Here is a 72,089-nt window from a genome sequence, read left to right as displayed (position 1 = left end):
AATTCAGGTTTGACTCTATGTGCTTAACCTTTTTGGGGGCATGAGGTTTGAGACAAGGTTTCTCTGTGAAGGCCTGGCTGTCCCAGAACTCTGTAGACCAGGCTGGCCTTGAAATCCAGAGTCCTCCTGTCTCTGCCTACTGAGTGCTGGGATTAAAGGCATATTCCACTATTGCCTAGCCATGTGCCTAAATTTTAAAAGGTGTTTGTCATACCATATCAGCTGTTATTATTTAAGGAATGGTCTAAGGACTGACAGCAATAGCATTAGCTGAAGATTGAGAGCAGTTCTAACCTTGAGCCCCATCACAGAACTACTGCACCAGCATCTGAACTGTAGCAAATGTGTGAATACTGAAGTTCAACAGTGTTATTCTTGCCATTTTCCTGTTTCAGTAAAGGGCGGGATATGCATAAAATCACAGAGATCTTAGAACATTTCTAAGTTCTATGGAAAAAGTAAGATTTGTAAAGATTCAATTAACTTCAATTACTCAGAATATCTCCCTTCTTTTCCTCTAGATTTGACATTTAAAATAGAAATTATCCAACAAAAATTGTATCACCTAATTTCTTTCCTTTTTTGGTTTTGGCTTTGGTTTTTGTTTTTCCCTTGCTTCCTGTGTCAAAGTCTAGTGGGCTCTGGACAGAAAGTTCTAGGTTAAAGATCGAGCCTTTATTCTATCACATATGTCTGAATGAAGATAATGATGCTGTTTAAACTGGAGGTTAATAAATAGCTATTAAAGCCAAACAATCATTATGGCTTATGTTCCCATAAACTGCTCTCTGCTGGGGATCATGAAAGTAACCAAGTTGGACCTATGGACCACAATCAGTAGAGAAAGGTTGTGAATTCAATTTCCTTGGAAGCAAAACAGGCAAAAAAAAAAAAAAAAAAAAAAAAAACCCACAAAAAACCCTTTCTTGCTGGGTAAGATGACAAACCTAAACCTAAACAATGGCTGCAGATGTGCTACCAGAATCGGTCAGTGCAGGTAATTCTTCACTTCCTTTCCATGTCTCCTAAAATCCAGGTGCAGTAAAATCTTAATTCTTTGGCAAATCCCAGTTATTCTCTCTCTCTCTCTCTCTCTCTCTCTCTCTCTCTCTCTCTCTCTCTCTCTCTCTCTCCCCTAGCATATCACATTAAACAGTGATGTGGAGGTAAATAGAGGGAAAGAGACATGGCAAAATACTTGAATTTTTATTTGCCTAATTTAAACCTAAAATGTTTTTACTGTGTGTGTTTTTTTCAGGCAGTTCCAGGTGCTAGAATTCCAGGCTGGCTCTCCCTGCTGGGCACAGGGAGTCAGTTCAGAGAAGTGTAAAGCCTGGGTTTGCAGTGTTCAAGCAGAGTCGGTGAGGATGCAGTGGTGGAGGGCTGGCGAGAGGGAAAAGGTCATTGTGTGAGCTGGGGGAGAGGAAGGCTCACGTGAGGAAGACAGGGAAAGAAGGGTGCTGAGTAGAGGCCCCGGGAGAAGAACAGGTCATGTGGACAGGGCTTTTATCCTCCGACCTAACTCCGTCTTGGTCCTGAGCACACAGACCCCTGAGATGATGCTGTTGGCTCAGGGACAGTGGTGTGGGAAGTGGACGGTAGCCTTCCACCCTACGCTGCACTGAGTCAGCTGCAGCACCTTCAGCAGCCCCTCTGTGCCGTTCTGAAGATCAGACCTATCCAGACAGTTTTCATAGATGACCTCCCCTTTGTGCTGCCTGTTACCGCTCCCTCCCCAGCAACTCCTTTCCCTTCACACAAACATCTGCTGTATCTGAGAAAGATGGCTGTGTTTCTCTATCACTCTGAACTCTCATATTCATATTTAAATCACATAGAAATGACCTTAGATTTAATACTGTGATTTTGATCTCCCCTTCACCCTATACACCTTTTGGAGGGAAAAGGTTTATATGTTTCTTGTCAAGGTCATAAAGAAATTAAACCAAATTCCCACCTCCTTTCCCTTTTCATACTCCCTGAGCCATTCTAGAGACATTTTCTAGAGAAAATAGAGCTTAATTTCTTGGAGGTGTTTTGTTGACAAGAAAATGGAAAGCACGTGTCCCTGCTTCTCTTATTGTACTTCCAAGTAATGAAAGTATTTAAGAAGGTACAATTATGATCTTGGCAAGCACCTGGGGCTCTTGGAACTGTTTTTTCACACTGAATAAACACTGCAGATAATCTGTTTACGTTACAGCGTGCTGAAAAGCTATCTACAACAAAAGGCCACAACCATTCTTTGCTTTCCTTTTCCTGAAAGGAAAAAATTATATTGCACTAATAATTTGCTGAAAATGATTTCATTGTCTCCATTTTCACTCTGGTTAGAGGGAGGCAGGTTTTAGTGAAAGCTTGTGGGCTTCTTGTTTTCTGCTACTTTTAATTGCATAGCGTAGTCCATTCCTTTTTCTAGTTCCCTGGAATTCTCCTTAGTAATAATCCCAGGTGATTCAGGGTCACTCACCTCCCCTAAAGAAGTAACTGTAACCTTCCTTTGAATAATGAGGCCCAAATTCATCCTATCCTCAACTTGATTGATTTGTCTAAGTCATTGTGCAAATCAGGAAAGACATAATCCACTTCATTTTCAGGACAAAAATTTAAGTGGAAATGGTAACAGGCCACCACGTTTGGGAAACCCTAACCAGAAAAATGCACATTTTTAGCTTCTTTTATTCAAAACCTTTACGTTGTACCAACACTGGAGAATTGCCTGACTCCTGCAATAAAATGCACATGCACAGAAAGATGAGAAAAGTAAAAAGTAGTAATAGTGACAAGTAACGGCATGCCCAAATGTCTGCAATACTCTGAGAAAGGCAAGTCACAGCAGGGAGCACTGAGGGACCCTCACTCTTACACTGAAATCCGTGGTCCATAGCCCAAGAAACACAGAGTAACTGCATCATTCTTAGACCTCATAGGTCAGTCCTAGCACCCTGTGATCATCCAGAGTCAGAAAAACCACATGACATGGTTTGTGGTTCACATGTAGTTGGGATCTGATGCAGCCATGAGTTAAATGGAGAACGCCCTGCTGCTTCTATGAAAGTGATGCTCTCAACACCACACACATACACACACACACACACACACACACACACACACACACACCCTGCAATTCCAGGGCTGTCTGAAAGGACATAGTGACAGCCATGTTGAATAGAAACTTGTTCTATAGGCCACCAGAGTCTTTCCTTCTTTTGTAGTCCTTATCAAAGACTTTGAAAGATAAACTTGTAGTTCTCAATAAGCAAACATCAAAAATTCCAAAATTTGTCTCTGTTGCCCTTGGGAATCATGTGGGAACTGCAGTACTGTGTTTTCAATTTTCAGAATCATCAACTAATAACTCCAGATAGAATTGACAGCCTCATAATCTGGTCCCTTTTTTTTTCTAGTCTAACTGAAATTTTAAGAGTTCACAACAACTATTAATGGCTACACCTGAGCACCATGGTGCCCCTTACTCCATCCAGACACCTCCTTTTTTCAGTGCTGGAACCATTTAACTCATGGGGTCCCTAAGTCTCAAACCACTAGGGGGCAAGATCAACCCAACAGTTCAGGAATACAACCCTTCTGAGCCATTCCATTTCCTCCAGCCCAGGCCCAGGAAGCCTCTTTGCAGCAATGTTTTGAATTAAGAAATTGCAATAACATTCACAATGTCCCTTTTAGGTCTGTGGGTTCGCCTCATTGAAGGCTAAAGGAATTCATAGCAGTCCCAAGAACAGACCCCCATGGTCTGTTTCTCTGACTACCATGAAGAGAGAAACCCATCATCAAAGGTGATAGCCTGGTTCTACCTCTCAGCCTAATGTTTACTGTATTCTAGGCCATTATCAAAGCCAAGAGGGGCAGAGGATGGTCTAAGCCTACCTCCTATTCCTGTTGGGGTCTGTCAGTGGGGATGATAAAATGACTCTGTCTTTTTATAGCTTAGAAAACACAGGCCACACCTAACGTACTGTCTGAAGGCCCAACCAGAAGAAGAGTCTTGAAGGGAATGTGGAAGCAGAGTGCTTACACAGACCACTAGCCATGCATGATACACTCTTGTATGATAAGCATAAGGAGGCTGAGGATTCTGTTCTAATGTTCTTTCAGGACATTTTGAGTTATGGAGAGAAGAATTTTTAACTATCTCACAGAAGAGAAGTGAGACCCCAGAAAAGCTACTCTCCAAAGACCATCTGTTTAATTAACTAAGCCAGTAGATTAGAACACCCTTTCAGTTAGAACATCATCAAGTCCACTTGACTACTCCCTGCATAACTGTATACCTCATGGGAGGAAAAGTATCAGTTTTCTTCATATGTGGTAGAATGGACTATGAATGGAATTAGGAAGGAAAGCAGTGACTTTTCTGAACCAGTACTATCCCTGGATCTACTCTGGGGATGAATGTTATCTTTTTTATAAGAAGTGCAATACAGAGTCATTTTCTGTTTGTTTTAGTCTCACATGGGGACATGATGTGACATAAGGAGCCTCTGACTTTTCAGCTGGGTATGAGAAACATCAGTTTGCAAGCTCTATTTTTAGATAGCTTTGTTTTCAATGACATTCAATAGTTATATCTTGGCATCAGGACTTATGGAACAAGAATTCCATATTGCATTGCAAATCATATTTATTTACTTCTATTAAGACGATTGAAGGAGAGTGGTGGCACCCAATGTGGGGCAAGCATCTCCACCCAAAACCTAAGAAAACTTTTAAAAAGGGTTCTAATATGGAGCCAAGAGCAGCTTCCTAGTTGTGTCTTCCAGGCAAGCCATGATGCAGAGACAATGCGGTATGTGGGTTTGACATACAGCATGGCAGATTCCCGCCACAATACACAGAGGTGTGCTGTGGGATGGTCTTTATGTCAAATTGCTCTGATTGGTCAATAAATAAAACACTGATTGGCCAGTGGCCAGGCAGGAAGTAGGTGGGACAAGGAGAGAGGAGAATTGTGGGAAGCAGAAGGCTGAGGCAGAGAGACACTGCAGCCGCCGCCATGACCAGCAGCATGTGAAGATGCTGGTAAGCCACCAGCCACGTGGCAAGGAATAGATTTATAAAAATGGATTAATTTAAGCTATAAGAACAGTTAGCAAGAAGCCTGCCACGGCCATACAGTTTGTAAGCAATATAAGTCTATGTGTTTACTTGGTTGGGTCTGAGTGGCTGTGGGACTGGCGGGTGACAAAGATTTGTCCTGACTGTGGGCAAGGCAGGAAAACTCTAGCTACAAATGGCGCCCAACGAGAGGGCAAGAGTTTCCACCTAAAACCTGAAAAAAAAAGATTCTAAAACGGAGCTAAAAACAGTTCCTAATTGTCTCTCTCAAATGAGCGGTAGCTGCCGGTTTGAGTTACTGGCCGGTTCCTAGCGTGCGAGCTTGATCTGCAGTATGGCGGGAATGAGGCCTCTGCAAATGGCACATTAAGCTGCGTGGTAGATTTAGCCTTTGCTAGTACAAAACAAAAAGAGGTTTCTGGGCTACACGCTGCTTTGATAAGAAGCATAGACCCACTATTTCTGAAAATTGATGGCTCCCAAAGCTGGCGGAAAACGTACCACCGCCATGTTGGGAAGCTGAAGTGGGCGGAGCCAGCAGCCACAGCACCGTTTCAGGCTTAGAAGGCTGCAGTTTAAAGCAATAGGTTCAAGGTAATATAAAAAATAAGCCACATAAAGATGGCTACCACACAGAGAATCTGGATTATGTTCTCTTTGATATTTGTAACCGAAGAAAAACATTTGATTGCAAAAGCTGTTGAGTTATGCCAAAATGTGTGTTTTAAAGGTACCTTAACTTCAAAATTTGGATGTAAGGATATGTTGCTTTGGAAAGGAGGCTCTGCTTTTGTTTCCACAGAAAGCCAGAGGCTATGGATTTGTTCCAGATTAAGATACATCAGGTTTGACGAACCAAAACCACCTGAAAGGTCTCCGATGACACCATGGCCCAGATGATCCAACATCCAGAATCGTTTCAAGGCAACTGGCTCAGACGATAGGGTCTCATGGACTACTCCATGATCCTAAAATTTTCTTTGTGTCCCCATAAGATACAGCGCCCCCCTCCAGCAGGAAGTAGTAGGAGAAGCTACGCCCAAATTCCCAAATATACCAAGCTGACTTTGGAGATGTGTAAAAGTTAAAACCTTCCTTTTAAAAAAAAGAAAGGGGAAGTGCTGTGGGACAGTCTGTATGTCAAATTGCTCTGATTGGTCAATAAATAAAACACTGATTGGCCAGTGGCCAGGCAGGAAGTAGGTGGGACAAGGAGAGAGGAGAATTGTGGGAAGCAGAAGGCTGAGGCAGAGAGACACTGCAGCCGCCGCCATGACCAGCAGCATGTGAAGATGCTGGTAAGCCACGAGCCACGTGGCAAGGAATAGATTTATGGAAATGGTTAATTTAAGATAAAAGAACAGTTAACAAAAAAGCCTGCCATGGCCATACAGTTTATAAGTGATATAAGTGTCTGAGTGATTATTTTATACGTGGATTGTGGGACTGCGGGGCTTGGGGAACCTGGAGAGAAGCCTACTGAAATGTGATTTTGATTGTATGTTAATAAATAAAGTTGCCTGGGGGTCAGAGCTATTAGAGCCATAGAAAGAGCATGGCGATGGTGGCACATGCCTTTAATCCCATAGATCTCTGTGTGTTCAGGGATACAGCCAGCATTGGAGACATACGCCTTTAAGACCTAGAGGGCTGTACATACAGACAGTGACGAGGCAGTCACGTGTTTGGGTTTACAACCAATGAGAAGGCAGAATGACTTGGAAACGATTTACACACAGGAAATAGCTCTCTTTTCGGGAAGCTGGGACAGCAGGAGGAAGGGTAAGATTTTAGCTCTGAGCTCTGACCTCTCGGCTTTCTCTTTTACATTGTTTCTGTGTTTTTTATTTAATAAGACTGTTGGATACATCTACAAAGGTGTCTCCAAGCTGTGCAGCTCACTGCATGGTTGATTTAGCTTTTGCTAGTACAGAAAAAAAAAGGGTTCTGGGCTACACACTGCTGGATGAAGGCATAGACCCATTGCTTCCCAGACTCAGTGATGAACATGGATCCCAGAGCTGGTGGTAAACATACCTCCTACCTCTGTCATGTTGGAAAGCTGAGCAGGGCAGAGTCAACAGCCAAAGTCACTATGCAGCTTAACAGTTTAAAATCTCTCCTGGTCAGAGGAGGATTAATAAGACAGATTCAGATGGAATAAAACTCTAAATAGTTTACAGTGTGTATAAAAATGTATGTACATGTGGAAGAGAGAGGAAAATGAGCATATACCAGTATATAAACAAATAGTTTTTCAAAATAAAGTCTTTAAAGAGACAGTAAAAATAATATAAAAGTTAATCCATGTAAAGATGGAAATTACATAGAGAGTCTAGATTATATTGTCTTTGTGATTTTTAACTGCAAACAGACATTTGATTGTAGGCACTACTCAGTTAAACCAACATGTATATTTTAAAGATATCTTGACTTCAAAATTTGTGTCTAAGGATATATTGCTTTGAAAAAGAGGCTCTGCTTGTGTTTCCACTGCAAGCAAAAGGCTGTGGGTTTGTTCCAGGTTAAGATGGATCAAATTTGGTCAAGCAAGACCTCCTGAACCTTGACAGATGGTAGAGAAGAGAGGTGTCTCAGTGGTTAAGAGCACTAACTGATGTTCCAGACTCAATTGACTCAAGTTCAATTCCACCTATCAACAACGGTTATAGCTGTTGTTCCCAGGACCTAACCATTATCATGAATTTTCTCAGAATCCCCATAAGATTAACAGTGCCCCCAATCATGGAAGTAGCCTGAAAAACTACACCCACATTCCCCCAAAATGGAGTATGGAGGTTTGTCTTTGTTTAGGAGGTTGGTTACAAATTGTTATCAATCATGGTTAATTTCTTTCTAAAAGAAGAAAGGGGGATAAGATGTAGAAATGTATGATAAAGAAATGATAGGATAAAAGTGTAGATTATTGAATCTACTTTCATCCAAAAACAGTTAATCTCAAAATATTTTACCTTTATATAGATTTCAGTTTATTGATACAAATTTAAAGTTAATTTTGTTATACTGTATGTATATTTCTACTCTTAAGGTATTATGCTTATGCAACTCATTTAAAAATATAATGTATAATTAAGAAATACAGATTAATAATTAGTCATCTATGATAAACTTATAGTCATGTTAGTTAAGTTTTCTAGGTATACGCAAATATATTTCAATTGAGTAGGCAATCTTCAAACACTTCAAAGACCTACAGAATATGGCATTTAAAATGTTTCAAGAACTTGGGCTGGAGAGATGGCTCAGAGGTTAAGAGCGCTGCTTGCTCTTCCAAGGGTCCTGAGTTCAATTCCCAGCAACCACATGGTGGCTCGCAACCATCTGTAATGAGATCTGGTGCTCTCTTCTGGCCTGCAGAGATATATGCAGACAGAACACTGTATACATAATAAATAAATAAATCTTAAAAAATAAAATAAAATAAAATGTTTCAAGAACTTAAACTTTTCTGGACAGTGAGACATGTCTGCTCCTGGCAGCACCAATCTACTTCAAAGAGAATAATGAGCATCGAAGGAAACCTTTAATGGAGTTTACTTTCATTGTGACAAAGGTTAGCCACTGGGCAAAAAGTGCCCTTGCGCTGGACTGCTTGACAGGTTGCTGTATAAACTGGACATGCAGGATCCATAGGAAGGTGACCACTGAACTTTGCAAGGTGAAATGGTACTTCAGGTTCTTGCTTTGCAGAAGAAACTGTCAGACATTCTACAGGACACAGGGAGAAGCAACTGACAAACTTTGCCAGAATGGGTGGAACACTTCTTAAAATTTCCTGCTTCACTGAAAGCTGTACGAGAGACTCTAGGCCTGTAGGCTGAAGATAGATGTCCCAACGTTACAGAGGAGCTTTGGGTGACTGTCCAGGCAGTCAAATGTCTCTGTCATTTCTAGAATTATGGAAGTAGCTTGCAATGCACTTCCTATTTACTTAGGTATCATTATATCTTTCTGGGGTCTTTGTTGCAGTTGAAGAATAGATAGTTATAATTTTCCTTAGTTGTGATAAAAGATAGATTAGATATAAAATTTTTGATTCACAAATATAGCATAGATGATAGAATGTTTTCTTTAATTTTTCCAAATACAAATAGACTAGATACTATAACTGTAATTCTTGTTTGATAAATGTTTGCTATATATAACTCTACTATATTCAAGCTAAAACCTTCCTTTCTGATTATATAGAATAAGGGAAGTGCTGTGGGATGTCTTAATGTATGCTGTGAATATGTGTTGCTCTGATTGGTTGATAAATACTTAGTCTATGGCAGGGCAGGACAGAGGCAGGTGGGAAAATCCAAGAGAGATAGGAGAGGAGGAAGGAGAGTGGGAAGAGATGCCAAACCACTTTTCAAGGAGCGACATGTAATGGGACGCAGGTAAAGCCACAGAACATGTAGCAATACATAGATTAATAGAAATGGGTTAATTTAAGATGAAAGAGCTAGCTAGCAAGAAACTTGCCATAGGCCATATAGTTGGTAATTAATATAAGCCTCTGAGTGATTATTTTATAAGCAGCTGCAGGACCACAGGGCTGGGTGGGACACAGGAAAACTTCCAGTACAGTGGGGTGTTTACTGGGAGAGGATTTTAAGCTAGAGGGAATTGTGTCCTCAATATTACTTCGATCCTCATTTTTTTCAACCCCCCGTGCTTAGAAGAAATTCTAAAGTAAGACTGACTTTTTCTTCTTTCAAACTGAGTTTAATGCACACAGATATATACATATATTCTGGAGGGACCAGAAATGTAGTCAACAACTTTGTGTAACTGAAGAGCATAAGTGTCTTACTCATTATTGTAGTGCTGGGAAGAGACATCTGACCAACTCTTATAAAGGAAAGCATTTAATTGGGGCTGGCTTACAGTTTCAGAGCTTTAGTCAATCATCGTCATCATGGCAGGAGAATGGAAGCACTCGTGGCACTAGGGTAGTAGCTGAGAACTACATCTATTTTGATGGCCAAAAGAGAAAATGAACTGGGCCTCGTATGGGCTTTTGAAACCTCAACACCCACCCCCAGTGATGTTTCCTCCATCAAGGTCATAGCTCCTTAATCATTCTCAAATAGTGCCACTCCCTGATGACTACGCATTCAAATATATGAGCCTACAGGGGGCCATTCTTATTCAAAAACCAACACAAGGATGCCTAAAAGTCTCCCAACATTCCCTCTTTAACCACCTACTGGAAAACAAGATTGAAGCAAACAGTATATACAAGATATTTGTTTCCATAAGGCCAGCCCAAAGCATGACTTGCCACTGTACAGGGAGCAGGTTTTTTTACTCATCACAAGACATTTTTTCTGGCTCAATAATACAGGTGTCACTGTATTCCAAGGAAAGAAAAAATTACAACAGTTGGAAAGATCACAGTTATTATATGCAAAGCAGAGGAAAAGTCAATGGAGGGAGAAAGTGAGAAGAAAAAAAACAAGACTTGGTATAAGTGCCAAGAGCCTACTATAGTCCAGTTCTGCCACATGCAGCTCCCTCAGCCATCAGCTCAGCATATCTCCTCATTAACTCTGCCAAACATGCTCTGATCACCTCAAAAGTCCCATGGCCTTTTCAAGGTGTCTTCGGACTTCTTTTGCTATGAAGAGACACCATGACAACAGTAACTCCTACAAAGGAAAACCTTCAATGGAGGCTCACTTACAGTTCAGAGGTTTAGTCCATTATCATCATGGTAGGAAGCAAGGCAGTATGCAGGCAGACATGGTGCTGGAGATGGAGCTGAGAGTCCAACTTGACCTACAGGCAACAAGAAGTGTTCTGAGACACTGGGCATAGCTTGAGCAAAGGAGACTCTAAGACCTACCCCCACAGTGACACACTTCCTCCAACAAGGTCACACCTACTCCAACAAAGCAACACCTCCTAATAGTGCCACTCCCTATGATCTTATGAGGACAATTACATTCATACTACCTCATAGTGGTAACTACAAAACATTAAAAGAAAAGAAGTGTCTTTCTTCATTATCATCATTGTGTGTTTGTGTGTGTGTGTGTGTGTGTGTGTGTGTGTGTGTGTATGTGTGTGTGTGTGTAGGAATGGCATCTCCTCCTTATACTTTAAAAGGGATATTAATGTAGTCTGAAGTAGAGGCTCTGAAATGCAATTTTACCACACTTCATTTAGGTCTTAGCAGCTGGAATAACAGTGCTAGACAGTGAGAGGTTCCGTTTGAAACTGTGTTGCCATGTTCTCTTGTTTGGAACCAATGTTATAAATGCAGGCTTGGAACAGAGCCCAGTCTTGCTTTATTTCAAGGTCTTTTCCTCCTTTATCCTTATTCTCATTCTTTTCTTTCCATCTTCAGATCACGCAATCTTACCCTCCTCTGGTCCATGCAGCTGGCCTATGATAGCCATAGCTGAACTGTTTTCTGAAAAACATATGTATCATTTGCCCATTTTTCACACCCTGTGAGCCAAATAACCATTATATATCTGGCTCTGAGCAGCCTTTTGGATTCTGTAGTGAGAAGCCACTAAAAGCCATGTGGCCAGCATTCTTACATTATAGCCTGTTTTGTATATTACTGTCATTGTTGCTACTAGTCGCCTTGCTGGAGAGTAATGCACACTTCAGTGAACTTTAATTATAATGGCTCTGCTTCCTACAATGTTTTCCCACCAAGTGCCTCCAACTTGCCTATGGTCATTAAGTTAAGTAGACTTCAAGTTTATCTACCCTGACAGTCTACTCAAACAGGAGAACACTTGGAAGCCATCTTCTTCTCAACTTCATGCACAAAGAAACCTCATCTGTGTTTTACTTAAGTTGTGCTTAAGAAGATGGCTTGGGGGAACCAGTAAGATGGTAAAGCCAAGGATATAGCCTGGATTTCTGGAACTGGTGTTATAGAAGGACAGAAGGGAGACCAAAAGTTGTCCTTTGAATTCTACACATAGAGTCATGCATGCACTCACACACGCAGGCACGCACACAAGCACACACACACACATACACACACACACACACACAGGCAGAAAGAGAGAGGGGGGAGAGAGAGAGACAGAGACAGAGACAGAGAGAGAGAGAGACCTACAACAAATTCAGACTTTTTAAAAGATGGCCTGTAAAGATGTAATTTTATTTAAAGTATCTGCCTTTTCTGCAGTTATTGACAAGACATCTTCTGGACTTGTGATGGTATCTGTTTCTCTGAACACACCATTCTCCTTAATGTTTCCTTCCCTACCAATTCTTGTCTGCTTGTTTTTTTCAGGATATTAAATTTCAGTATAAAACTTATCCAGCTTTCATCCTTGATCAATGATAATTTATATTCTAGGCCTTGTCATACTGGCTTGCATGCCCCGAGTTGAGAAGAGAATGCTTACCCTAGTCTCCTTCCAACATGCTGGTCCTTGGCACACTGGAGATGTTGCTTTGGGTGCAGACACTTGGGTTCTGACTGAGGTTGCTACACTCCTTGAGTCACATGGTCGTTCATCTCAGTTACACTGGTACTTGTGAGAGCTTCACTTCTCTCCACACTCGATCCAGCTGTCATCTTCTAAGCTCAAGTTTTTACCTTTTCTTATAAAATATTGTACAGGACTGAACACTGTAAACTATTTATATAGACCAATATTTTTTTTGTTGACATCGATCTGTAATGTGACTCTGAATCATGATACTGGAGCTTTCATGAATGAGACCAGTGCTTTTAAAAAGAGGCCACAGAGAACTTTGGTCCCCTCTACAGTGTCAAACCTGCCACCTGAGAGCTAAGAAGTAGGCCTTCATGTGCATCAGCCTACACCCAGATGTTGTCCCAGCCTGCAGAACTGTGAGTAACTCAACTGTGTTGCTTTGCCATCTACTCTTTAGAATTTTGTGATAGAAGCCTACATGTGCGAAGATTTAGGTGAATGGAAATTTACTTTTTTTAATGTATGAAAAAATGAGTCATTTCCTTTGCTTCTGATATATTTCAAACAAATCAAGAAAGTACCTTGAAACACCTAATACAACATGGATATCTTTACTAAGAAATAGGAGTGAAATACCATCTACCAACCATTTGTGCAAACAAAGTTTTACTGAAATGTAGCTGTGATCATTGGCTTCTGTATTTTCTAAGCAGCCTTTTTGCTATGATGGAAGAACTGAACGTTTGTAACAGAGACTTTGTGGCCTGCAAACATTTAAATATTTGCTGTCTTGTCCCTTACAGAAAAATATTTGTCAGTTGCTAAGACAGTAGGTTAATGCCATTTTCCCACTTCTATGAACATGAAAAGATTATTTTTCACTAACATCTGAAGTCAAGAGAGACCTGTGAACTGATTTGTACTGTGATGTATGGAGACAACTTGCATGTGGCTCTTCTGCTCTTGGTGGGATTTGAAGTTTAGATATTTCTGTTGTATAGTCACAGGCTAGATGGTGAGTACACTAACTCACAACTAACCACAGTGAGCATGCCTTCCTTGTGGTTGGAATTGATTATAAAGTGGATGCAGTCAGAAACAATTATAAAGATGGCAACTTGGTTTATCTTGACACTAATGTAAATTCGTAGGCAAATCATCTTTAATGAATAAGAGTATGTGAAAAAGTGGTTAGTTCTCTATGAATGAAGACAGCCTGCCAGGGAAAGCACCTGAGAACGCTCGCTTAGCTTGGGTAGAGAATAGGAAAGACCAAGGGCAAGGCTAGTGTGGGTATTCCCACAAAAGTGAAGACACGTAGAGAATGATGCTGTGTTTAGGGAAAATTTTATAGATACAGAATAAAGTGTAAGTAGAAAATGACGAGATCCAAAGGGTGAGTGTGGCTTGGTTCGCACATACAGCCTTCTCAGACAGTCGGCAGGCTCCTTTCGTCACGGCATATTATTAATAGTGGTCCTGTTTATTCTCAAAGATAGCCCAGTTCATATGATAAATTTTATGGTCATGCTGCTTATATGCCATGACTATTATACTGGCCTTTATTTTATAAGTGATAAGGAATTTGGAATCACAATTAGACTTAAATTATAAAAATAACCCTTTTCATAGTCAATCTTGGCAGAGCCTTCCGGATCCTCTCAGTGTGTTTCCTACCTTTGTTTAGAAATAAAAATCCCAAAGCACAGAAGCCTCAATATTAAACGGCTAAAATGCTGCTTCCCCGCTTGCCTTTGTAGCTCCGTGTGGTCATGTAACCATATTTTCCCCTAAGAGACCTAAGTTGGAAAGGTAGAATAGTGCTTCCTTGACAGGTTTCCTGGAGGAGCTTAGATCCTAAGCACTGGCCACAGCACAGGCAGGCAGACACAGGGGGTCACAGCTCGGCTCTCACAGAAGCACCTGGATCTTTGATGACTCAGTAGACTTACGGCAGAAGCCCTAGTTGACACCATTCAGACCTCTTTGGATGAGAGAGATAATTTTCTGTACTGTTTAATCAATGCCCTCTCTTTACAGGATACTCAAACATTTGCCAACTCCCACTCAGTCTTTCCTACGATTCAGTTATTGTCTGTCCCTGGGAAGGCAGACGAGGCGATCACCTCAGCCTAGAACCTGCTGTTCTCCAATCTACCTTTACCGAGGAGTCTCATGTTTAGGAAGTTATTGGACCTTCACAAATACAACTGGCCTTAGTGCTCATCATTTTGGGTCCCTTCACCCTTGATCAGAAGCTGGTGGGTTGGATTCTACTTTGAGTCATCATGATCTTAACATCACATCCCCTTGGGCTTGAGTTTTGTGAATTTTCAATAATTCAACTTAAGAAAATCTATCACATTTTAGAGGGCTTTCAGTTGGCTGTGGAGTAGGAATGGTTTTTAAAGGGGTGGGGTGGGTGTGGATCACAGAGGAAGAACACGAAGAGGTGGAAGGGGCAAAGGGGCAGGTGTTTACTTCTGGGAGAATAACAGCATTCTAAAGTGAATGGTTATCAAATGTAAAATGCAGTCTGAGGGACAGCCTATTCCTACCCGTTAAAAGAGCAAGAGTAAAGAAAGCCTCTTGATCCAAGGAGATATATATATACATATATATATATATATAATTTAATATATACATATTAAGGCAGCCAATAGAATAAGTTAATACAGGCAAGCAGAAATGTAAAGAAACAAAAGTGGATCTCGCAAGATTATATATTAAATAAAAGGCAATGAATAAGCACTGAGTGAAATTTTATATGTGCGCATTACACCAAACCAGTCAAAGATTCTGACCCCTGGCACTGCTGAAATGATGCAGCCATCTTCTTCGTTCTGATGCTTTCAATAAAATCATTCCCAAGAGGGCTAGGAAAAATTCTCTCTCTCAATAAAATGTGAAACCGTTGGTATTATGAAAAAGCATACTAATAATTGGATAGTGTTCTGAAGTTGCTTTCATAAAGCCTCCCCGTTCCTTTCCCTCCTCCAGTATTAATATCGCCCGTGAGTCCATCAGATCACCCTGGCTTTGTTGCAGGTAGAAAGCTGTAGCACTGTCTGGTACCCTTCTGAGGTGCAGGTCAACAGCATGCATGTCATCAGAGATCACCTGCTGCTCTGCAGCCCTAGTGGGAGGAAAGGGCTGGAGCTGGAGCTGGAGGGAATGGCTTCTGAGTACTGGGTACCTTTGGTGAAAGTCACACTGAGCTCTACAAATCATGGGCTAGATGCCAAAGGACTAGAAGGTTGTTGTGATGGTGAAATGAGAGGTTCTAGGAGTGGAAGTCATGTTGGTGTCAATGAAACCACATGGGAATGTGACATTGTCCAGAATGTGAAAGGCAAAAAGAAGCCTGCAACAGCATGCAGGATGGGATGAAAGTATGCAGTCACAACAATTAGTACCAGTTGACAAGGTCTTTCAGAAACATGTCAGCAGAGAGAGTCCACATATGGTACCTCTTTTACACCTTTCCAATGTGGGGAGACGAGCGGGAGGGAGGAGAGGCATGTTGGCAGTAAACAGTCAAGACAGGGGAGACGAAGCACTTTTAACAGCAGATCAGTGAACGGCAGATCCTGTGCTCACTCAGGATGAGGCTAAGAGGGTGAACACAACTGATTTTGCCAGGCTCTGTCCTCTCTACTGCACCTCTCCTGGTGGTCTTGTCCTGCTCACAACTTCCTACAAGTCCCCTGGGTGAAGAGGTCAGAATGTGGAAACATGGTGGCTTTGCCTCTGATTCAGAGGAAACCAGACAGAGAACTGTTTGTCATGAGAATGCACTGTTTATTCTGTGACTAGATCAAATTCATGGACACGTTCTCAGTTTCACAAATCTTCCCAAACACTCTACTTCCTCCTTCACACCAGAGGTTGATCCTGCCATCCTCCATGCTGACAAGGATTTCATTCAAGATGGTACTAGGCATGCAGTTCTTGTCCATCCAATTTCAAATGGGAAAATCATGTTAAGCAGATGTCTATAGCAAGGCAGATGGAGAGCTGTAAATATAACGTTTCCTGAGAAGTAAGGTGAGTCCTGCAACCGTCAGTAAGAGGAAATAATGGGCTGTAAAGCCAGCACACTCAAAAGAATCCTGGGCTGGGCTTAGCTCTCCTATGCTGGGCTAGCTTCTCCTTAGGAACATGGACCTTCTTCAAATAGTACACTTAAAACAGTAGAATATTTGTTCAACATCTAAATACTCTTCAGTTTTCATATTTTGATGATCACAATGTCCTCACTCCAGGAACATCGCCTAAATATGCTAAACAGTGAGGCTGTGTCCTAGAGCTGTCAAGAGGCAGAGGAAGCAGGCTGTAGGAGGAATGGATTGCATCTTCATTATTGACCACCATTCCATATTCAAAACTATGATTAGCTATTTTCTTACTCATCTAGGTATTGGCAAATGGTCTAAGTGCTCAAGGGAGCACTATTTAATTTTCAAAATCAATAGTGAGAAAAGTGTGGTGGCATACACCCATAATTCTAGAACTTTGGAAACTGAGGCAGGAAGGAGTTAGAAGTTGGCCTTGACTACACAAAGTCCATTCTCAAGGAGAAAGAAAAGTAAACAGCCAGTAGTAGGCAGTAATGAGTTCTTATTTAGGGAACCATGCAGTTTTATCTTTTTAATTGGAGACACATGACTTCCTTTCAGATATGAGGTTCTTGTGAACAAGCTGTGGCTGGAGTGGAGTTTTAATCCATCTTCCTATTGGTTTTGGGGAGCCAAGTCTACAAGTGAATGCATAAGACCACAGGACACCATGGCTACCACCTGCTTATACAGCATTGGGGTCTTTCCAAAGGAGAGCAGAACAAACTCCACTTTCTGAACGTCTAGCAGCCACTATTACCACCAACGCTTCCTCCCTCTGTTTGCCCCTGATATCTCACCAAAGCCAACTGCCACCCAGAAAGCAGCACATGGCCTGTTCTCAACTGACCAGAGAACTGCCTTATCTGCTCTGGGGCTGCTTGTGTGCTCTCTGTGGAGCAGGGTTCAGGGCACTCGCTCACTTGCTGTTGGAAAAGTTCAATGGATGACCCCATTGAAAAGTGAGGAGACCAGAACTGTGGAAACATGGTTTTGCCTGTGGTCCCCTCCTCCAGAGGAAAACATAGCAGAGAACTGTTTGTCAAATACAGTCTTAGCATAAAACACAGCAGTTTTGGTAGATGAGTTCTGACCCATTGATTCTGAAAGATCTCCTGCTCCTCGGTCACAGGGGGCTTCTTAGAGCCTGCAGAAGGGAACTTTCCTGTGTCTTTCCAGGTGACTGCTGTGGTTTTGCAGAATCTGAGGGCCATGTGGTCCTTGGGCTCCTCTTCTGGATGACAGAATTTCCAAAGTTCCTCACAGCTCTATTCCCTCTAGATACTCTGTGAAAAGGGGTCACAGATTACTAGGTGGGGATTAACAGGCCTTCCTCTCATCATAACAAAATTAATTTAGACAGATTACTGGAAGTCACATTGCTGTTTTGTTTTTTCTGTAGTATAGGTAGGAGATGAAAATTAAACATTACTTTCATTCTTTTACATTCGTACCTCCACGACACAGTGGCTGGATCTGTGAACTTCTGTGTCAGCCATGCCTTGACATAGAATAAAATGCTCTCTCTAAGACAGATGGGGACCAGTGCAGTTTTTGTCTAGGTTTTTAGTCATCCTCACTAAGAAAGCCTGCCCCCAGTCATCCAGGGAATTTGTAGGCAGGGCTTGAGTCATCTCAAGGGATGAAAACCATCCCATCTTTCCTCATTATAAAACAGAAGAGGGGGTTCATTCACCTTAGGAAATGTTTGCTTAGTTCCTACTCTATCCGAAGCTGAGCTAGCCCTCATCATGTAATCCAGCATGTTAAAAGCACTTCAAGGATTAAACAACAGCAACAGACAATTATGAAATACTCAGCAGAACTGAGAGGAAGGGAAGCAGGTCTTCTGTCTCTATGTTTACTAGACTGAAGCCCACACAAGCAGTGAGGGGATTTTTCTCAGGTGTGCAAGAGCCAGGACTCAACTCTGGCTGTTCTGCTTCCAGGGCTTGGTGACTTCTACTCTGCAGCTTCCCATTCAGGACCCCACCTGAAATTTTCCTAGGATAGGAGAGATTTCACAGTGGTTGAACATTCTCATCACCAGCCTTTCTTATGCTCAGTGTTTTTTTTTTTTTTTTAATAAAAGAAATTGCTTTGTTTATTGAATGTATCCACTTATATAGAAGGTTTAAACTACCCAAAAATTCTGGAATTACCCCATCTGAGTTTCATGAACATGTAAAGATCAGAGCAGGAGGAGAAGGCTGGGAAAATGGAGAGCAGATAGATCATCCCAGGAGTCAGGTGGAGCCTGCTTCAATGCAGCACTGTCACGGTTTCATCAGTCGCCACCCCCACCGCCACCCTACAGAGAAGCAGAGGCAGGGTCTGCACACTCAGTGTCTGGGACAGAAATCCAGAGACAGAGACGTTAAGGCCTGGGCTAGCATTGCCAAGGAGGGGGGACTCTGCAGTCGGTGTTTAACATGAACACCAAGTGTTATTTTTAGAAATGGCTTTCTTCCTCTTTAAAACTCTTTGGGCCCTTTAAAAATGAAGGCAGTCTTCTCTCTAGGCAGGTGTGCGTGCAGCAGACACACATGAACACACACACATAGTCATTTGGCAAGGATGGAAGGGCATGATCCCAAAGGCTTTCAACCTTCTGTCTGAGGAGAGTCCGGAGCTAGCCTAATCACTGTAGCAACAGCACACCTGAGCATTTCCCCTGGACACAAAGGAGGATGGGAGGCTAGGAAGACAGTTCTACTGGACAAACCATGGCCAAGGCTGGCACAGCCCATAGATTTCATCCCCATACGAGGGGCCTTAGCAAGCAAGCCAGGAAAATCATATGTCCAAAGGTTTAAATGTGATTTGGCTAGTGTTCTGAAGTTGCTAAGTTGATGGTGTCTGCTCTCCATCATATTTTTTCAAGTAGTAATAATAATAAAATTTTAAAATTATGATAATCATGTGTTCTATACCCTGGATGGGGCAGATGAAGTGAGGCATATTTTCAAATGTAATTAAGGCTTCCAAGTGATCCTCCAACTGCAATTGTTATTTCAAAAGTGAATTAATAAGTCATGTCCAGTCTGCTTGGAATAAAAATTTGGCTAGGGTATTCCTGTTGCACCCTGTGGGCTGCTTCACAGCAAAGAGAGAGCAGTGGGAGCAGACATCTCGGAGACGGACCTGTGCTGAATGAGTCCCAAACTCAGGCAGACTTTTGGGGAAGAAGGTTCCAACTGGGACTCTGGGGACCGTTCCTCTGCCCTATTGCAGACAGTATGCACAGTCTTCTCCTATATTCACTGTGGTCCTCTTGGCTACCCTCAAAGTATTGAATGCTGTCTTCCCCACACCCACGGGATTCAGGTCTCCTGTGGGCTACACTGAGCACTTTAGCCACACTGGTTAATTAGAGTAAGGCCTAGTAATGCACCTTTGAGTATAAAAGGCTTTTTAAAGCTCTTAAGGTCAAATTTGTGTCTGTCAAAAGTACATGTTCCTTGGCAGACCGGAGACTCTGACAGTATACAAAGCTGTAGTTTTTTCCTCACAGGTTCCAAATTCCAAACATCTGCAGTCACCATGCCCTCTAGAAAAATAGGATTTCAGTCCAGTAGTGATCACTCAAGACAAATATTTGCCATGCACTCTCTGTCATGCCTGGTGAAAGAGCAGCATTTCTGTTCAGAAAAGAGGTGCCAGCTCTCTTCTGATCGAGCACAAAGTGGAGGCAACATCCAAGTCTGGTGTCACTGACCAGAAGCCTGTCCTGGATTTCCATGGATGTCGGGGTATGTGATCCTCCTTTAAAAGGAGGAGGGCAGTGGGTACAGAGACCCTGTGTCCCCCCTCCCCCGTTAGTATTATCGTTAAGAGAGTGAGCAGATGCTGAACGTGAAGACAGCATAGGACTTCATCTGGTGACGGCACCCTGCTGCTGACCCTGTAAAGTCTTCCAGGATAAGAATTCCTCATTGTTAAGGTGAGAGAACCTTAGATAACTTCTACGATCTCTTCTGGAAATTAAGTATGATGTCACTGACTTCCTCAGTATTGTTTTCTTGCTGGCCAGTGGTGTTGTTTAGTAAAGGAATAAATTAGTCCTGGGGACTGAATGACACCCATGTTCGGTCCACTGAAGCAACTTGGCTCCCAGGGAATCTGGCTTCCCCGCTCCTCTTCTTTTCAAGCATCCTGATATAGGCAGTTTTCTGAACTATTCTGAATTTCTGTTTTTCTTAGCTTCTCTGAATTTTTACTTACCCATAAAAAGGGCTTAATGATGGATCTTCGTTTATAGAGTAGCTGTAAGGATTATGATTTTTAAAAAGCCATGAAGCTGATAATAAGCCTTCAGGAGCTAGAAATTGACAGATCATCGTGTCTCAAGATCTATGGAGAACTGGGTTCAGGAATTCCCACAGACATGGAAATATACAGACACTCAAATCCTTCACAGAAAATAGCATATCATTTGGATAGCTTGGCACATCCTTCCATATACTTTCAGTAGTCCCCAGTTTACTACTACACGGTACAATGTTAGTATGACGAAAATGGTTGTTATGTTAGGGAACAATGACAGGAAAAAGGTCTCTACATGTTCAGTACAGACATGGTTTTTGTTGTTCTCTTCTCTCTCTCTCTCTCTCTCTCTCTCTCTCTCTCTCTCTCTCTCTCTCTCTCCCTTCCTATTTGAGGTTGGTTGACTCCAGCACTATTTGGTATCTACAGATAAGCATTCCTGGGATCTTCCTTATGCAGTATTAGCCCTATCATTTGGGTCATTTTGTTAGGCTTCGGGGTTTGCAATAACAGAGTACCACAAACTGTGACATAAAGCACAGACGTATTGTCCCATGGCTTGACATGTGGAAGTCTGTGATAAAGGTGTCATTTTGCCATGCTCCTTCTGAATATGATAGGAAAGGATCTGTTTTAGGCTTCTCATCCAGCTTCTAGAATTTCCCTGGCTTGTCTATTACAATTCAGTCTTTATAGGGCATTCTTTCTGTGCATGCGTGTGAGAGTGTCTGAATCTCTCTCTTTTATAAGGAAATACTTGATTAAAGTCCTAACATACCCAGGCATGACCACATTTTAAGTAATTATTACTATTAATTATCCTGTTTCCCAATGTGGTTGCATCTTACAAAATACGGGTTAAGAGGTCAAGGTATGGATTAGGTGGAGAGAGGCTCATAGATCAAGCTTTCACATCTGAGGTTTGTACTCAGCCAAACATCAAAGGCCTGAATCAGTGGGACTGACACTGATAAAGACCTGCAAAGTATCAATAACTCAGATCAGTCCTACTGTAGGCGTAGGAAATAAAGGGACACTGGGCAGCTGCCTTCCTTCCTCCCGTTTGTACAGTTAATACCAACTTGACTCAAGTACTAAGGACAGGCAGAGTGAAAAGCCTGTGCTCTCCCACACATGTAGGAAGCAACGTTTGTGAAGAACTATTGAGCAGAAATGTCTTAACAAACAAGTCAGCTCCATCTTTGGCTCTAAATTGATCCTTAGAATATCAGGAACCTGCTGTACAGTTGGTACAGTATTTACTCATATGCATGAGGTATGGAACCCGGTCCCCATTACTGCCCTCCCCCACACCAAGACAACAAGTCCATCAGGGAGTCACTCATGAGCCCCATGGGAAGACAGTTAGCAAGATTATAAAATAGAGGAAGCATTCATCTGTAGATAAGTCCCAAGAAAACACAATGAAGTGTTTTACCTTAAGTTCTTACTTTAAATTAGTGATTAATTTTCTAAATATTTTATCATATGTATACATATGTATCAGAGATTACAATCAATGTTTAGAAAAAATCCTGACATTTTTCTTCTCAATAATCCATACTGAAAAGTTCATATAAAAAATGCTTACTCTTTTTCATAGGGTAACACCATTAACTAGTAGCTGTCTCACCCCAGGGTGAGATAGTGATAGAGGCTGAAAACCCGAGAATGAGGATGAGGCTCACTTGGTAAAGCATACAAAAGATGAAAGATAATCTCTACCCGTGGGAGATTAGAGGTGCACCCTAACACAAAGTAGAAAAGCAGCTATATCTGCATGCTAAATTCATAGGTCATTGTTTGTCCTGCCAACACCAGTCAGCACACAGACCAACTTCATGCAAGCCAAAGGATTAGGAGAAGTCAGGAGAATGGGTGAACAGCTCTGAGTTATGCCAAGACAGGATGAGAGCGCAGTGAAGAAACAGCAATAGGCCCCCTCTCTTCTGCTCATGACTTTCTTCTCTTGTTTTTCTGGCATTAATTGATTGAAAACTCCTCTGAGTCATTTAACAAAGAATTATTTACATTAAGCTTAGGAAAATTACCGAGGAGAATAACACTGGCTTCACTAGTAACCACTTGCCTTATTAAAATAAACATTTGTTTTAAATCTAATTATCTCTTTGCTGGACGTTCAGCTCCTTTGTGCTTTGCTTTGCCCCCTGTGCAAGTGTGGCCTGAAACAGATACTCAGTAGCATATCACACAGTGAAGCTGGTATTGTGCCCTGATGGGGCAGTGGGATGAATTCACAGACACCAGGGCTACTCTTTAAGAAGAGAGGCTTCTAAGAAGTGATGGGACCTTCGGGTCCCCTCCTCCACTAACAGGGCTGAGGGAGAGAGTTGGTCTCAGCATTTCCTGCTCTTCTGCCTTGTGAGGACACTCTTCCTCTCCAGACACACAGCACTCAAGGTGACATCTTCAGAGTCAGATAGCTCAGCCCTGATCTGATATTGTCTTCACTTTGACTTCCCAGACTCCAGAGCTGTGCAAAATAAATTTCCCTTTTTAATAAGTTACTCAGTCTCAGGCACTTTGTTATAATAGCAGAAAATAAACTAAGACAAAAAAAAATCAGATCTGTAACAGTGCTATGTGCATTACAAATTTCAGGTGCCTTCTAAATTGTCACTTTGTATTCTAGAAGGCATTGCACTTGCACACAGCCCATTATGACACCACATCATATGATACTACAGTCAACATGAAGGCAGGAAAAGGAAGAAGAAAGGCATCTCTTTTCTTTAAGGGCACGTCCTAGATATCGTGTAGCCCCTGTTCTCTGCATACAATTAGTTAAGCATTTATTCATGTGACCATACCCAGCTGCAAAGGAACCTGGGAAATGCAGTTTTGTCTCAGGTAACCACAGCCAGTTGAAAAATCTAGAGTTACCTTTTAGCTTTAGTTTTAGTAGCTTAATTATGACATACCATGTACATTTCCTTCATATTTATCATTCTTAGAACTTTCTATGCATGTTGATTTACGAACATATAATTTTTGAGAAACTTTCTAGGCTATCTCTTTCTCTTGAGACTCCAATTTTACATATGTTTGACCTTTTGCATTCATTAATAAAATGTATGATCCTGAGACTAAAGATTCAACATACTCATGAACCTTCCATTCTCTCTGTTCTTAGGTTAACAGTTTCTAATTGGCTGTCTACTAGTTCACCAGCCCTTCCAGTCATCTCCATTCTGTAGACCCTACCTACTCCAATTTTTATTGTGTTTACTCTAGCCTTTCAATTCTGGAATTTCCACTTAGTGCATTTACATGTTTATCTCATGAGGTATCTTACCTGCTTACACTTTTGTTAGTTGTAAGCATATTTTCCTCTATACCACTGCATATAACTCTAATTACCTGCTAATTCCAACATTCCAGGCATTAAAGGGCCAGTTGTCATTGATTACTTTTCTCTTAAGAATGAATAATATTTTCCTGATTCTTTTTATGTTAAATTTTTCAAGTATATTTTGAAGTTGTAAATATTTCTGTGAAGACATTGAATTGTATTATATTTCTCTGGAGGGATAATTTTTTATTGTTTAAAACAGAGGTAATTAAATAAACTAGATTCGAATCAAAACTTTGTCTCTTTGGCTGCAGGTCAAATTCCAGTTCTGTGTTTTTAGCTTTTAGTTAGAATCTATGCAGCCCTTATATGGTTCAGTGACAGCCAAAGATCTGGGGAATGTTTGTATAGAGAACGAGAGTTCATTCCCTGTCTCTCTCTTTTCCGTGGAAATCCTTAATTTCCAGTTGCTGCATCTGCCTCAATTTCTTTTCTTGGAGTCACATGTCAAAATGCCAGCAGGTTTCCTACTAAAATGCCTTGTTCAGCACTAATTGTGGCTTAAATTTGGCATAAATATTATAAAAGATGCACAAATAAGTCCGCCACTCTGTTCATCAGTGTCACCTCCTCATTATTCTATCTGCTTCCTTAGTGTCCAGTGAGCCTTGCACTCTTCCTGCCCTTTGTCTCCAAGAGGGAAATCCAGGAGAAAAATACTGTGCTATATCAGTAGCTGAAGTTCTGAGTGAGAGAACATAGATAGCATTAATTGGACTGAGTGGATTATAAAACAAAGATGCAGAAACATCAAATTAAATAGAGAGAAACACAAAGCAATTCCACTAAACTTGGGGACATGACAAGGCTGCCCACTCTCTGCATATCTATTTAATATAGTACTTGAAGTTCAAACTGAGGCAATAAGACAACTGAAGGAGATCAAGATGAGACAATTTGGAAAGGAAGAAGTCAAAGTTTCATTTTTGTGCAGATGATTCTATAGTATACATAAGAGACCCTAAAAATTCTACTCCTACAGTTGAAAAATACCTTTAGTAAAGTGGTTGCAAACAAGATTAACAAAAAAAAAAAAAAAAAAAAAAAAAAACAAAAAAAACCTCCATAGCCCTCTTATATACAAGCAACAAACAAACTGTGAAGGAATTCTGAGAAACAGCACCCTTCACAATAGCCACAAATAATATAAGCTATCTTGTGTAACTCTAACCAAGAAAGTGGGAGATTTGTATGACAAAAACTTTAATACTCTGAAGAAAGTAATTGAAGAAGGTATCAGAAGATGGAAAGATCTCCCATGCTCATGGATTTGTAGGATTAACATAGTAAAAATGGCCATCCTACCAAAAGCAAACTAAAAATTCAACACAATTCCAAAATTCCTATCAAAATTCCAATACAATTATTTACAGGCCTTGAAAGAATAATACTCAAGTTCATATGGAAAAAAAAAACCCAGGATAGCTAAAACAATTCTGTGCAATAAAACCACCTCTGGAGGCATCACCATCCCTGATTTCAAGCTCTACTACAGAGCTATAGTAATAAAAAACTTCATGGTATTGGCAAAACAACAACAACAAAAACCCTGAGAGGTTAAAATCTACACATCTATGGACACATGATTGTTTATAAAGAATTCAGAATTACAGAATGGAAACAAGAAAGCATCTTCAGCAAATAGTGTTGTCATAACTGGATGTCAGCATGTAGAAGAATACAAATGGATTCTTATCCATCATCATGATGCACAAAACTCAAGTCCAAATGGATCAAAGACCTCAACATAAAACTAGATACACTGAACCTAATAGAAGAGAAAGTGGAAAATTGCCTTGAACACATTGCCCAGGAGTCAACTTCTTAAAGAAAACCATGATAGCACAGGCACTGAGATCAACAATTAATAAATGAGACCCCATGAAACTGAAAATTTCTGTAAGGTAAAGGATTCAGGCAATAGGACAAAATGGCAGCCTACGGAATGGTAAAAGATTTTCACCAACCCCACATCTCACAGAAAACTAATATCCAAAATATATAAAGAACTCAAGAAACTAGACATCAACAAAACAAATAATCCAATTTAAAAAAAAGGAATGCAGGTCTAAACAGAGAATTCTCAATAGAAGACTCTCAAATGGCTGACAAGCTTTTAAAGAAATGTTCAACATCCTTAGCCATCAGGAAAATGCACATAAAATGAGGCTGAGATTCCATCTTACACCTGTCAGAATGGCTAAAATAAAAAACACAAGTGACAGCTTATATTGGAGAGGATGTGAATCAAGAGGAACACTACTCCATTGTTGAGAGTACAAACTTCTACAGCCACTTTGGAAATCAATATGAGAATTCCTCAGAAAACTAGTACTCAATCTACCTCAAGACCCAGCCACACCATTCCTGGGCATAATGTAAAGGATGTCCCATCCCATCACAAGGACTCTTCCTCAACTATGTTCATAGTGGCTTTACTCATCATAGCCAAAACTTGTAAACAATCTAGATATCCCTCAACAGAAGAGTGGATAAAGAAATTATGGCACATTTACACAGTGGAGTATTACTTAGCTATTAAAAAGATGACATAAAATTTGCAGGCAAATTGATGGAACTAGAAAAAAAGTCATCCTGAGTGAGGTACCCAGACCCCAAAAGAAAAATATGGTATATTTGCACTATATATGTATGCACTCAGTTGTAAGTGGACATTAGCTGTTAAGTAAATGATAATTATGCTACAATCACAGACCTAGGAGAAGCTATATAGCAGAGTTGGACACAAGGATCTCTCTAGAAAGAGGAAATAGAGTAGATTTTGCAGGTAGACTGGGGGTGAGTGGGGACGGGAACAGGAGGGATCAGGTGGGGATAGGAGAGATGGAGGTAGTGAGTACTGGGAGAGATGCCTGGAATTGGGGGGCACTTGGAGGATGTGATGTAGAAACCTAGTGCAGTGGAAACTCCCTGGAATCTGAGAGTGACTCTAGTGAAGTCTTCTAATAATGGGTTATAGAAGACTGGCCATCTTCTATGACCAGGCAAGGCTCCCAGCAGTGTGACTGGTACTTCAATCCAGCCACAAAACCTTCAATCTGCAATCTGTCCTGCCTGCAAGATATGCTGGGGCAAAGAACTGGTGGGAGTGGCCAAACAATGACTGGTCCAACTTGAGGCCCATGCCACAAAAGGGTACCTACATCTAGCACTACTGGATGTCCAGAAACTAGAGGCAGGACTGCCCAGAGAACCAGGATGGAACCAAACATGACTGGATAAAAAAAAAAAAAGTCAGTGAAATGATTCCTAAAGATATTCTGCTTTACTGATAGATCAGTGTCTAGCCCAGTTGTCAATAGAGAGGTTTCATCCAGCAACTGGAGGAGCAGATGCAGAGACCCACAACCAAACAATAGAAGGAGGCAGGAGAAACCTGTAAAGAGGAGAAGGAAGGATTGTGGGAGTCAGAGGAGTTGAGGACACTATGAGAGCACAGCCCACAGAATCAACTAATGAGGGCTCATAGGGGCACACAGAGACTAGAACAATAAACCTCAGTCACTGCATACCTGCTGAGGTTGTTTAGCTTGGGGTTTTTGTGGGACTCCTAACAGTGGGAGTGGAGTGTCTCAGACTCTTTGCCTGTACTTGGGACCCTTTTCCTCTGACTGGGTTGCTTTGTCCCACCTTGATAAGAGGGTCTGTGTCTTTCTTATTATAACTTGTAATGCCTGCTCTTTTGTTTTGAAGGGAAATGGAGAAAGAGTGGATGGGGAAAGATGGGGTTTGGGGAGGGACTAGGAGGAGAGGAGGGAGGAGAAACTGAGAGAAGGAAGTAATGTATAAGAGAAGAAAGAGAAGAATAAAAGTTTAAAAAACAAGCAAAACTGGAATATCCCTTTACACTGTGGAAATATATGTCACTGTGATTGGTTTAATAAAGAAGCTGGCTGGCCAATAACTGAACAGGATAAGGCTAGGCAGGAGAACAAGACTAAAGACACTGAAAAGAAGAAGGACAGAGTCAGAGGAGTTGCCAGTGAGACACAGAGAGAAAACAGGATGTGCAAGATGAAAGAGAGGTAACACCATGTGGCAGAATGTAGATTAATATAGGATTAATTTAAGTTGTAAGAGTTAGTGAGCAACAAGCCTGAGCTATTTGCCAAGCATTTATAGTTAATATTATGTTTCTGTTGGCTATTTGGGAGTGGCTGCCAAGACACAGAGAAATTCTGCCTACACAAAAGAAAACAAAAAACAAACAAACAAAAAACAAATAGGCAGAGGCAGGTAGATCTCTGAGAGTTTGAGGCCAGTCTGTCTACAGAGCGAGTTCCAGGACAGCCAGGAAGACACAGAGAAACCCTGTCTCAAAAAAATAAATAAATGAAGTAAAAATAAATGAAAAATAAAAATAAAAATAAAGGAAAGGAAAAAGAAAAAAGAACAAGACAAGAAGTTGAGTGAGGGCCATGTTTGGAAAGATGTTGGTAGAACTGGAGGGGAAGATGAGAATGGATATTATCACATTTCATTGTTATGGATTTATGAAGAATGAAGAAAATTGCTTTTTTAAATGAAAGAAAGGAAAGGGTCGTGAGTGCATTGGGATGGTTATCCTTTCCCCACCAGAGCCTTCTCTGGATTTGTGCTTCTCCTATAGAGCACACGTTTATTTTTAGGTCACACTCATTTTTTATGAAGAAATTCACCATTGAGTAGTTCATAATGAGGCACAAAAGGCTTGTTTTGGAATGTATGGGTCTCCTAAATATATATAAAAACAAATCTGCAACACAAGCCTTAAAAGGTCTTATTAATAATAATAAAAAAAAAGGAGCCAGATATTAGGATAAAAGCTGAAAGATCAGAGAAACAGAACAAGCCACAGCAATCAGCTATCACCTCACCAACTCCACGAATCCTCAGCTTGAAATCCTCTGAGTCCTCACTCCTGAGGGCTTCAGTTGAATTGCTGCTTAGTTCCTCTCTCCTCATGCCTAATATACTGTTCTCCACCCAGCCATGTCACTTCTTGGGATTAAAGGCGTGTGTGCTTCCCAGGGAAAGGCATGAGATCTCAAGTGCTGGGATTAAAGGTGTGTGCCACCACTGCCTGACTCTGTGCCCAGTGTGGCCTTGAACTCCCAAGGCCTTGAACTGCCTCCCAAGTGATAGGATTAAAGGTGTGTGCCACCACTGTCTTGGCCTCTATGTTTAATCTAGTGGCTGTTCTGTTCCCTGATCCCCAGATAAGATTATTAGGGTACACAAGATATCATCACACAAAACATTTGAAAGTATCAATGTGAAGAGTTTTGGTTTTGTTCCTGTTTTATTCTATTGCAGTGCATTGGGATATTCCAGAAAACAGTTTCTTTCTCCTGGTATAGAAATCTGACTGTTGGGACATTTTCTAGCTCATATTGCAGTCTCAGAGCCAGAAGAATTTTCCTTGTGATCAACCTTAAACGTAATCAGAGATTAATGCCCATGACCCTTGATGTTGCTAATACTGAGAGAATGCAGACAGGCTAAGGACAGATATTAGCTCTCCCACCTAGTGACATGTTATTAATAGTAATACATGCAACAAGTCAGGCAGAGCCCTGGCTGCCTGCTGTGCACTGAGCATGGGATGCATGGGATATGAATACACTCAAGACCTGCTTGCCACTCGGAAACTGTCCATGTTCTTCTTTGTCAAGTTGCCAATATGTTTCTAATTTTAACCTGCAAGCAAGGAGATAACATGGTATTATTAATTTTCCAGGACTAAAAACAGGATTGAGCAGGCGCATGATAGTTGGGTAGACTCTGTAGAGTGTTTCCAACTCTCTCCTTTTTTTTTTCTCCCCATTTCTTACCCTTAGGTTGCATTTGTTCATTCTTTCATTTCAATGCTTGGAGCTGTAAGAGGTAAGCATCAAGAAGGATATATCTCAATTTCCTAAGAATGTAAAATATATAAATCAAGCAAATTTCGCCATCTAAAAATTTTATATTTTGCTCCAGATTGGTGAGCCACTTTTTTCTTGGTGGGGCCATCCCCAGTACAGAAAGGTATGTTGAAATTGTTAATTTTTTTCTTAGAAAAATGGAGTATCTATAAGAGAACAAATACTATGATAAAAATATTCTAAAATATAAAACTAACAGCACACCTCTGATTTTAGAGCACTTAATCTGATGAACTTAGGATCTGGGAAACAGAGGCACCTCAGTCAGGATCCAGCTGTATCATAAAACAATGTTCAATGGTTCTCTGGGAGTCTCAACTCTTATAGTACACTGCACAGTTATCTGGGTATACATCAAAGTCCTTTAAAACCTGAAATTCTGACAAGAAATGTAGCAAGAACTAAATGGATATGTGGGATCCTGAGATCCTTGGTTATTAAAAGCACTCTTTTAAAAATAGAATTGAAACTGTGCTCACAAATAATGCCTTTTATTTGGCATAGACATGGGAAGAGGTCTTCAAATTAATAAGAATTTAAATATGCAGATTTTCCAAGAAAATCTGATGGGGAGAAAACAGCAAAGATAAAGAGAAAATGTGGGTTAGGGTTCCCAATTCCAAAGCCTTTCTGAGCCTTGGCACATAAATGATTGTTTTCCCTAGTGGCCAAAGGCCACTGTGGAAAATGCCAAGACTATAGAGCCTTCTGCAAGATTTAAACCCTGTTATTTTGGAGGAAAATTACTTATGAACTCAGTGTCTTAGATTTTTATTTTCTGCTAGAAAATGGGTTCAATAACTCATTCCATTGGGTTCCTCTGAGAAGTAAATTATTTAGTCAATATAAAGAGATAAAAAAATATCTGAGACTTGTTGAGGACTACTTAATGTTAGTAGTTTTTACTGTTGCAATAGAGACTGGAGCAGAATATTTGGGTTATTGTTCTTAATATTCTGGAACTCAATTCAAAGATTAGTTAATGCATTCAGTATTTTCCTTGTATAAAGAGATTTCAGGTCATTTACCCGCAGGAAGCATCTGCCCCAACCTTTACTCCATCATTAACTGGCTACATGTCTTTGAGCAAGGCTCTAAGACACACAGGGCATACCAGAGACATATTTGAAAAATGGGTTCCAAAACTACCATGTCAGCTCTCTGTCAGGGAGACAAAATATCTGACATGATCAATTTAAAAGTAGAAGAGAATAATCTTGACTCACCTTTCAGAGGCTACCTGGTCAATCGGGCCTATGGTGATATGGTACATTACGGCAGAAATACATGACAGAAAAAGCCTGTTTGCCCACTGGCAGTGGGGAAGCAGAGAGAGGAAAGGAGCTGGGGTTGTAATATCCCCCTCAAGGTCATGTTTCTAATGATCTAGCTTTCCTCCATTGAGCCCTACCTCTGAAAGATTTTGCTAGTTTTCAATCTGACACATGAGTCTTAGGGGAAACATCTAGGATCCAAACAATAACAGTTACAAACAGGGAGGAGTTGTGTTTTTTGTTTGTTTGTTTGTTTTTTTATCAAAGTCTAGCACAGTACCTGAAATTCATTGTTACTCCATTAGAAATGATTAATAACATTTCACCTGAATGAATATGAACTACTGCGTGATGCTTTGTCTTGGAACCCTAAGACTTCTGACAACTTAGACATCTCTAACAACACAATTAAATTTGAGGATTTATTTTGACTAACAATGACTTTTCAAAAGGCAAGCTTTATTGACTAACCATCAGTTGAGTATAAGTTTTTCATGTTGGCATATAGCACAGAGGTACAACATCCAAACAAGAAACAGGGCCTCTTCTTTTGAAAATCTAATAGATTCAGCAAGATTTTAATGCTGTTTGAAGCTGCATCTTTAGCTTGTGGCATGCTGTTTCCCAACATGGTAATACTGACCCATTTAGCTACTAGTGCTTGCTGGAATGGAATAGATACCCTGGGAAGGTCATGTTTGAACATCACATAGAAATAATTGGGCTGCTATTATTTATTTTTTAATTGACATAAATCATAAATATTTATGGAGTGACCAGTGATGTTTTATTATTTATATGCACTGTGCAATGTCAAAACTAAAGTAAACAGGTGTATTTCTTAAAACATGCATTATTTCTTTGTGGTAAAACCATCCAAAATTCTTTCTGATGGCTTTTCAGAAATATGCAGCACATTATCATTGTCTACAAACACCCTGCTTGAATTGGAGTATCTGAGATCATTTTTCTTGTCTCACTGTAGTTTAATTCCCATTGACCAGTAGTTCTCCTTCTTTATCCCTTATATCTCCCAGCCTCTATTCTATTCCCTAGTTCTATGGGATTGACATTCATAGATTCCACGTATATATGAGATCATATGGGTCTTTCTGTGCTTGGCTTATTTCACTTACTGCAATGTCCTCTTTTTCCATTCTTATTTTCACAAAGGACAAGATTTTTTGATGGGGTGGAATCCTATTGTGTGTGTATATAATACATTTTCTTTGTCCATTTTTCAGCTGATAGACACCCAGCTGATCTCTTTTATTCACTATATCTAGTAGAGCTGCAATAATGGAAATACAGATGTTTAATTTTTTTAATATACCCAGTAGTGGGATTGCTGGAGCATAAACAAACACCATTTTTAATGTTATAGAAAAACTATGCCATTTAATCACAATGCCTAAAGTAATTTACATTCTCCCCAATATTATACAAAGGCTTCTTTTTCTCCCCATCTTCATTAGCACTTAGTACCTTTTGTCTTCTTATTAATAGCTATTCTCACTGGTTTTGGGTGATGTCGCATTGTCCTGAACCACATTTTATCATCTGTTGACCAGCTGTATGTCTTCATTTTAGATCTGTCTAGTTCTATTGCTCATAGGTGATTGCAATACATACTGAACTGCTTTTGATTGCCGCTCTTCCTACACCTTATCAGATGTACAGTGGGTTGTCTCTTCGTTCTGTTTATAATGTTGTGCAGAGGCTTTCTAATGTGATATCATCTCTTTTGTCTATTTTTGCTTTTGTTTCCTGTGTTTTGAAGCCTTCTTGCCCATTCCAATGTTTAAAGCTTTTCTCCCATGTTTTATTTGAGCATCTCATGGTTTCAGGTCTTATACTTAAGTCTGATGAATTGTGGGTTGGCTTATGTTATATTGAAAGATAGGGGTCTAATTTTTTCTGCACTTGGATATCAAAATTTTCTAGCACCATCTTTGGAAAATATTGTCCTTGCCCTACTCCATGTTCTTGGCTCCTTTTTTTTTGAAGATCAGTGGCTGTAATTACATGGTGTGTTTCTAATCTAAACTATCTATTTAACTCCATTGGCTTGTGTATCTGATCTCATGCCAATACTAGTTTATGTTGCACTCATTGCAAATAATATGCTATAATGTGACTGATGAGTGTGCATGTGCACATGTGCATATTCACTGATGGTAATCATTTAGCAGAAATGCTAGAGGTCTCACTTTCTTATCTAGGTTTATGTAAACCTCAAAATCTGGGTTATCCTCCATGATTTCAGGACCTGAAAGACATGAGACCCTAAGCACAATCATTCTTCAAACAGGCTAAGAGCTGCATCTTTGCTCTGGGAGTTTTAGGGGGAGATGGTTAGATGCATGGGGGGGGGGGACATTTGAAGCAGCTTTTTTGTTTCTCTGACTGACCATCCATTCATGTGTTTGTTGTAAATGGAAGTTGCTACCCTGCCAGTAACTCCCAAATACCCAGCAGCTGCTTCTCTAATTACCACACAGAGGCTTATGTTAATTATAAATGTTTGGTCTATGGCTCAGGCTTATTATAACTAGCTTTTAGATTTACATTACCACATTTCTATTAACCTATGCATCATCATCTGGGCCTTGGCTTACTGGTTCTTTGGCATCTTGTTCCTTGGATGGCTAGATCAAGTCTTTCCTGACTTCCCCCTACTCCCCCCTATTATATCTCTGTTTGTATTTCCCACTCAGTCTTATTATGCCTGGCTATAAGCCAAATCAGCTTTTATTATTAACCAGTGAGAGTAACATAATGCATTCATTGCATATAGAAGCATCCTCACATAGCACTTTACCCTTCCTGTCTAATCAAAAAGGAAGGTTTTAAAGTTAACATAATAAAATTACAAATAATAAAATAGTTATCAAGCAAGAATTACAGTTACAATATCTAGTCTATTTGTACTTGACAAAATCAGAGAAAACATTCAATTGTCTATCCTATCTTGGTGAGTCTAAGGTTTTATATCTAATTTATCCTTTATCATAATTATGGAAACTATAACTATAATTATCTAGTTTTCAACTCCATCAAAGACCCAAGAAAGAAAAAAATATTACCTGACTTAGCAGAAAATACAAACAAGTGACTTCCAAAAAAAGTAAGAAATGACAGAAACAGCTGGCTGCCTGGACAGTTATCCAAGGTTTCTCTGTGTTGTTGGGGAATCCAGCATTGGCTTATCGGCCTAGACTATCTGACAGACCTTTTTTCAGAAAGAGGAAAATTTGAAAGACTGTCCTACCCTGTCTTGGCAAAGTTCAACAGTCCCCTTTCTTTGTGTTCTGCTTGTCTAGATTGGACAGCATACTTACTGTCAGCAGTTGAGGCAAGGGCAATTTCTTTCCAACAGGCCAGTTTTGCCAAGAAGAAGACAAACTCCATATGGAGTGTCTTTGGTGACCATCATCCTCTTGGAGTAGATCGGTGCTGTCAGGAGCAGACATGTCTCACATCAAGAAAAGTCTAAGTTATTAAAACATTTTAAATGCCACATTCTATTGGTCTTTGAAGTTTTGAAGATTACCTACCTAGAAAACCTACCATGACTGTAAGTTTGCTCTTATAAATGACTATTAATCTATATTTTTTAATTATATATTAATTAGAATTTTAAATAAGTTGTATAAACATATCTTAAACAAGAGTAGAAATATACATATAACAAAATTAATTTTAAATTTGTATTAATAAACTAAATCCATATCATATCCATATCAATGTAAAATATTTTGAGATTACAGCTGTTTTGGGGATTAAAGTAGATTCAATAATCTACCCTTTTATCCTATCATTTTTATATAATATACCCCTTTCTTCTTTTAGAAAGAGATTGACTATGACTAATAACAATTTATAACCAACCCCGTAAACAAAGACAAACATCCATAATCTATTTTTTGGGAATGTGGGCATAGTTCTCTAGACTACTTCCTGTTGATTGGGAGCACTGATAATTTTTGGGGACCCTGAGAAAATTTAGGGTAATTGTTAAGTCTTGGATGTGAGGTTTGATCATCTCTGTCAGTAGCCTTGAAGTTGTTTTGAATGCTGGATCATATGAACCATCATTTTTATTGGTTTCCTTGTTCTGAAACTACATGAACTTTTAAGGTTAACACACATATCTGTATTAATAGAAATATAGAGTGTGTATTGTATATAAGCCAGCCAAAGATAATTTTTTGTTTTATGCTTGAGCAGGTAAAATATATGTTACATATCTTGTAGGTACTTTAGGTTTATTTTCCCATGTCTGTAGTTAGGATTAAAGGGGTCCTCAATCAAACTTGATTTTCCTTAACCCGGAATGAATCCATAGCCTCTTATTTCCTGTGGAAACAAAAACACAACTTCTCCCCCAAAGTGGCATATCTTTTGACTTAAATTTTGGAGTCAAGATATTTTTTTAAAATAAATACTGTGGTTATAAGTATAGTTTCCATAACCCAAGTTCTCTTAGTTATTATTTGCTCATTAGCAGTCAAAAAATATAAAGAAAACACATTAAGATATAGAATCCAGACTCTGTGTAATTTCCATCTTTACATGGCTTATCATATTTTCTTTATCTATTTCCTTTTCAAGGAATATATTATTTTTAAATATATATTTTCAATCTAAGTTTGTATATATTCTTTCTCTTCTCTCTCCAAAGTCTATGCATATTTTTTCAAACACATAGTGACCAATTTAGAGACCTTTTTGTCTGAATCTGTTGTTAGTGTGTATCTCTGACCCTTTTTGTTTATATGAGCAAAACTCCAAAACCTCCACGTGTTGGCTCAGCTCATGCTGGCAGCTCACGTACACAGACAGTGGCCTGTATGAGAGGCAAGAGACTAGGAAGCTGCGCTTAGCTCTGTTTTAGAATCTTTCTTTAAGCTTTCCCAGGTTCTATGTGGATGGCGGTGCCAAATGCTAGGTGCCATATATAAATGGAAGTTTCTGTCGTACCAGCAACTCACAAATACCAGGCAGCCACTTCTCAAATTACCATGCAGAGGATTATATTAATTATAAATATTTGACCAATGGCTCAGGCTTATTATTAACTACCTCTTACATTTAAATTAACCTGTTTTTATTAATCTATGTATCGCTGTGTGGCCTGCGGCTTACTGGTCAATTTGCATCTTGCTTCTTGGGTGGCTGGCAGTGTCTTCCCCAGCTCCATCCTTCTTCTCTGTCTTTAGTTTGATTGTGCTGCCTGAACTTATTGGCCAAACAGCTTTATTATCAAACAGTGAAAGCAACATATATTCAAAGCATATAGAAGGGTCCTTCCACAGGAGTTTGTTCATTCATTTACTTAAATTTGTTCAGGCAATAAATATGTCTTTCCAGTTTCTCAGCATATGAAATGGACACAGCATTATTCATTACTCATGTCCTTCATACATTTACAGAATGAGAAACTTCAAACTTGCATGTCTGTGAGTCTCCTCATTACAGTGACTATCTCTAGCCTGAGGCTTCTGTGCTCATTCTTTGAAAGTATTAAGAAATACATTATTGGTGGGTATGTCTTAAATTGTAAAGATGTTAAATTAAACAAAAATATGTAAGTAGACTTTTTATAATCATATGAAATAATTTTATTTCACTTCCTCATCTGCATTTTGATAACTAAGATTTTAAATTTATTTGTGTGTGTACGTGTGTGTGTGTGTGCGCGCGCGCGCGCGCGCGCGCGTGCCTGCCTGTCTGTCTGTCTATTAGAGGACAACAACAGGAGTCAGTTATTTCCTTCTTCTATGTGTACTGGGCATCAAACTCAGACTGTCAGTCCTGGCAGAAGAACCTTTAGCTTCTGAGCCATCTCACCAGACTGACAACCCAAGTTTTTAAGTATACTCACCTACTTTTAAAGGTATGTTCATTTCATATGGAACTATAATTTTATACTTCTACATGAATTTTGTCTTATAATGAGTAATCATAAAGCTCTAGTAAACATGAATTTACTCATGAGATGAGTTACTCGGGGAGGTGACATGCCTTGGTGGTGCCTGTTTGTTGGCAGTGGCTTTAACCATAACAATATAGGTCAGAATGGTGGCTTCATGTCCTCAGCAAATGGAAGGAAATTAATTTTAACTTTGGAATCTTGTGCCTCGCTACACATTCTTCAAAAATAAAGACAAAACAAATACATTTTAGACATACAAATACTGTTTTCTGTCTCAAATCTTTATTTCTAAAAATTGCTTGCTCATATGTTTCTGCAACAATTGGAAAACACAGCAAAATGTAAGAAAAGTTTGGGAGAAAACCAGCCTGAGTGACATACATGTTGCCTGAAGTCATGGAACGATTTATAGTGACTCTCTTTGTTGTGTAATCTAACATGAGGATTGGAGATTCATGTAAGTAAAATTATAATTCTATGCAATAAAACAGTGTGTTTAATGGATAACTAAGTTGTACTAAAATTACAGTGGTCTTTATGAGAAAAATAGAAAAACAGTGGAGTTGCTATAGATTTATTTATAGAAAAATTTTAGTCATGGAGATATGTCACAAAATTAATGGCACATATTACATAAATTGAAACAATGTACAGACAGATTCTAGATCACCAGAGGAAAAAAATCAAGCTCATGGTTGAGGGTGAGAGAAGAGTGTAAAGTAGTCTTGTGATCAAATGGAAGCTTGAAGAGAAGAGGGACACAGCGAACACTAGACCTGACTGCAAAAATAATGCCAACTGTATCAGTAATCAAGTAAATGCAATGACAAGTGAGAATCCAACGCAAGTACATCAGCAAAATTACAGCACAGAGCAGAGGTGAGCACTTCCGCTAACAGGTGGAGCTCTATGCTGCTCAATAGAGATCAAAACAAACCCATGTCATCAGGTTAAGGATAAAGCAGAAATGAACACAATGTAAATGCCATCTTCAAGATGGTAGAACAATATTAAAATAACATGCAGGGGCTCTAAAGGCTCCAAGATGAAGTTAATCAATTAGGAGCAAGCCACCAAAAGACAGGACCACTGTGAAGTTTATTCATCCTGTAGCAAAGCTAATAACTCTGTGAAAAGAAAAATGCAGGCACACAGTGTAGTGTCTTCTTCGTGGGTGTCCAGTGACAGAAGGTCTCATGAGCAAGGAATTAGTGGGTGTGGAAAATGAGTGCTGGAACAGTAGAAGGGAAAATATTTTCATCCTTGTCCTCGTGGGTAAAATCTATGTCTCTATTAACAGGTGTGGAGCTGGCCAAGGAAATAGAAAGAGGGAGTGAGGGAGGTTAGGAGGGAGCAGAGAGGCAGGGAGGGAATTATACAAGCACTTGGAAGCAATCATTTTTGTGTAACTTATTAACCCCATTCTAGTGCATTTTCCTGTAAAGGTGGCTTTATCTCTGCCTAAAAGAACAGCTGATATGTGGTATCCGACTGGGGGAAACATGAAACATTTAATCAGGACATGCTTGGTAGTGGGCACAGCTCACCACTCTCGACCCTGCCAGATGTTCCTTTGCCTTTCTCTGCCCTTCTCTCCATCTGAGCAGCCTCCAGTTAAAGGTGTCTTCAGAATGCATGCTCTCGGGTATTAGCTACATACAGACTGTCATCTCTGGTGAAATACATGCAGAATGTATGATTGGCTTTCTTCCATTGAAGTTCAAGGCCCCTGCTAAAACAATACTGCCCAGACCAATTTCAGAATCCCTTCAAGTTTTCTTTATAAACTATCATATCAAGAAAATAGACAAGTCAGCTGAAAATGAAATCAAAGTTGGCCTGTAACAGACAAGGACTTGAAGGGTCAAGCTGATATTAAGCCAGCAGATGAATTTGGATTCTGGAGAGCAGAGGTGAGCACCATTGTGCTGGGGAACTGAGTGTCTATGCTCAGAATGCATAGCTCTTTCTTCCAAGTGCCTCCAGATATCTAGGCATGTATAGTCCGGTATTCTCTAGATACTACCCAAAAGGCAATAAATAAGCACTCAGATCTTTGGAGGGGGCTGTCCCAACTACTGAAGTGTGGATAATAACTTTAGAAAATGTTCTACTTTGTCAATAAGGAGCCAGAGTCCAGGGGAGTTGAGTGACCTGCTCAAAAATGCTTGATACTTTGTCACAGACCTAGGATTAGAACTCTTAAACCACAGCTCTTTTTTTCCCCTGAATTTGCTATGGCTCCTTCCAACTCAAAAGAGTGCCTAGTGGGGGAAAACATATTAAATTATGTGTAAATATGATATATTTTGTGTTAATTTAATATAATATAATATAATATAATATAATATAATATAATATAATATAATATAATATAATATAGTACAATATTACAGCTTGCTAATTCAGTAGATCCTCAGAAAGGTTGTGCTTGGAGCTGGATTCCTGTACACATGGTTATAAGAGCAGAGAATGAATGAGTCCTGCAGTTAAGTCTTCTAATGGAATATGATTCATGATGGCAATAAGTCAGTTAGCTAGTAGGCTCAGCTTCTAAGTAAGCCAGCTTTGGTAACAAACCTCAAAGATCCTTGATATCATTTAGGTCATCAAAAGTCCTAAATGTTCAACTAGAAATACAGCCCAGGTGTTGGCGCTTTCTGAATCCGGTTTTAGGTTCCCTATGAGTAGGAAGATGTTTAGTAAAAAAAAAAAAAAATGCTTATAGGCTTCGCATTCACTATTGAAATGCAATCCAGACATAGAGCCTAGTCAGCAAAATAATGATTACCACCGCAAATGGGTGTGCTAAGTTGGGTTGTTAGCAATTTATCCAAATTAAGAGTTGGGGCTTTACCATAATCACTTGAGAAGTATGCCATTCATAGCTTCATTTATTTTCACATGTGATGCTCATCCTAATTTCTAAGTTTACTACCATCCCCTTCCAAAATATAAACACATTCTATTGAAAGCTCCATCACAGAGTCTGTGAAGTCAGAAGGTAACTACAGCTCTGTATGTGCTGCTTCGTCTCAGAAAGCCCTAGACTTGGGGATTTTATTTAAGTTTTGAGTCTTTAGGCATTTCCTCCACCACTGGTATATTATTGAGTATGGAAACTATTCAGATCTGCACTACCACACACAAAAGGGAACTTAACAGAGGAAACAATTCAAGTGGCAAGGACATAGAAACCTAAGGGTATGTGTAGTACTGGGGGGCTGGCATTGTGAGCTACTGTAATCCCCAAGACTAAATGAACAAAGGAAGGGACTATGGTTAGAGACTCCAGAGAGGCTGGCCCCTCACAAAGCTGGGGACACAGACATGCTAACAGGAGTCTAAAAAAGGAGTATGTGCACCCACAATGACTGCCAGGGAGGAGGCTGAATGAATAAGCATCCACCTATCCCTTACCCTGTTTGCAGATCTTCAGTCCTGGGGCCATTAGTCAACTCTTGGCTAGAGAGGCAGTGGTCCCTGGATCATCTGTCAGCATGTTTACCTAGAGCAAGCCAGAGTTGGTGGATGGTAGATCCAGAAGGATGTGTCTGGGAAACAAAGAGTCACTATCTCACAGGTTGTTGAAAAGCCAGAGAACTCAGTTTCTGCTTCTAGACTACAGCTTAAAATAACCCATGTTACATGCTTTCACTGATTGGTTTTAAGGTTGTTTTGGCCCACAAGTCAAGTTATCTGAGGAACTTGCTCCATTTCACTTTAGTAATCTTTTCTAAAGTGGTGACTGGGCTGTCTTAGTTGTTAGAAACCAGGCACTTTCCCAGTCTGCCTTCAGTGACTCAGCACCAGCTGCCAGCCACCAAATGCTATACTGGTACCGTTTAAAAGGCCTGGCCATCACAGACCTCTCTCTTGTTCTCTCACTCTGTCTGTCTCTCTGTCTGTCTCTCTGTCTCTCTCTGTCTCTCTCTCTCTCTCTCTCTCTCTCTCTCTCTCTCTCTCTCTCTCTCTCTCTCTTTCTTGTTCCTGCTCCCAGATGGCCTTTCAACCCTCCAATAAACCTCTTACATGAAATCTGTTGCTTGCTGTGGTCTTTGTGTACCTCAAGCTGCCAAGGTACTTCTGCCCCATCAACCTTAACATTAGTTATTAATGCTCTTAAGGTCTTCACAGCAAAGAGTGGCAGCTTGGATATTCTAGTTTCATGGTAACATGGTGGTTTTCCAGGTAATATATTCAAATTCAGAATGGGGGTTTATTATAAACACTTGGGAGGTATACCATTCACAGCTTCATTTATTTTCACCTGTAATATTCATTCTAATTTCTAAGATGTTTATTATCATTTCCTTCCAAAATACAAATATAAATTCTATTAGAAAGTTAAGTCAGAGAGTTCTGTCATGTTAGAAGTCAATGTATACAGTGTTACTTTTCTGAGTGGGAGCCACAGTAGTCCTGGATACATAGTGTACCATCTTGGAACGTCAGAACATAGCTATCTCATGATCACCAGCTCTCTAGAAATGTTTAAGTCTTTGACATCACAACTTGAGAAGCAGGTCAGAGTCTAAAAGAGATCACTGGTTAAAATGCAAATTAGAAGAGGTAGACTGGGAGTACTCAAGGGGTTCAAAGATCATTATAGTCCTGGGGAAACTGGACAGAAGAAAAAAAAAAAGAATGTCATTGCTAATGGTGTTGAGGGAAGGGACCCAGATGGTATGTATTTACCTTTTTTTCCTATTTCCAGTTCAGTGCAGCATGAAGTTCCAACCGATGTTCATACTTGAAACTGATGAGATGAGTGTATTCCTTTCTCCTCTGTGGCTTTCATGGACAGTCAATATAGGGAGCCAATGCTCTATGTACAGATCTAGGTCATAATTTAATCTTTATCACCATGTTTCCTCCTATACAAAGAAAGGGAATGAGAAAGCCAGTTGCATGATTCACACTAGTTATAAAAAATCATAATGAAAAATTTTGAGACTCTTGGAGAGCCATGCGTCCTATCATAAGTAAAATGTCAAGGGATGGCAGGAATGTTAGGATGATCAGACCAAGAATTTAAAAATGTAAATCCCACTTGAACAACTTAAATCCAAAGTAAAAAGAAATGAAGAAATAGTTTTTTAAAAAATTAAAAAATTACAGCAGAAACCAATGAAATTGAAAACAGAAAATCCATCAAGACTAAGCAAGGCTGGTGGTTAATTATGAATATTAACCTTACATGTTCGTATTGAGTGGGTTGAAGGTTGCCAGACTAGCTGGAAAGTATTTCTGCTGAGGATACCTACTATCAAGGTATGTTTGGAACAATTTAATTTAAACATTGCACTGAGCGGTAAAGGTGATCACCCCCACCATTGTCATTGAGCATGATCAATCAGGAGGCAGGTTACTCTTTATCTTTTAGATCTAGGACATCTATTTTTTTCTTCCCCTCAGATATCATTGTTGTGCCCAGATCGTGACCCCCAGAGAGACACCAAAGACGAGCATGCCGGAATGTAAAAGCAAGGTTTAATTCTGGATATCCAAAAGCAATACAAGCCTAGGCAGGGACTTCGTCCAATACATCCAGCGCAGTGGAGGCTGGAGGAAGTGCCCACCTGCCTGCAAGCTCAGTTTTTAAAGGGAAAAGTCACAAGGTTACATCATTTAGGGTGCTAGTACAGGTACAATTCTGATTGGCTGCTTCTAGGGACTTCTAGAAATTACTTCTAAGGGAGTGGTTGCCACCACCATTTCTCATTGGCTGCCCTCAGGTGGGCATTTCTGTGGTCAGTTACCCTGGAAACAGGGAGAGGACATTCCATAGTCTGGCAGGCATTACCTCGTGACTATCTTGTGACTCTGTACTTTTTCACTTCCTGGTTTCTGGAATCTGAACAGACTGTTTTCAGTAACTAATGGCCCATTCCCAAAAGGAGAAATCTTAGGCCTAATTTGGGGTGAAAGCATTTCTAAGATGGCTCATTTTGGTCTCACAAATCACCTGAAAACTCAGAATTTTTAGACTCAGGGTCTTATACCAACAGCCCCTGAAGTTCTTGGGCCTTTGGATTCATGATTTATATCACCACTTTATGCTAGGTCTCTAGCTCCAGACAAGTTCTCAGCATCAATAATTCCTTCAACTAATTCCTATAATCTACCTCATTTATTCTCTGTCTCTGTCATCCATTTATCTGTCTGTCTGGGCAGCTGTGGTGGTTTGAATAAGAATCACCCCCATTGTCTCACTTGAATGCTTAGTCACCAGGGAGTGTCACCATTTGAAAGGATTAGGAGGTATGGCTTTGTTAAAGGAAGTGTGTCACTGGGGTAGGCTAAGAGGTTTCAAAAGCTCATGCCATGGCCAGAGTCTCTCTCTCTCTCTCTTCTCTCTCTCTCTCTCTCTCTCTCTCTCTCTCTCTCTCTGCCTTTGAATTGGGATGTAGCTCTCAGCTACTGCTTCAGACCTACCTGCATGCCACCATGATCCCTGCCATGATAATGGACTAAAGCTCTGAAACTATAAACAAGTCTCCAGTTAAATGTTTTCTTTTATACAAGCTGCCTTGGTCATGGTGTTTCCTCCTGGCAATAGAATCAAATCTGAAGTTGGTACCAGGGACTGAGGAATGTGGAAGCTTTGGGACTTTGGACTAGAAAAGTAATTGGATGCGTTAAGCAGGGTTTGATGGGCCATCCTAGTAGGAGCATGAAAGCAATGGTGCTAAGGGTGATTTAAACTGTGGGGGCCCAGCTGAAGAAATTTCAGAGGAGAAAATACTTAAGTGGCCTAGAGACTATTCTTGTGATATTTTGGCCAAGAATGTGGCTGCTTTTTGCTCTTGTCCTAAAAATCTGCTTGAAGCTAAATTAACGAGTTTAGGATTAATGGTATTTCTAGAGGGTATTACAAGATAGCCTAGTATTGGCTCTGATGTGTGGTGATTAGTGGCCAGTCTTATGTAGATCTATAATGAAAAGATGTAAATTGGGGAGAAAAGGAGCACCAGGAAGTATAACAGAGCTATATTCAGTGCTCAAGGAGAAAAAAAAATAGGAAGAAAAGCCTGATGCTAAATAGATTAAAGGGAGTGGTGGCCTCAGGGCGAGACCCACCAAGCTAAGCTTCCAACTTGGGGAAAAAAGTATTAAAGAAAAGCTTAAGCAGTGAAGGAAAACATCAACAGAAAAGTGATGCAAATGTAATTAAAGGAGGGGTCAGGTTTCAGCCCCATCAAACAGCAGAGCTTAGCAGCTTCAGTCACATGGTTCGGTTCTGGCTTTAAAGTTGAGGATATAAGAAAGGGTTGTGGAATCTCCCTCTCAGCAGCTAAGAAAAGCCACTGAGGCCAGGTGTGTGTCAGGGGTTTCCCTGCATGGAGACCTACAGAAGCCATTGTGTGAAGCTGTAAAGGTAAAGCCTAGATTGCCTTGGAGACCCAAGATGATGGAGGTTTCAGAGCCATGGGATACCTGCCAAGAAGAGCTGCAGATGTGGAGTGGAACCAGCCCAAGAGAGAGACAAGTATGTTGCCTTCAACAGACCTGAAAGGAGCTGGAATTCTGCAGAGTGCTTTGACATGCAGAGTTTGGAGTTGGCCTGCTGTTTTTGTGTCTTGCTTTGATCCATCATTTCCTGACTGTGCTCCCTTTTCTACCTGTTGGAATGGTAATGTAGAGTCTGTGTCAATATATTTTGGAAGTGTGTGATCTGCTTTTTGGTTTGATTTTATAGGCGGTGATAATTAAGAGATTGCTCTCTGTCTCAGAAGAGAATTTGGACTTTGGACTTCAAAAAGTGTTGAGACTGTGAAAGATTATTGGTACTTTTGAAGTTCAACTGAATGTATTTTTCATTATGATGTGGCTATAAGCCTATGGGTTCTAGGGAGTGCTGATTTGAATAAGAAAGATTCCCATAGGCTCATACATTTGAATGGTTAGTCACAGGGAAGTGTAACTATTTGAAAGGATTAAGATTAGGTGTGAACTTGTTGGAATAAGTGTGTCACTGGGAGTGGACTTTGAGGTTTTTCAAAAGCCCAAGTAAACCTGGAATTCTCTCTCTTTTCCTGTGGACGAGTATGCAGCTCTCAGTTACTGCTCCAGTGTTGAATCATTTACTCATTAAAAGAAAGGAACTTATAATTACGTGAGTCCAGCTTTTAACTGAGCAAGACACAGCCTGAGTTCATTGAGATCTGAACCAATAAGGACAGAACTCTTGTGGGTTCTGTCCATGACAGTAGAAGACCACGTGAAAGTGTGGAATTCCAATTTTACTGTGAGAAGGCTTGTGTGTCCTTTTGGAGTGCACCACACATCTTTCCAAGATGTGGCTAACCAATAATAATTGACATTCAGATTCATATTCTAATCATCTTGCCAGAATTCCACTAATATTATGAATGGTTATGGAATGTCTGGTTGGGTATGAAAGCAAACCCTGGATCTACTCAAAAACTTAAGGAAGCTTCCTTTTGAAACCTCATTATCCGCACCCATCCTACTGCATAATAAAATTTTCAAACTTTATGTGAGTTTTTTATGAGATCACTTACTGTTTTCCCCCATACTGTACCATAAGTTAACATCTTCTATAAGCTAAAGAATTCTCCCAGGCAAGAATAGTTATGCAGAAAGATTAAATAGAATACTATTGCATGTGGGAGTTTCTGGGAACAGAAAGTGTAGAATATTCTTTCTGGGATTTTTATGTTTTCGTCCAAAAGTTCCTTTCATTATTGGGCTCATTATTATAGATGAGTTTCAAGCAGATTCATTGGGGGTCACAGGACTGAAAAAAGAATGAAAGCCCTTTTCACTATGATCACTTCTAAATTTTTAGAAAGAGAACCAGTCTCCATGCATTGAGACATGCAGAAATTCCATGAATTCAATAAAAAATGATGAGGTGGCTCCTTCAACAAATCTTTGAGTATCAACTTATCGATATCTCTATCTATCTATCTATCTATCTATCATCTATCTATCTACCTACTTACTTATCTATGTATCTGTTTATATACAAATATATTTCATTCAATAAATGTTTAATGATTGTAGCTCATTGAATGAAACAACAGTGAAGTAGGAGAGATTGGTGGGGTGGGGACATTTGGTAAATGATCCTGTCAGACCAGGAAATGACAGAGAGGAGAAAATGAAAAGATAAATAGTGTTATTTGTGATAGACTGTATTTCTGCATAAGACTTTGTGCAGAACTGATACCACCCTGAGAAAAGAAGATTGATACAGTTAAATAAAAGAAGAAATACTCTTTATTCACACAATTTAGTTCAGAATAAATGGAAAGAGCTTTTAAATTATGAATTCTGCAGCAACAAAACTTATGGAAGCAGTTTCTTTAAAGCCCCAGAGAAATTACTGTGGTTTTCATCTTAAGGTCGACATCGGCTTTGAATAGCAGCCTGAGAGAGCTTGAAGATTCCTCTCTGTTCTCTCCTTCCCTCCCTCTAGCCATCCAGTGTTGGAAACCTTTTCATTTCAGACACCAATTGAGTGTGTCTGCCAGGGAGAAAGTTTTTACTAGATTCCCTTCTCCTCCTCTCTCTGATGCACAAAGTTGGAGTCAGACCTCTGGCCAATAGCAGAGCATTGATGAATCCCTACTATTCTTGGCCCCAGCACTAAAATATTTATCTTAGAGAAAGCTAGAGAGAACGCAAAGTCGAAAAAGTTAGAATATTCTTTTTTTATGTTTTTTCCTATTATTTTTCTCTTTAGTCACGGCTGTGTTTTCGATGACATAGGTACATACATTTGGGCCATGACAAGCGCAATCAGTGCTGTGAAAATTGCCCACTATTCTTTTCAATCTCTACAAAGGGACATTTGTGAACATTGATCTATGAATTTTGGAAGCGGCACTGGCTATCTTGTGATGCGACATACCTCTCCTAACTACTTGTCTAACATTCTCCTAGTATATATTTTATTGTGCTGGGCAGTGGATAGGGGATTCTTTCTGCTCGCTTAATTGCGCCAGAGGTCTGCTAATACCGTCAACTTTGTGCATCAGTAAGAGATTGAGAGCAGCAGAGGAGAAGAGGCAGATTGCTCACGGCTACCAATACATATACGATCACATAGTCAGTACACACACCATGCCCTAACTCTCTGGGATCGAGTAGTAGAAAATGAGGAGCATTGGTTCACAGCACTGGAGTTCTCGCCATACACTTCGTTCGAGAGTTCGGCACTAGAGTGGAGTAGGGAAAGGATGGAAAGAGAGGATACACTCTGAAATCTAACAGTGCTTGTCCTCTGACGACAGTAGCACCAGAGGCAGGCTTTAAGATCTATATGAGCGCGAATTACCGAGCCTTAATATTTAGAATATTACTTTATGTAATTTAAACCATCAGATAAACTATATTCAAGGCCATGGGCGATTTTCTGTGAATGAGAGGAAGGGGGCAGGTCTCTACAAGTAGGGTCTAAGACTGTTTCGCTTCCTTATGACCTGAGTCATATACGAATTCATGAAGTGGAGTGAAGCTAATAGAAAGAGTTGACCCTTCCAGGTATTGCACCATTTTATGTACGTCAGGAGAGATCTGCTGGAAAAGCCATCTATATGATGTAGACATTAAGAGAGAGTATTTCACTTTTCCGTATGATGATGAGTGTCTCATGAAGCTTGTTTTTGATATCTTAAGGACAATTCATGTCATATGAATTATGCACAGAGGTAGGCTATATCAAGTTATGTGAGGACAACAAAGGTCACTTGTACAGAATGCAGGCCTAGAACTATGAAAGCTCCTCAAAATGCACCTGCTCTCAACTTTGGTCCATTCTCTCTGGCCCTATACATTGTCTAGCTATGCGCTTCCTTGCTCATTCTACACGCACAGGTGTGCTCGGCACAGGGCATCTTTCACCTTTTTATTACCGTTCAGAAATAGAGCCTCGAGAATGAGCTGCACACACGCCTCTTCGCCAGTTCTAGACAGGGTTCTAGTTTTATGCAATGAGCTCCATACGCGCAGACACTAGCTATATCAATCGAATGGTAATTTATATATGAATGAAATAAATATGTTGTATGTACCGGATACATAGATAAGGCTTGAGAGGTGTAAGGGGTAGAAATAGAAATGGAGTAGTATAGAGTGAGGACATTAGGGAGAGTAGATGATACTGTCGAGATAATTCAGTTGAGTGAGTAGCATATTACTTCTCACACACCAAAAAGACGAAAAGCCATAGGTAGGAAGCGAGCCAATCCAGCTCCAGTTCACTTCATTATTCTGTCCTTAGTCTGAATTTCATTAGTATTGTCTTCGCCCCACTCTGTTCTCATCCCGCATGGAGGACTGGGTTATGCGCCTTCGGTAACATCCTTACAGGTTTAGCTAGTCTGATATTAATTACTAAGAGAGGCAGATCATGAGTGTACTATTTCATCAAGTAATTGCTCTGTTGGAATTTTCGCACGATCATTCCTCGTGGAGTGTAGATTCTTCAATGTAAGATCCCTGCAGCATTTCAGATCAATCTGAGCATCTTCACATAGAACTAACGAGACAGAGTGTGCAATGTTAGGCAAGCAGACACCGTAGTGTGAGTGAGTACTGATATGTCTCCTCGGCTGATCACTGCAATCTCATTATATAGAATACCATGCGGCCACAGACACACATAGTATCTTCTTTCCACACCTCATTTGTTTCCTCTCGCACTACGCACACAAGCTAGCCCAACAAGGCATAGCACGAGGTAATATTCCATGCGATAAGATATTTATATGCTATTTCTAAGAGCAGTATCTAGATTCCTCCATGCGTTAGGTTTAGAGACGTCTATTGAGATAGTTTTATTATTAGTTTATAGGAAGATGTTACTTATGGTACAGGTTGGATATAAGAGTGAATAAGATTAGGTTCATAACTAGGACATAGTATGAGAGATATGGCATATCATTAAATAGGGGAGGGGGAAATTCTTATCACAGGGAAATGAGCTGTTGTTCAAAGTTATATAGAGTAATGGGGTGTCGGAAGTACTAGGAGGAGGTCTTTCAGATCAGCGCGCACAAGCAGTCCACTTTTTTGAGAAGCTTATGTTATGTGAGAGTGTACCAATCGCACATGGTCTCTGGCCACACTGTAGTCTCACATAGCTGACTGCGCTTCGAAGCGATGAGAAGGCACAGAGCATGGAACTGGGCTCTAAAGAATCATGGACATATGGAGCACTCAAGGGGACACACTTAGAACGCATCGACTCTTCATAACAGATAATGTAGAAATGGAAAATTTTCCTGGCATGAGATGAAATTTCACAAGTATATGGAATCTAATTCTGAATGTCTAAAGTGCTTAGCTATAGAGACTTTTGCAGCGAGTATGAGCCCTACATGCTTGTGTAGATAAAGAATTGTGGTTGTAAGTTTTGCTTCACTTCCTCAATAGAGTGCTACATGTCAGTACAAAAACTCACTTTCGCATCTCTAAGTAGAGAAGATATTTGGGATAAGAGTGCCTACAACGGAGCATATTCTTATAGCGGGTGGTTCCTTGTACCAGTAAGACATGATCACTTGTTGAGTGGTCATATGAGCACGCACCTACACGCGAACAGATGGTAGTTCTGTTCTTCCTCTTGTGATATTAAATTTGTGTTTTTCGGCACTGCATCTCTGTCCTGATAACATCTGTTGAACTTCTAAGCGAGCCTCTAGTAGACGATGTGCTTATTGTCGATCTCAGTAGGGTGACAATATAAGCTCGCAGGACCTCGCATCGTTAATAATTAAAAATATATCAATATGGATGCATGCATTATAAGCACTGTTATGAATTGTTAGTTATTGTATGTGGAATAATGCACTAACTCTGTAAATTGAGAGGCACGCTATTTCACAGGTGAGCTGTATCGTCTCCATACGTGGTCAAAGAGGAGTGGCACGTATCCAGAGTTATTTAGGCATATGTGAGAGCGTACTATTGTGTAAACTTTGCAGAAACCCACTATCCTCGGAGACATACATTAATTTCACAAGTCACCAGACCACGTATAATCCATTGTAGGAGAAGTAATTAGTGTGCGAATCAATAAGATTGAGAATACACCGAATATGTCGCAGCTGGATTCGTAACGCAACGTAAGTTCCATTGGCGAAATACGAGTATGAGCCTTTGGGAATACTTTCCTTATTCACATTTCTAGCACTCCCCATAGAATCCCATAGGCTTCATAGACGACCAATCGCGCATTAGAGTGAAGCTTTAATAATTACTATCGTCAGCACTCCGAAATTGTCAAACGATATACTATGCTAAGTTTGTCCGGTTAAAGCACTTTTCACATGTCTTATGGTCACATACACTTTTATATGAAAGAGGTATTCCTAAACCGTGAGTCCAACTAGATATCCTGAGAGTGCATCGAATCGACGTAGAGCCTTAACTGTCTACGTGATGATATGACTCACTCGAGCGCTTACACATGAAAAGTAGAACAACGAGCAGAGCACACGATATTCATTACTACCACCAAATATAGATACTTATATGAGACCGCACGACCAGCGTACTCTACAGTGCTCAGTGTGACAGCCATATTGGATATTCCGAGGCGGGAGCTAGGCGAGACAGACGACCGAACGCACTCAATGTATACGCACGAGGAATGGCATTGGCGATGCTAACAAAGCGAACTCACGTAAACCACACTTAGAGGAGGTCAGCAGCGCCAGAACACGCACTCTCAGGATAGAGAATCAGCTCTCCTCTCTGCAGCCATTTCCTCATGCCACGCGAATCTTCTAGCACTTTTGGTGTCAAGAGCAAAAATAACACTTGCTCACCTAGACTGCGAGATTCCCACTTGCCACACGCAAGCTGTGGCTAGGCAGCATTCATCCTCAATGGGGCGATGGAGTAATCTATCTCTCACTAAAGAGCGAGCTAAGAGAAAACATATCAGGCCTCCATTACATGGGCAAGGAGGAGAGTTCTCCGGACGGGGAACAAGAGGGGTACATATAAAGACTTGTTATCAAGCCTATACTGCAATCAGAAAGATTCAGTGCGAGTTACGCACTAGTGAGGCTGCTTGACTAGGGTCTCCTACTTTCAGTAATGGGTGAAAAGAAGCCTCCATCTAGACACGAGCTAACTAAGAGTCCCCCAAACAACATTGGACTACTAAAACAAGCCTAAACAAGGACATGGCCTGGTTCAGAAATCGAGTCTGTACATATAGCTGCTGAAGAAGGGAGAAGATATCCACCTATATTCTCAATATCAACTGCAACTTTTAGAGAAGGACCAGAGACCCGAGAACCATGATGAGACTGCAAGCCTGACAGTAGACGCTCTGACATCGTCTTAGTATGAGCGAAGGCATGAAAGATCACTGACCCATCCACGTTTACACAAACCTAACAAATTTGACATATGCACTCTTGCTGTATTGATGAGTGTTTGGAAGTCCATATTACAGTTCTAGGGCAATAGAGACATCAAGGTCTGTATTATCCCAAGTTCTCATCGCATATATGGTCTATAATCTTCTGGAATATACATATATCACCTACAATTGAGCATTAGCTTGGGTGGGATCCAGTAGACCACACGATAATGTCCCTAACCGCTCCACCGATTGTATATGCTATTTTGCATCAGGCTTTTGCTTGCCTATTTTTTATGTATATCATTATCACCTTATGAGTCAATGAATATTTGTTAGTTGTGATAAAGGCCCCACCCCTTTTGTCCCTCGTTATTGGGTAGTGGGGTTATTAAATAACCTGTTTATGCCTCCTTGGTTTGAGGGAGACAACATTAATGAAGCCATGAGTTTTGGAAACGAAGCAATGGAATGTATATTATTCGCACTTATCTTTCTTCTCTGCGACAATGATATAGTGAAGCAATACTTATTTAGGTAACATGTAAGAAGATAAATGCAAATCTGTAACATAAGTGAGCTGTGAGTGAGTCCAATCTAAATATACACAAAATAGAAAAGAACAAAAGCAAAACCAGGCATATTATGTCCAGTAGTAGCCCAAATTTATCTACGGCTAACTTATTGTAGTATGACCACACATCTGCATTAGGAAAGTAAACCCACTTACATGAGAAAAGCTGTAAACTCGTTTAATCTAAGCTTGAATGTACAAGCAGAATTTATTTGGAGGAGCAAGAGAGCAGAAAGACAGCATGCCACAATCTATTCCTTGACCCAAGAAACTATTTGAGACACCAAGGAAATAAGTGCCCATATTTGTGATAAACTAGAGATACCACCATTCTTAGTATGTATTTCTTTCGCCCCATACTGAATTTACTCACAGATGGGGCTTCTGATCCATGGAGACAACGATTAGCATTCACACTATGTTGTTCCCAACCCAATGTTCGCCCTGTTCTCTCTTTCACAGTCAGTGCACCTCACTTAATCTAAAGTCACGAGCTCCAATCATATCCTACCCTGCGTAACTATTGCAGCGTACAGATCGCACGCCGCACCATCTGAATTTGTATGTCTATGATTACGAAAGGCGCAAGGGGTGCACACAGATTTCAGCGCTCTGGAACCATATCCTCTGACGCACAATGTTTAGTTTCTAAAAAGATCTCTCACATCAATTTAATTTACTATTGTCTTACCTAGGAAGGAACTAACATTTGAGAACTGCGGCTCAGGACGTCATGTGGTCATGACTTTGTATCATACTTCTATATATGGAATTATAGCATATTCATATCATGGCGTAGACCTCCTTACTCTGTTCTCTAATAGTTGTTACAGGACGCTAATCTATGTCCTCTACATCTTATGTTCAATGTGTAATGTGCCAGGGAATCACCATTGTCCATGTATGCAAGCAAGGTAAGGTGTCTTGAAGCAGTAAGCTTAGACATTGCTGACAGTACTCCCTCAATATTCAAAATTATTTATCAGAGCACACTGTAGAGATGTAGTAGTAGGTATATAGATGAAACGACAGAGGTAGATCGACGAGGACGAAGGAGCACTGAGAGAGAGAGAGAGCGAAGTGAGTACCACAGATTGGAGCCTAACCTCGGCATGAATCTATTCAATAATGAAAAATACGTCTGGCTATTTACCAGTTTCGTATCTACTCCCTGCGAGCTGGAACAGATGATACAGGCACTTCCTACTATAGGAGAGAAAGGCTCTGGATACCCTTATGTCATCAGATCTTTCTCTCTTGTCAACATCTGGTCGCACATGCTCAGAGAGGATCTGAGAGAATTACCCAAGTAGAGAGACAAAATAGGCAGAGGCTCTATTAAAATAAGAAAATCAAATTCTAACCCCTAACAGAGGCCGCAACTGAATGGCAGAACGAGCATGTTTATCACGTAGTGACTAGTAGAGCAAGATGGAACATAGAATAAGGGTAGATTAATAGGAATTCAGGTCATCGTAGAGCAGGATAGATCTAGATGTAGCATGCTGAGACACAATAATGTCCTGGTTGCTCAGAAGACCTGCATAATGGGCGACAGGGAGAGAGAGAGAGCTAGAGAGACAGAGAGAGGAGTAGAGAGACAGAGACGAGACAGAGGAGAGAACAGAGACAGAGAGAGACAGAGAATGAAAGTGACTCTGGGTTTGGCATGGACTTTTGAAACTTCAAAGTCCAACCCCAGCAGCAGACTTACTCCAACAAAGCCACTCCTCACAGTCCTTTTAGTTCTTCCAAATAGTGCCACTCCCTGGTGGCTAAGCATTCAAATATATGAGCCTATGGGGTCCATTCTTATTGAAATCACCACATTCCATCCCCTAGCTCCCATAGGCTTATAGCCACATCATAATGAAAAAATGCATACAGCTGTGCTTCAAAAGTGCCAGTAATCTTTCACAGCCTCAACACTATTTGAAGTCCAAAGTCTCTTCTGAGACAGAGCAATCTCTTAACTGTCACCCCCTGTAAAATGAAAAACCAAAAAGCAGATTGCATACTTGCAGTCTACACTGGCACAGAATCTACATTACCATTCCAATGTAGGGAGGAAAGGGAACACAGTGAGGAAACAGTGGATCAAAGCAAGACTGAAAACCGGCAGGCCATCTCCAGAATCTGCATCTCCATGTCTGATGTCAAAGCTCTCCTCAGATCTTCTACTCCTTTCAGCTTTGTCGATGTGGACACACTTCTCTCTCTTGGGCTGGTTCTACTCCCCCATCTGCAGCCCTTCTTGGCAGGTGTCCATGGCTCTGGGACATACTTTCTCCAATAAGGAGGCCACACCTCCTAATCCTTCTATTCCTTTCAAATAGTGCCACTCTCTGGCGACTAAGCATTCTAATATGTGAACTTATAGGGGAACATTCTCATTCAAACCACCACATCAAAGAAGGAGGTTTTGTCTCCTGCCAACATTAACGCTATGGTGGAGGTAGCTGTCTGGATTATTATGTTAAAATATTCCTGGACAGCCTCAAAACAGAGAAAAAATATCAAAGAACCCTTGTGCTGTATTACTTACCTATTGCTGTAGAGCACATCAGATTAAAGCAGCAAATGTTTATTTTTTTAATAGCTTTTAGGAGTTGGACATTTAGAAGCAGCTTGACTGGATGATTCTAGCTCATCCAACTTCATAAGACTGCAGGCCAGTTTTCTGTAAAGTCTGTGTTTATTGAAGGCTGGGCTGAAAACAGAGGCTCTGCTGGGGCAGTGGGTCACCCAAAATGGCCATTAGTAACTAGGTCTCTAGGAGCTGTTGGCTGGAAGCCTTAGTTCCTTCAGGGAAGTCCTTGCAGCACAGCAGTGGGCTTCCATAGTACCTGTGATCAAAGAAAACAATGTATAAAGAGAGAGAGAAGTCGATGACTGATTGAATGATTGATAACTTGGCAATGGATACTAAACATCACTTCTACAGTTTAAACTCAGAAGTTATTTACCATCACCTTTATTTTCCAGATTTATCACATATAGCAAATACAATGAAGCCAACTAGAAAGCTGGTTGCTATCACATGAACAAGATCTGTCTGTAATGACTGAAGGAGGGTAAGTAATGACATGTGATGTTGTTAACTTTCTTGTTTAAGCCTTGTCATATTGACCTTAAAGTTAAACAGTGCTTTTTCTGTAAAAAAAAAATTATTAAATGTGTGTGATCTGTTTCCTTTGTACTTGTTCAGATGCCCATCCCTTGTCTCCTTACTACATGACTATGGAATAAGGACTATGTCTCCTTGGCCAACTCTCAGGTACCATAGAAACATGCATGAAAACAACAAGTGGAATATGAGTCAAAGAGATTAATATTAAAAAGATCTATTGGGGAGCAAAAGAACAAATTAAAAGGGGCAGGAAAAGCAACAAAATGTATCCACAGCCAGAGATAATGCTTATTCTAAGACTTTATTCAAAGGGTTCCATTCTGGGAGAATAACAGATTCAACTGAAGTCTTGATGTCCATCCTCTTCTCCCTAAAGGGACCTTTAAACTAATTAATTAGATTTACTCTTAAATCAGAGGTGACATCACAGCCTCAGATAATGCTAAATGCCAGTGGTACAAAAACAAAACAAGTCATTTTTGTTTGTTTTACATATTCCTTAAGTGACTTTTAGGAAGTTTAAGAACCAAAATGCTGATGTTATTTGCTTATGCAAGTATGTTTATTTTTGTGTGGAAATGAAAAGTCTGTGGATGCTTCGCTATTTCAAATAGCTGTGTACTAGATAGTTTTATGTCAATGCCACATAAGTTAAAGTCATCTGAGAGGAGAGAACCTCAATGAAGAAAATGCCTCCATAATATGGGGCTGTAAGAAAGCTCATAGGCCATTTTCTTATTTAGTGATTGATGTGGGAGGCCAGCCCATTGTGGGTGATGCTACCCTGGGCTGGTGCTTCTGGATTCTACAAGGAAGAAGGCTGAGCAAGCCATGAGGAGCAAGCCAGTAAGCAGCACTCTTCCAGCCTCTGTATCAGTTCCTGCCTCCAGGTTCCAGTACTGCTTGAGTTCCTGTCCTCACTTCATTCAGTGAGGACTACAGTGTGGAAGTGTAAGCCAAATAAATCCTTTCCTCTCCAAGAAGGGGCAACAGAAATCCTAAGACAGTTTAGTAACTCTATAAAGTTTAGTTATTACTGTATTCCTGTTCAGATGTCCAAAGTCTAGACCACTTAGAAACTCTGGTTAAGACACGGAGCAATGACAAATATTCTTCATTGCTTATGAGTATATAAAAGAAGACACTTGGATGGTTTTTAACAAAACTGAACAGTATTACCATATGCTCTAGCCGTTACACCACTTAGTATTTAGTCAAAAGAATTAAAGAGTTACATCAATACAAAACCTGCATATGCTGTGGCAGTGGTAGCCCATGCTTTTAATCTCAGCACTCTGGAGGCAGCAGAAGGTGGATCTTAGTGAGCTCCAGTGCAGCCTGGTCTACAGACTGAGTTTCAGGATAGTCAGGGCTGTTACACAGAGAAACTCTGTCTTAGAAAAAAACAGAACAACAACAAAATCTAAAAACCTACATATGAAACTTTATTTGTAATTGCCTAACTTGAATCAAATAAGATATCCTTCATAGGTAAATGTATTAACTGTAGTATGTCCCAGAAATGGAACATTTTTAATCACAAAAAAACCCTGCTGTCCAACTGTTAAAAAATCAAGGTGTGTATTTAAATATTATTAAATAAGCAAAGTCAATCTGAAAAATAACCTGCATTCTACAGCAGTATAACCATGTGACACTTTCAAAAAGCCAAATGTATGGTGACAAGAAAAAAATCAGTTTTTTTGTGTGGTTGAAAGGAAAGATGAATGGATGGATAACAGAAAAGTATACCAATGGAACATTTTCATATGCTATGGTAATGGACATATGTCCTTTTTGTCTCCAGGTGATGATATATTACTGAGTATTTATCACAGAACAAATCCACCAGTGTTGGAGGGGGATGTAATCAATAGAAGAAGATACAGTTACAAAGGGCTAGAGGGTATGGGAGAACTGCCAGGACCTTTCCATTTTTGATGAACTGAAGTTACTTTAAACGTAAAGTCTGTGTAAAATAAGGGTAAGGCTGGGACGTGTGTACTCACGGGTGTGCTCCATGATGTCTTTGCCTGCTGTTCATGCCAGCAGTCATTTGCTCTGTCTCAAAGCTCCACTGTGGCACCTGCCACATGCTTCTGAAATTCTGAATCCTTGCTCCATCTCTTGGTCTAATTCTTTGCACCTCTGTTAGGTAGTCTTTATCCAGGATGTATCCCTCCCTCTTTCCTTCCAAATATTTTTCTGTCTATAAATACCCCTAACTTTCCTTGACAAAATTTTCTATCCAGTTCATTTAAAAAATTGTATTGGTAATAAACGGTATGTATTATATATGTTATATAAATATACTTCATGTATTATTGAGTATTTATTAATACTAAATGTATGTGATGTAGCTCTACACTCAAGAGCTATGTTTTAGGCACTGTACTAAGTACCAGTTATATAAAACTGAGTGAGAGAATGTTTCTAGACTGGAGAATTCAATACATGACTAAACCATTACTGTCCAAATGGGAGGAATGGATGTTGCAAAAGGCAAAAAAGGGTTAGCATTAGCACACAAGAGGAAAGTGGGGCCTGTTCTACTACAGTAGGCCCTGAGAAATGCAACATAGCTGAAGTATAAAACAATGACCTTGAAATATCCTTGGCCATGTTGATGTATGTGCATAGTCTATGCTGCCATGTTGATGGAAATGGCCTGTGCTGCCACCTGAGGCCATGGTGATGTCTGGGTCCCTGCTGCCACTGAGGGCCATGCCTATACTGTGATCCTACTGTGGCCAGGGTCTGCATTGATGTTGGTGGCTTGTGTTGCCACTGAAAGCCATTCAGAATGTTCGTGATCTGGGCCGCCACCTGAAGCCGTGTTGATGTCCATAGGCTGTGCTGTCGCTAGGGGCAGAACTGATGTGGGTGGCCTGAGCTGCCACCTGGGTCAGGTTGGTGTCTGTGGTCTGGGCTACCTCTGAGGGCCTTGTCTAGGTCTGTGATCCTACTGCAGCTGGGGGCCATGTTCGTGTTCAGTGCTGTTACCAGAAAACATGTGGAAGCCCATGATCTAACTGACTGTAAGAGCAAGGAAACCACTTTTGCAATCAGGATGGATGGCATGGAAGGCTTCTGTGACAACCCCTGACTATCCTTCTACCCCACAGAGAAAGGTAGCAGCCTAGACAGGAAGCCATCAAAGAGAACTCTTAAGAACTGTGATGGGAATGTGATGCTGAAGTGTTGCTCTCTGCAACTGATGGCTTCCTGAACAGGTGTGGGAGGGGCAGGCTGCTGGGAGTTTGAACATGGTCCAGTGAGTATAGAGATAACACAAATTGTACTTTTTTATTTTAATGTTTTTTTGGGGAGGAGGTCACAAGCTTGTAGGGGTGGACATGGAAGGACTGGGAAGTGAGAGTGATCAGAATACATGACGTGAAATTCCCAAGATCCAGTAAAAATATAAAAGAGAGAAATAAAACATCCTAAATTTTATTTGGAAAAAACAAAACTAAGTACGTACACACACACACACACACACACACACACACCACACTACGTATAATGCATATATGCTGTGGAACAATTCTTTTCTACACTATGAATATGTGTTACTCTCATTTGCTAATAAAAATGATTGGCTGATAGCTGGGCAGGAAGAAATTGAGTTGGGAGAGCCAGTATAGGAGAATTCTGGGAAGAGGAAGAGTGGAGTCAGAGAGTCTTGGGCAAATGTAGAGAAGCAAGATGAGATCACCATTCTGAGAAAGGGTACCAAGCCACGTGGCTAAACACAGATAATAATTATTCATTAATTTAAGTGTAAGAGCTAGTTACTAATAAGCCTGAGCTACCGGCCAAGTATTTATAATCCATATTAAGCCTCTGTGTGGTAATTTGGGAAGCAGTTGCCAGGTATTTGGGAACAAGTGGTAGGGACAAAAAATGTCCACATATATACATGCATCATATGACATATGACAGAGGTCCTTAAAGAAGAAATGAATAAATCCATTAGAGAAATCTATGAAAACATAAACAAGCAGTGGAAGGAAATGAATAAAAGAGTTCAAAACCTGAACGTAGCAATAGAAACACTAACGGAAATCCAGACTGAAGCAAAACTGGAAATGAAAAATTTAGGAACTCAAACAAGAATCTTAGAGGCAAGTTAAACTTAACATAAACTAACAGAATGCAAGAGATGGGGGAGAGAATCTCAGGCACTGAAGACAAGATAGAAGAAAGGATACCTCAGTCAGAGAAAATGCTACATCTAAAAAACTCCAGACACAGAGCAGGGTGTTTGAAGCAGGGTGATCGAGTCTGAGTTATGGCTCAGGGCTAACTATGACTCTGAAGCTCAGGGAAACAGGGCTGGGTCCTGCTCTCACCACCTTCCGCCCCTTGCATGCTGCATTGTGACTGTGGCCAGCTCCTCCAACTGCGTGAGTCAGGCTCCCAGTACCTTGTCACCTCCACTAACTTGGTACTCAACATAGTCTTTTGGATAAATGGTTTCATACAATTCTCTTTGCTTTCACAAGATGTATTTATAAAGAAGAATAAGTGCTTTTGTAATTTTTATGTTCTTCAGAATCAATCAGGTCTGTAGCACAAAAGGTCACATCCAAAGAGAGACATCTGTGGGTCGAAATGCTTTTCCTGTAAAAGCTGTGTTAGCTGTGATCACAATGTTGGTTTGGCATACATGTACAGACAGCAGTGTTGATGTTGGCATGCGGGGATCTGGAGTTTGTGGAGGTGTGTTAAAGTTGAAAATCAGCATTTAAGAATTTTTTATTTTATAAGCCTGACTCCATTACTACACTCAGGTACCTGGGCCTGCTGACGTGGGTGAGTTTGAATAAGTGATGCTCCTAAACCAGAATTATTAGGATTGGTGTAGAAACTAAAGATCTGGTTACAGTGAAAGAGAGTAGGCTGTACTCTGTTAATATTCTCACTGAAATGGTCAGCAATTTGTGACAGTGTGGTTCAGGAGAGGCTGCTGTGGTGGTGCTGAGGAATATAGGGAAGAAAAAGTAGGTGGTGTCTGAGTATAAGGTCAAGTAATACTGCTTTAAAACACAGAGCAGCCTTGAAGGATTAAACAACATACAAACAATGTGAAGGGAACAAGTCTTTGTATGGCATTCCTGAGCAGAACAATACACTTGTTATGCAGTACAGTCTGTGCTCAAAGTGCTATTTCAGCATTCTAGGTATTAAAAAAAGAACCTTATGTGGTCTTGTGTGAACGACTGTGAAGGATTATTTAAAGTAAACTGTAGGGAAATATAAAACAAACCAAGCTAATTTATCACAACAGTGAAGATGCATAAATAAGATGTTTATGAATAACAAGGACAGCTTACCTATTATTTCGAAAAATCATTTTAGTAGAAAATATGCCACAATTTTATTTAAAGGAGAATGACCCCTATTTTTCCCTCATTGCTCTATAACCTCCAGTACAGCCTTTTCTACAATTATGAATATATCATGATGGTTGTTTGGGGGAATGTGTTTGTGTTTGACCCTCAGAGAATCTTGGCTTGTGAACTAAATATCTTTATACAAAAGACAATGTAGCCTACATCAGGGAGCTCATTGGCCTAGTTCATGCAGATGCCGATCAGTTGACAAAAGAAAAATGGAGGATGTGAGTGATAGATGGTCCAAAAGCCTTTCATCAGCAGCATTTGGTGGACATAAACTTTACAACGTCTCCCTGAATGAGTAGTCCAATGAGTGGGACATCCTGCACATTCTCCACAGAGGCTGCAGTGGTAGGCCTACGGTTTTTAGTTTCTCATTTTTGCTTTGTGGTTTTGAAATTGTCTTGTCAGTTCATGTGGCACTGACCACCACTGTCTCCTAAGCCATGTCCCGTGTCCTTCTGGTCACAGAGACTGCATTCATCAGTCTTGCTTTCAGTTAGGTTGTGCTTAATGTCACAGACTGGTTTCTGACCAACGTCTTGGGACATAAAAGTCCCCCGTGTTATTCTTATCCTGATTCTCCACCTACTGGCAATGTGGGAAGATCTTCAGGAACCAGGTAAGGGACTGATCCCTGGGGGATACCAAGGGCTCCTTTCCACTTTGACAAGGTCAAGAAACCATCTTAGCTGAGTAAGATTATTCAGACTTGAGGTTGTTCGTCTCAGTGCTAGTCTACCCTTCTAACTTTGTCTAATAACTCTCCCTGTGTCGTTTTATATGTATTTGTCTCTTAACCAAAATTTAACTCTCCCATATTCATGTGCCTTATAAATAAATCAAACTAAATTGACAGAAACGTTTAATTTGAAGTATAAGAGAGGGGCTAGAGAGATACTCAGTGATTACAAGCACTTGCTTATCTTCCAGAAGACCTGGTTTTAGTTTCCAGCACCTATATCTGGCAGCTCACAAACACCTATAACTCCAGCTCCCAGGGATCTGGTCTCTATGGGCACATGCACATATGTGGCATACATTCACACAGACACACTGACTCAGTTATTTTGCTACTGGTGTGACAAAACACCATTAACAAGGCAACTTATAGAAGAAAGCATTTAATGGGGTTTACAGTTTCAGATGAGCCCATGACCATCGTGGCAGAGAGCATGGTAGCAGGAAGGCAGACATGGTGCTAGAGCAATAGCTTCAAGTATGAGAGAGAGAGAGAGAGAGAGAGAGAGAGAGAGAGACAGAGACAGAGACAGAGACAGACAGAGAAAGAGAGAGGATAGCACACTAACTGGGAATCTTGTGGGGTTTTGAAACCTCAAAGCTCAACCCCACACAGACACACACACAATGACACACTTCTTCCAACAAAGCCACACTTTCCAATCCTTCCGAACAGTCCACCAACTGGGAACCAAGCATTTAAATAAATGAACCTATGGGGGCCATTCTCATTCAAACCGCTACACACACACAAATAACCACCCATAAAATAAAAAAGGAAACCTCTTAGAAAGTATAAGAGAGACTGTGAGCAACTAATTCTTAAAATCTTTGGCCCAAGGATACCATTAAATTCAGCTATATTAAAGATCTTGCCACTATGTTGGAAGAGCTAGTTGGAGAAATCAACATTTAGGAGTTAATATTGATGAAAATAAAAGACATTATAATGTGATCAAACATGAAAATACTACTGGTTGCCTATGATAGGAACCACTAATCTGTTTCTTTTTGTGTCAAGCAAAGTAAGTTATATAAAATATATATATATATATATATATATATATATATATATATATATTTCTAATTTCTTTCACCACAATAAACATTCTATGTCATATATTTTTTGCACAAACATATAAATAGCATCATATATTATGTCTTCAATATGCATAATAAAATATATTTTAATACTCTAAAACTTCTTGGAAATTCTTGACATCAAGTCGATGGTGCTGGGAAAAAGGTCCCTTATCATAGCTGCATCATCCTGAAAATCCTGATAGTCTCTGGAACTGGGAAACATTCAGGCTTTGGCAAATATGAGATGCCAGTACAGCCCATATCGCCTTTAAATGAATCCTACAATGATGCAAAAAAGATGTGGCAGTCAAAAGATGCTTGTTGAATACTCTCATTACTCACCTTCCACTAGAAAGGTCGTGTAAATGAAAGCCCTATACCTCATTCCCCAACACATCCATTAAAAACCCATCAGGTTAGGAGAGGAGCCTTCACCAGTTAAAGAGGCTGCACACAAAAATTCACAGAAAGGACAGATTTCAATACATCATCTTTGAGAAGTGATGCTCTCCGAGGTTTGCACCACTGCTCTTTTACAAAATCTTTGATTTGCTTTTGATATGCATTTTCACCCTTTCAAATGCAACCAGATCTCAGTACATATCACGTTTTTAATGAGAAGAAACAAGCAGGTGTTGATGTGTTATATATAACTGCAACAATCCTGACTACATTTGTTTAATGGGTATGAATATCACTTTTCAACAATATTCGGAGGAAAGTGAAAAATAGAATATAAACCCATCTTTGTATTTGGCAACTAGGGAGGACATATTTTAGTGGTAGCTTTTGTATATTTTGGGGGAAGCTACTGGAAATTGGAATGGTTAGAGTGCTGAGAAGACACTAATGGAAATCAAGCTTATATTATTAGTTATTTACAAATTACTTAATAACCTGTGCTTTATTCTCCATATTTTTATAAATCACGATGTATATTTCCTGCTACTCATCAGTGATAAGCATTTCTTCTCAAGTCTATGCTTATCAAAATAAAGAGGTTTTCCAATAAGTACTTCAACTGATGTTCTTATAAAAATGCCCATACTCAGAATCTATGCTTAATTACATTAAGGCATATAAGTTGATGCAACAATATAGTTCTAGTCAATCCTCATAATTATCTTAACTCCAAGCTACATTATTGTTGTTAACTACAAAAAGTGGAATCACCACCATCAGCAGCCCCAGCAAACCCCTTAACAAATATGTACTCTCTATAAATACAGTGTTTGTGAAGAGACAGAAAAGAATTATTTATATAAGTCAATTCATTCAAACAAATCACAGATTATTTGAAAAAAAAAAGAGAACTCTTGATGAGAATACTGAAGTTGATAGTCTTCAGGATGACTTATCAATAGTGTGTCTGTAGAGATCAGATAAGTCAGACCACATCCATCCGAAGATGGGATTGACATTGAGTCCTCTCCACTTATAGGGCAGTGACTAGGGAAGTTAACCCAATACTTCCATGAAAGTCTAGTGCTTAGAAATGTGAAAAGACTCAACAAGAACCCAGTTCATAGTCAAGATTCTATCCCTAAGAGATCATTGAGGATGAGTGGGTTAAATAATGTCATGGTAGAAAGTTTAGCATGAGAACATCTTACATAGGGCAAGTCAAAGTGAGACTGGAAGGTGTTGCTCTTCAAAAGGTCCAGGTTCAATTCCCAGCATCCATAAAGTGGCTCATAACCATCTGTCACTCCAGTTCCACGTAATATGATGCCCTCTTCTGGCCTCAACAGACATTGCACAAATGTAGTATACAGATATACATCAGGCAAAAACAAGCATTCACATAAAAATAATAAAAATTTTTAAAAGAAAAAACAAAGTGTGACTATTGACAGATCTTGATAGACACTGATTACAAGCATCTGTGTCTACAGAAAATGGCCAGATATAAGAGTTACAATCTAGGCATTTGTTTTATATTAAGAACTAATGGAAGTCTTTCCAGAGGACAGAAACTTTGAATAGAATATTGAGAAAATAGTAAAATGCTGAATTACAGAGGTCTGAGAACTATAGACACAAACTTTGAGACAAACTTGACATGATTTATTTAAGAAATACAGAAAAATGGAGTGGATTTAAAAGCAAACACTAACAAAGTTGAAAGGCTGGGGTTGTGGAGAGTTGCATGTTATAATAACACATGGACCACAGTCACCAGGGAATGGAGAGATTGAAATTATGTGATCAGTGTGCTGATAGAGAGTACCAATTGTGGGAATTAGGATCACTCTTCATAAAGTAATGTGAAGCTAAACTAGAGGGGTAGTAAAGGAGACAGAAGTCAAAGCAGGCATAAGAACAGTGTGAGGAATGGGAAGACAGCACAATCAGTAAAGTGACTACCATGTAAGAAAGAGGACCTGAATTTGAATCCCCAATGCCCACATACAACCCAGGCACCATGGTATAGATCTGTAAACCCAACACTGGGGAGGCAGAGAAATGAGTACCACTAGAGATCACTGGCCAGCCTGTTTTATCCTGAGCAATGACTTCAAGGCTTAGTGAGACATCTCGTCTCAAAAAAAAAAAGGTGCAGAGCAATAGCAAAGGATCCTTAATGGTGACCTCTTTCATGTGCACATGCACACACATACATGCTGTCACGTAAGGGGATAGAAATAAATTATTTAAAGGCATCCAAAAAGACCTGACGCCAGAAAAGTAGAATGTTAGAGAATGGCTATGGAAACAAGGCAACAGAAAGTAAGGTGCTGTGGAAGTTGAATGGGCTATAGAGAGTTGGAACACGGATTTGTGTGGTGTCGCAGCTGCAGTTGGGTCTGTGCATCCAATAACTAGAAACAGAGTTCATTTATTTGATCCATTGAGCTCAAAGAGGTGAATTAGCACTTATAAGAAGATTTGGAAATAATGAGAAAAAATAAACCAGTTATTTCCTGAGGTGTGGAATAAACGCATGGGTTTTTATCACCAAGCCGCCTGTAGAAACAGTGCCGAGGACTGAGTCTTGAAGAACCACACAAGCCATCTGTAGGATATGTTCAGAGGAGCTTACAGTTTCTATGCATTCTCAGAAGCAGAGTCACAGTATTGGTTTGGATGTGTGTTAACAGTGCAATTGCTATTCAAGCCAACACAGCAGTCTGCTACCATACAAGTAAGTGTTATTTCACTCCTTGCTCCTAGCTCCCACTTCACTTCTCCAAGTCTGTCAGTTCTGATACAGTAGATGACTTGTCTCAAGTCTATCAGATCTCATAAACTGTAACAAAAGATTAATTACAAAAGATTGAAATTAATCTCTCAAACACACTAAGTTAAAGACATCACTATCTAAGAATACTCAATAATTAAAATTCACTCTAAAACTATCACTATTGTAACTGTAGAGATATGGCAAGTGTATTCATATATTTTTTTCAGAGAACATAGAAAGTTCTGAAATTGTTGAGAGGAAGTAGGAGGGCCCAGTACTCAGAGGCAAAGGCCAGCCTGGTCTCAAAAAAAAAAAAGAGGAACCGAGAGAAAGACCTATTTTTTCTTTTTAAACCTATCACGTATCATGCAGATTCAGCCTGGCTTCCTTAAGTACTTACTGATGACAGTACATTCACTTATATCTTTGAATTATCTACTTGATACATTATAACACATAATTTTAAATGTATAGTTCAGTGGAATTTAATAAATATACACACCCTGTGACCCACATTAAACTAGAAATTTCCAGGTTCCCAGGCAGGACCTCTGCCTTTGGCCGTTGGCTCCAGCAGCTGCTGGCTCATCTCCTATTGTGTATTCTTTGTTGCCTGTGCTTAAATGTCTTCTGAACGAAATCCTACATTGTGCACATTTTGGCTTCAGACTTCTGTCACTCAGCATAATGTTTTTCTGAGATTCACTCATGTTTTTCGTAGTTCACTCTTTGTTATTACCAAGTATTATTCCATTATACGCATAAACAACAATTTGTTTATCTCATGGGTTTTTGGACATTTGGATTAGTTCCAATTTCTAACTGTGACGAATAAAGCTGCAAGGAACATTCATGTTCAAGTTTCCTTGTGTGGATACATTTTCTCTCAGATAAACACTCAAGTGTGGAATTGCTGGGTCATGTGGTAAATGTATATTTCACTTTCTAAGAAACTGCCAAACTCTCTCCCGAAGTGATAACAAAAATGTACACTCCCATCTGATGCTCAAGAATTCCAGTTACTCCACATCCTCAACAACATTTGGTCTTGTCAGTTTTTATTTTTATTTTTAGCTTTTCTAGTGGACGTGCAATGTTGTCACACTGTGGCTTTTGCATTTCTCTGATGATGATGTTGAACAGCTTTCCCCCAACTTGTGGACCACTCAGACATCCTCTTTTTTGCAGTGTCTCTTTCATCTTTTGCATGTTTTTGATTGGTCAAAAAATAAGTTGTGTTCTTAATAAATAGTTGGTATATAAGAGGACTTACCACGCTCGCTCTGAATAAAACCCTTCACAGATAGATGTAGGAATTACAACCAATTCCACCACTTTATGGCTCAACATTTTATTTTCTCATGGGGACTTAGATCAGAAATGATCAAATTTGTAATTTGGATAAAATTTGATATTGTCATGGGTGAGCGCGTCTTCTGTAGGAAGACTTTACCTATTCAAGATCATAAAGATGCTCTTCCACGGTTACTTTTTAATTTTACAGTTGTGGTTTTTAGGTTGGAGACTGTAATCCATTCACATATCACCCGTGTTATAAGGCAAAGCCAATGCTTCCCTCCTCCCTCACCTACATCTGAATGTCCACTTATTCCATTCATTTGTTATAAAGAGTCTTCTCTCCCATTAAATCAATATAACAAACCCATAAGAAATCAATTGACACATATGAGTGGATTTCTTTATAAACTACTCTTTTCCTTTGATCTGTATTCCTCTCCCTACACTATTCTCAAACTCTCTTAATGACTATGACTTTGTAAAAAAAAAAAAAAAAAAAAAAAAGTGCTGTCACTACTACAGACAATGTCAAATGTCAACTTCCCAAAAGCATGAGTAGCAGCCTTAATTCCCAATGTGTTAGTGTCTTGAGTAAGGATGTAATTAGGACTAAGTGGAATAATAAGGATGGGGAACAGATCTGATAGGATTGGTGTCCTGTAAGAGAAAACTACAGAGCTCTCTTCCTCAACTCACATGAGAAGAATGTGAGAACATATTCATGTACAAGGTAAAGAGGGTGTTCCCGTAAAGACTTGAACCACGTGGCATCTTGATCTTGGACTATGTAGTCTCCAAAACTGTGAAAACACATCTCTGTTCTTTAACCATCTTAGTTATGGTATTCTGTAGGCTGAGCTAAGAGTAAGTGTGCCAGTGTTACTCGTCATTATTTTGTCTCAGGAACAAGACTGGCACCACATAAGAAGAGAGAATAAGGCTATCTCTGGAACCAGGAGGAACAGAGTGACCACTTTGATATTTCCTGACCTTATAAAATGTATCAATTACTGCCCAAAAGAAAGTTGGTATGTATGACTTTTGTTGTGACTATGTGAACCCATAAATCAGTTTTAGATTATTTCACATATAAATTCCACTCTGAAACAAAATGATAATACAGCTCTCATTCAGGTGTCTTTTCACTGTTTGCAGTGTTCTGTAGTCTTGCAAGTATGTATGAATTTATCCCTACTTGATCCATATTTTTCTAGTTATCCTTATCTAGAAGTATAGTTTATTTTTATAGATTGTCTTTGCATTCTAAAATCTCACTAAATTAATGTAAGAGTTCAGATGGCTTTTTAGTAGATTTCTTGGGCTTACAATCAGTAGGATGTGGATAAAACAATTTTCCTTTTCCTGTCAAGTGTATCTTTTCTATTTTCTTGTGATGAATACCTAAGTATAGCAAGTATTGTGGATTTGTTTTTTGTTGTTGTTGTGTGTATGTGTGCATGTTACACATTTAGGATTCTCATAGTAAAGCTGAATAACAATAATGAGGGTGATATCCAAGCTTAGAGAGAAATATTACCTAGAGGTTTTCTATACATCCCTATGTGAGATAAGAGAGAATTTCCTTCTATTCCTACCTTGTTGAGTGTATCAGGACCGAACATTGAATGTTGCTAATGCTTGTTCTGAAAGTGTTTTACACACCACACACACACACACACACACACACACACACACTTTAACTCATTTTGAAAATAAACCCACTTTTTAAATCATATGTCTCTTGAAAAAACACTAACTTATAATGTTTTCTCCCATTCCCAACTGCCTCTTTCTTTTGAATCATGGAAACAATGGACTCAGAGTTATATTGAAAAATGTTTTCTTGGACTCTAGTATCTGAAGAAGTTTATACAAAATTTGAAAATTCTCTTTATAAAATGACTGATAGAATTCACCAGTTTAGCTATCTAGCCTGGAGTTTTTATTTTTGGGAGCATTTAAAAATTGATAATTCAATTTGTTTAACACATATTGCTATTTATATTTTTTTATTTATTCTAGTGTCAGTTTGGGTAATTTCTGTCTTTCAAAAAACTTATCTGTTTCATCTAAGCTGTCAACTTTCTGGCTTTTAAAAATAATATTGTCTCAATGAGTATGTCAACGGATCTAAGGTCGCCTAATAGCACCTGTTTTTCCTGGTGTCGGTTCTTTCCCCCTCCAGTATGGGTAGCGCAAACTTGAAAGTCTTTCCCTCCAGTGTAAATTCCTGGAGCTGTCAGTCAGCATGAGCCTTTACAGCGCTCTCTCTCTCTCTCCTCTCTCTCTCTCTCTCTCTCTCTCTCTCCTCTCTCTCTCTCTCTCTCTCTCTCTCTCTCTCCAGCCAGAAACTATGAGTCTGTGACTCTACCAGGCATCCTGCTAGGGCACTGCTCTATGCTGAATGGCCAAATTCTAGCCACCTCCTTCCTCTGGCTCACTCCAGGCCCTCTCTCCTCCTCTCAGAGATCTTTCTTTTTCCCTTCCTTCCTTCCTTTCTTCCTTCCTTCCTTCCTTCCTTCCTTCCTTCCTTCCTTCCTTTCTTTCTCTTTCTTTCTTTTTTTTTCTTTCTTTCTTTCTTCCTTCTCTTCCTTCCCTCCTTTCTTTCTTTTTCCCTTTCTTGCTTTCTTTTTCTCTTCTTTCTTTCTTTTTTTTTCTACTCTGATTTTCTTTCTCTTTTCTGTGGTTCACTGCAACTTCCAGGCAGAGAGAGAGAGTGGCGCGGGTTTTAACATTATTTACTCTTTATCAGAATGGTCATTCTGCAATCGCCTGTTACTCACCTCTCAAAAGCAATAACTTCATTACAGAAGCTTGACCATTGGTTGTTCACAGACAGGGTAAGTCCAGCCACGGCCAGCAACATTAATGTCCGGTCACAAATGGAGGAAGCTAGAACCCAGAGGTTTCATTTTTCTAGGGAGTCACAACTACCCAGCAGAGAGATTCTTCTTTGTGGTACTGACTCTGCATCCATTGGTAAAAGAACGTTGGTACCTTTTAGAGCATGTGTATGCTTTAAGGGAGCATCATTCATGATCCATTCCCTCATGTTGACTATTTATAGTAAAAGGGTAGTTGCCAGGAAAGATTATAAGTCAGATGACTGGTACAATCTGTGCTTGCAAGGCCTAAGGAAGTTGAAGGACAAAGTGTTACAAAGCAGATACTTGCAAATACCAAAACAAATGAATAACACAGAAAAGGTAAGAACACCTACATAATACAACCCGAGTGTTGACACTGGGGAGACTTTTCTGGGTACACGTATTTAGCATTTTGTTGTGTTGTTTTGAGATAAGGTGTGAGAATGCAGCCTAAGTCTGACCTGGAACTCATGCTTCTTCTGTTTCAGCATCTCAAGTGCCAACAGTGGAAAACACACCACCACTCATGGCTTGAATTTCATGATTTTAATGTATCTTGGTGGCAAGATTAGAAGTCTCCTTGGGGCATATCACCCATTTTTGATTTTTTGTTTTCTCTGTGAAGATAACATCATCTTCCCTGGAAGAAATCTGAGAATTATTTAAAATACTCACTAGATGGCAGAGATCATAAAGGCCCATTTGTTTCAAGCAGATGAAAGGCTTTAATAACAAAAACACTAAATGTATTTTTTCCTCCAATGGAGATCTTCAATGTTTTAAAGCAACAGAAATCACAGAAAAGAAAAACATCTCAAAATTTCAGCATAATCTTACCAGGTGTTTACAATTTGGTCTGTTTAACAATATATATTGTAAGTTATTGATATATGAAGGAACCAGCCCATATAATCTCCATATGGAAAGGAGTAGGGGCCTCTGTGGTTTATTTATACCGTGTGCTCATTGCCACGTTAAGTGACATGTCTAACAGTTAATAGAGTGCTCGAGTATGAGTTTCTGAAATAAATATTAGCATCCCATCTATTGGTGGTTACTGGGAGATTCAGAGAGCAGGACTGGGGCTGGCTTTCAGATGTGTTCTGTGTTTCCAGAGTTTGCGGGTCTACTGAGTACATGAGGACTTTTTATTCATTTACTTAGCCTCTTAATTTATTTTCCATTCCTCTAGTTGTTTTTAGGTGTTGGTACCCATTTAATTGTAACTAAAGCCAGAAAAGAGTTCAGTGCCCTTCAGGCACAGACACCAGAATTATCAGTGTGTTCCAAGAGCACACAGGGATTAGAATGAGATCCAAAAGGAGGCAGAGAAAGGGAAAGGGAAATATCCATTAAAAATGGTCCCAGATGCAACCCTGATAAACACATTGCTGCTTCTAAGCCTAAATGTATCAGTCACTGAACTAGAATTTCCAAATTAAAGGTAGAGAAACATAGTGTTGATGATCGTTTGCTCCCTGACCCTGTGATAAGTGTGGTGGTGTATAGCTCACTGCTAACACTTCTCCCCTCCCCACAAAGTGCTAATTAAGCTTCTTGATATGTATAGAGAAAGAAACTCAGCACATTCCTTCCCATCTGTGCCGGACCATCACAATGACGGACCGTGTGTATACATTCGCTGGAGTCTCCTACCTGCAACAGCTAGTGACCCCTCAAGCCACTGTCACTCAACATACCGGGCATCCTTTGGCTTAGATGGTGGCATGGTTTTGAGGCTGATATATGTGTCAACCCCTCCTCCACTCCCTAGAGGTGGGGTGTAGACAATTAAGGTACCAAATATCTTTAGGATATGTACTGACTAAAGGTAGAATGTTGATTTTGTCTCTTTGGGCTGGCTAGCAAGCAGTGCAGTATAAATGGCTCATAGTTCATGCATTAGGGAGTGGAGATCAAGACAGAGATGAATCCTCTCTACCAGAATTCTGCTTCCATGACTAGTAGCTGTCTTGATGATTTTCACTTCCCAAAGGTTCCTTTACTTAACAACAAGGTTGAAGGATGCCTGAGATCAGGGCTGGCCTGAGATAGCTGTACATCAC

The 72,089-nt window shown here is 39.9% G+C and overlaps 1 long non-coding RNA gene across 2 annotated transcripts; it reads left to right on the top strand.

Moving 5' to 3' along the window:
* Positions 1–20,242: 20,242 nt before the first annotated feature.
* On the top strand, positions 20,243–70,596 carry LOC114697959. 2 transcript variants are annotated; one of them, XR_005092284.1, is made up of 7 exons: positions 20,243–20,558; positions 30,095–30,140; positions 30,237–30,284; positions 55,303–55,391; positions 55,526–55,594; positions 68,060–68,184; positions 70,512–70,596. It is a non-coding gene; the product is annotated as an uncharacterized LOC114697959 (long non-coding RNA). The 2 variants fall into 2 exon arrangements; XR_003735281.2 differs by lacking the exon at positions 55,526–55,594.
* Positions 70,597–72,089: the final 1,493 nt, after the last annotated feature.

This window comes from Peromyscus leucopus, chromosome 10 (genome assembly GCF_004664715.2).
Source record: "Peromyscus leucopus breed LL Stock chromosome 10, UCI_PerLeu_2.1, whole genome shotgun sequence".
Classification (NCBI taxonomy): domain Eukaryota; kingdom Metazoa; phylum Chordata; class Mammalia; order Rodentia; family Cricetidae; genus Peromyscus; species Peromyscus leucopus.
Note: the sequence above shows the minus strand (reverse complement) of the source record. Positions and strands in the feature narration are given on the sequence as shown.